Source organism: Megascapheus bottae, chromosome 2 (assembly GCF_031878675.1).
Source record: "Megascapheus bottae isolate mThoBot1 chromosome 2, mThoBot2.hap1, whole genome shotgun sequence".
In the NCBI taxonomy this organism is placed as follows: domain Eukaryota; kingdom Metazoa; phylum Chordata; class Mammalia; order Rodentia; family Geomyidae; genus Megascapheus; species Megascapheus bottae.
Genome location: NC_143510.1, coordinates 88,807,876 through 88,876,658, shown reverse-complemented (window position 1 = coordinate 88,876,658; position 68,783 = coordinate 88,807,876). Strand labels below are relative to the sequence as shown.

At 49.8% G+C, this 68,783-nt stretch overlaps 3 protein-coding genes and 1 long non-coding RNA gene across 7 annotated transcripts; 3 read left to right on the top strand and 1 right to left on the bottom strand.

Moving 5' to 3' along the window:
- The first annotated feature begins 2,048 nt into the window (after positions 1–2,048).
- Eif3d (eukaryotic translation initiation factor 3 subunit D) lies at positions 2,049–16,772 on the top strand. 2 transcript variants are annotated; one of them, XM_090328634.1, is made up of 15 exons: positions 2,049–2,169; positions 4,579–4,711; positions 4,985–5,030; positions 6,265–6,401; positions 6,999–7,084; positions 7,615–7,687; positions 10,451–10,563; positions 11,117–11,249; positions 11,735–11,882; positions 12,439–12,569; positions 13,268–13,353; positions 13,460–13,589; positions 15,707–15,849; positions 16,010–16,293; positions 16,645–16,772. In XM_090328634.1, the coding sequence occupies exons 2-15, from the start codon at positions 4,589–4,591 to the stop codon at positions 16,656–16,658; spliced, it is 1,647 nt and encodes a 548-aa protein (XP_090184760.1). In that variant the 5' UTR covers positions 2,049–2,169; positions 4,579–4,588; the 3' UTR covers positions 16,659–16,772. The 2 variants fall into 2 exon arrangements, with proteins under 2 accessions (XP_090184760.1, XP_090184761.1); XM_090328635.1 differs by lacking the exon at positions 2,049–2,169 and adding an exon at positions 3,823–3,843.
- A 1,637-nt stretch (positions 16,773–18,409) lies between these two features.
- Foxred2 (FAD dependent oxidoreductase domain containing 2) lies at positions 18,410–34,098 on the top strand. Its single transcript, XM_090354047.1, has 9 exons — positions 18,410–18,432; positions 18,552–19,838; positions 21,565–21,816; positions 23,745–24,014; positions 25,419–25,585; positions 25,875–26,040; positions 27,213–27,454; positions 28,448–28,618; positions 31,711–34,098. The coding sequence occupies exons 1-9, from the start codon at positions 18,410–18,412 to the stop codon at positions 31,968–31,970; spliced, it is 2,838 nt and encodes a 945-aa protein (XP_090210173.1). The 3' UTR covers positions 31,971–34,098.
- A 4,291-nt stretch (positions 34,099–38,389) lies between these two features.
- On the bottom strand, positions 38,390–44,066 carry LOC150067501 (uncharacterized). The gene is made up of 3 exons (XR_016534625.1): positions 43,863–44,066; positions 39,090–39,237; positions 38,390–38,571 (listed from the first exon to the last, which is right to left on the bottom strand). It is a non-coding gene; the product is annotated as an uncharacterized LOC150067501 (long non-coding RNA).
- Positions 44,067–44,125: 59 nt separating this feature from the next.
- Txn2 (thioredoxin 2) lies at positions 44,126–54,493 on the top strand. 3 transcript variants are annotated; one of them, XM_090328633.1, is made up of 5 exons: positions 44,126–44,201; positions 44,784–45,046; positions 48,673–48,796; positions 53,705–53,821; positions 54,034–54,493. In XM_090328633.1, the coding sequence occupies exons 2-4, from the start codon at positions 44,784–44,786 to the stop codon at positions 53,816–53,818; spliced, it is 501 nt and encodes a 166-aa protein (XP_090184759.1). In that variant the 5' UTR covers positions 44,126–44,201; the 3' UTR covers positions 53,819–53,821; positions 54,034–54,493. The 3 variants fall into 3 exon arrangements, with proteins under 3 accessions (XP_090184759.1, XP_090184757.1, XP_090184758.1); XM_090328631.1 differs by having other exon boundaries at positions 53,705–54,493; XM_090328632.1 differs by lacking the exon at positions 44,126–44,201 and adding an exon at positions 44,388–44,505 and having other exon boundaries at positions 53,705–54,493.
- The last annotated feature ends 14,290 nt before the right edge of the window (positions 54,494–68,783 follow it).

Below are 68,783 nucleotides of genomic sequence, written 5' to 3'. Positions count from 1 at the left end.
CGAAGAGCTCAGGGACAATGCTCAGGCACTGGGGTAGGAGTTCAGGGACAGGGCCAAGGCCCAGAATTCAAACCCCATAACTGATAAAAAAAAATATATATATATATACATATATATATATACTAACTAGTGTTTATGTGCCCAGAGTAATGGGCTAAATTCATCTTTTCATGTACTTATAACAAAACCCCTTCCTATTATTAACAACAGTCCAACAAACAACTATTTCCAGGCACAGTTCTAAATAAGAAAGGCAATGTTCTTATCCTTAGGTTTCACTAAAGAGAAAGCTGCAGCCAAAGCAAAGAATTAGAAAATAAAGACCTATAAAGAAAATGAAGCAGAATATGGGAGCACGAGGGGTGAAGGAGCAGATCTTTTAGGAAAAGACCCCACTGAAAGTCTCACACACACACACACACACACACACACATACACAGAATGCTGGGGATGAAACCCTGGACCTCATACATATCAGGCAAGTACTCTACCACTGAGCTACATGCCTTGCCAGTAGTTTCTTTTGTTTCTTAAACTGAGACAGGGCTTTGCTATGGGCTACCCTAGGCCGATCTTGACTTCTGACCATCCAGATTCAACTCCCAAATGTTGGAATTGGGAATAGAAAGCCTGCACTATAGGAGTTGCTTCCTGAAAAGAGATGGTGATGATGATGGTGATGACCAAGAATCTAGCCAGCCACAGGTAAACCTAGGGGCAGGAAAAAGGCATGCACTCGCTGAGCAATGAGGACCAAGTATCAAAGGTACAAAGGGAAGGCTACAGTGGCCAGAGTAGAGTAGAGTAGAGGCAAGATGGGAAGTTTCCAGAAGACAGACAAGGACCAGACAACTCACAGGAAGGGGCTCCCTGTTTCCCTCTGAGCACAAACTAGGAAGTTGCTACAAGGAGAAGGAGCCTACCACAAGCATGACTGCGTGGAAGCTATGGAACTGACAATGAGCACTGTGAGGCTTGGTACCCACATGACCCAATGGTGAACAAAAATTAAGCAAACTTACAAGACAGTCAAAGCCACAGGTGAATGGGTAGGTTTAAAGAAATCTAGTGACCCAAATGACAGCACCAGAAATGTGAGGGACACTAGAAATGCAATGTCCTTCCATATTTATATTTTGTGTATCTGTGTCCCCAGGTTTAAACTCGGCCACACTTGCTTTGGCTGGTTAAGCTGCTGCTCTATGTCTTGAGCCCCACCTCCAGCCTGGCTTTTATTCTGGTTTAACTGGAGGGAGAATCTCATGGATTTTTTTTTTTTTTTCCCTGCCTGGGCTGGCTTCCCTGCCCGATCCTCAGATCTCAGCATGCTTGGGTGACTAGAATTATAGGCAAGAACCACCGGCGAAATATCCACCTTAAAAAAACAACAACAACAACAAAAATGATTATTTACAAATTACAGAGAAGGAACCTGAAGCTCAGAGATGTGCACCGTGGAATCCTCAGCCCACGAGGGACACCTCCCCTCCCCCGGGCCCACACCTCCCCTCCCCCGGGCCTACACCCTCGGATGAGACACCCGAGCTCGAGAGGCGTGGGTGCATGGTGACGGTCACCCCGAAACCCCACCGGGACTGCACGCAGCTCGTTTTACCCTCTCTGAACCTCTACAGCCATCACCCCCGCGGTGGCCGCCCTGGGTTAAACACACGCACGCACTCAAAACAAACTGCTCGGCCTCCGGGCCTGAGGCGCCACGCCCGGAAACGCCGTGCAAGGGCCGCGGGGCACTGTGGGAGGAGGAGGAAGAGGCGGGCCCAGCCAGCCGTGAAGCATTGTGGGATTCAGCGGGGCGGACAGCCGCTCCCCGCCTCCGGCTTCGCTCGCACCCAACGTGGCCACGTTTCAACTCCAAAAGCCTAAGGGGCGTCCCCGACACCGCCTGACGTAACCGCTCCCCTGGCCACCGGCACCTCAGACGCCACTGAGAACGCACGGCGACGGATTTCCGGGTGCAGCTTTGCTTTACGGCTCGACGTCCTTCCGGAGATATTAGCGACGCAGTTTACGGCAGCACGGGGCGTGTTTACGGCGCCGGTCTCGGCGCGCGCGCGTCTCTTCCTTTCCCGGTTTCTCCCTGTGGGCTCGGCCTTGCCGTCTCCGGCCCCGATAATCTGTCGCCATCCAGGCCGACCGAGGCCATTGCAGGTGAGCGACGCGTTTCGTAGTGTCTCGCAGACCCCCACAGCCAGCTCGGGCTGGGATTGGTTTTCTGCGGCCTCCCGGAAGGGACCCCTCAGGTCCCCTGCCCTCGCGGGTCCTCCGCTGGGCGGGGCCCCAGTCCCGGCCCTGCGAGGCCCAGGACCTCGGGTTAGGCCTCGTGGGAGGTTAATGGCTCCAGGTTTTGCTCCGAGGGCTGGGCGAGCTTGCTTCTCTTGTCACTAGGCGCAGCTGAGCCGCAGGTGGTCTTTCTACAGTGGCCACGGGCTCCCAGGTTTCTGAGTGCAGTGTAGGAGAGGGGCAGGGAGGGCAGACTGAGCGGTGTTGGACCCCTGAAAATTTCAGTCCCGGGTCTTCCCTGTTCTCTGAATGGCCGAGGTTCGAGTAGTGCCCTCCCTAAGCCCACTCCAACCCCAGCCCAGGAATTGACGGCGTTGTGTCTCTTACCGCGGTGATCCACACAGTACTGCGGGCCACAGGACCCCTGTGACTGCCCAGTTGATGCCTCTGTGCTCAGCCCCCCTGGCCAGGACAGCTGTCACCTCGCTTTAGCAGAACTGCTACGTTCCTCTTCACTCCCATCTGCTCTCCCAGTTTTACCTGTGCAAAAGCCAGAGCACTGCCACCTCCTGTCTCTCCTTGGACCTGATGCATGTCCGGCCTAGGGCCCGTTTCCATCCTGAGCTCTGGCAACTGGACTTTTAAAAAACTGCCTTTTGAGACGTCTTTGTTGTGTTTGATGTGATCTAAAACTCCAGCTCCCTAACAATTATGTAGTGTAAAGAAAGCCAGGCTTATAGGCCAGTAATCCTGAAAAGCCAGTCTGTTTTGAAATGATGGGCAGATTTGGTTGATGTTTACATTTTTGTCTCTTAAAGTGGAAAATGTAGCCAGAGAGCCAGAGTAGTGCATAGAACAAGGTAGGACCTCAGTAAATACTAAGGTTGAGAGGCCCCATTCCTGTCCACTATTCTTTCCCTACAGTTTAGCTTAAATTTACATTTGGGGGATGGAGCTTCCAGTTTTGCTTTGTTACTGTCCAACCATTCTGTGTGTAGAAAGCTTTTGTCTCCTTGTCATGGGGCTTTGAGAGGTTAAGCCCCACTATACCTCTGGTCTTTTAAGTCTTTTTGGTTTTGCTTGGTTGAAGACTGTCTCACTGCCAGCATAGGCCTTCACCTGCCTCCAGGGCATGCATCACTATCTATGGCCAGATACTTAGGGTTTTTTGTTGTTTTACCAGTAACAGGGTTTGACCTCACTGCCTTGTTCTTGCTTTACCACTTAAGCCATACTTCCATCCTGGCTTTTTGGAGACAGGATGTTGTGGACTTTCTGCCTGGGCTTGCTTTGAACTATAATCCTCTACGTCACAGTCTCCTGAGTAGCCAGGTCTAAGGTCCTGATCCTGGTGTGAGACACCAGCCCCCCCAGGTATGAATAGGTTTTGAATAGGAAGTGTCAGGTAAATGCATGGTCTTGACTCTTAGTTGAGCCACAGCATTACATATAGAGTGGACTCTGGAACCATACTTCCCATGTTCACATTTCTCTTCACACAGCATTGCAACAATGCTTTGGCCAAGTTCTTCATTGCCCCAGATGCCTTACCTGAAAAGTATGGACAATACTGACTCCAATGTCAGCATCAGCTAGTGCATGGTAATCCCTGAGATCAGTGCTTGGTACTTGTAAATCTGTTCACATTTGACATATGACCACTTTGGACTTATAGTTTGTAGTGTACTGTTGGCCTCCTGGCACGTTTTATGCTTAGCTTGATCTGCACGCAGGATATGAACTGATGACAGAAAATTAAGAGCAAAAGAAAAGTTTTAGAATCTACATAAAGATCTTTTTTTGTAAGCCCTCTGCCAAAATATGTTTTTGTAAGTTCGAATGATTGTCATTTTATAAAGAAAGTATGTAATAAACACAGTGATCCTGTGATTAAAAATTGTTACTATGCAGACTTAGGAGACTGGGGCTTTATTTTCATATGTGATAAACACAGTGGAAACTGGGGCTTAGGGAGTCTGATATTCTATGCTTTGGTGATATTTCTGAGAGCAGAAACTTTAGATGTTTGGATGTTTTATCAAATGTGGGAGATAACCTTTCAAGTGAAGAAGCACCATTATCTTCTGTGATGTTAGGAAAAAGCAGTTGCAGATTGAGGTGACACCCCATCAAGTACAGCTATCAGTGAGAACGGTGCCCTAGAATTAATGTGGTATGGTAACATCTCAGGTCTATGAGCAGTTGTTTTTGGTTGTTCTTGTTGGGGTTTTTTTTGTTGGGGTTTTTTGTGTTTTTTGTTTTAATTACTTACTTTTTGTGGGAAGATGTTTTATACTGAGGTCTTCATGAATCTACTCAGAATATTTATTTTTAAAGGTTTTAGAAGATGGCGAAGTTCATGACACCTGTAATCCAGGATAACCCCTCGGGCTGGGGTCCCTGTGCAGTTCCTGAGCAGTTTCGGGACATGCCCTACCAGCCCTTCAGCAAAGGAGACCGGCTGGGAAAGGTACTTGCCTGTCACCAGGAATCTGGCTGTCTCTAGAATCTACAGGTCTTCAGGAGGCACTGTTTGAATTCTGTTCTCTAAAAAGTGCGACCCCTCTGAAAGCATTCCCTGATGGGATGCAGCTAACACAGGGCATGGCCTCTGGAAGTTGGCCCAGAATGGCATTACCAGCTCTCATCACTTTCTGCACAGTCCCCCCTCGCTTGCTGATGTTTCTAGATCAACAGAAACTAGCCTGGTTGATCGGTGCATTCTCCTTATTGCTCTTAACAGGTTGCAGACTGGACAGGTGCCACATACCAAGATAAGAGGTACACAAGTAAGTGGTCAATGGGGCTGCCCAAATCAGGGGCTGGAGAGTAATCATAAGGTTTAGTATGAACACTAGGAAGGGGGGGGGGATGCTAATAAGTACTGATAGTTTGACCAGGGGTAGTGGCACTTCCCTGTGAGGCTGAGCCATGTGAATTAGGAGTTCCAGATGGGGCTACATAGGCAGATCCTGTCTTGGACAGACGGATATGTTATTAGGGATGTGTCTTGATCTGTAAGCATTAACATTTTTAAAAATAGCCTCAGAACTTAGACATTTTATAAAGTAAATCTAGACTGTTATCATCAGAGTTTTCTCCTTTGACCCACAGACCCCCTTTTTAAAAAATCTGTTAAAGCTGGGCACAGTGGCTTGCATCTATAATCCTAGCTACTCAGGAAGCTGAAATCTGAGGCTCCCAGTTCAAAGCATTAAAATGACCTATCTCCAATTAACCACCAGAAAACTGGAATTGGCACTGTGGCTCAAGGGTTAGAGTGGTAGCTTTGAGCTGAAGATCTCAGGGACAATGCCCAGGCCCAGAGTTTAAAACCCACAACCGACTCCCACCACCCCCTCCACCACCAAAAAAAATCTATTAAAACATATACTGTAGCCTGTAATCCAAGCTACTCAGGAGACTGAAATTTGAGAATTGCTGTTCAAAGCCACCTTATGCAGGAAAATTCATGAAACTCATCTCCAATTATTAGCCTACAAATAGCTAGAAGTGAAGCTGATACCTCAAGTGCTAGCCAGGGCCAAAATTTGAGGGACAGTGCCCAGGATCTTGAGTTCAAGTCCCAGGACCAGCACCAAAAAAAGACCATTTTGCATTTCATTACTTGGGACATCCTGAATCTGGAGCCAGTCAATGGGTTCCAGATTTAAAAGTCCTGGTAAGGTCAAGCGGTTTTATCTTGGTGACAGTTGAAGCACTAATAAGTGCTGACTGGAGTTGTAAATCAAATATATGAGTTTGGATCAGCTAGTGAGTTAATCTTTGCCCGTAAAACACATCTGCCTTGGGAACCAGATTATAGCGGTGGTGGTCTGCTTGCTTCTGTTTCATTTAATCTCAGCTCAGATACTGAGTTGGTAAGACAGGTAGAGACTGAAGTGGGCAGACTTGAATGTTCCTGGGAGTTCTGTTAAATGTTGGTCCAGTTGAGTAGTCTGCGCTGAGATGGGGACTTGTGGACAGTTGGTGGGTGATTGTCACTGTCTCCTTGGCCTCCAGATAAGTACTCTTCTCAGTTTGGTGGTGGAAGTCAGTATGCTTATTTCCACGAGGAGGATGAAACTAGCTTCCAGCTGGTGGATACAGCACGCACACAGAAGACGGCCTACCAGCGGAACCGGATGCGGTTTGCACAGGTAGATAGAAGCCAGCAACCTGACCAGCTTGGGACTGCTAGGGTTACCTGCTGCCAAAGTATTTCTTGTGAATGCTAAATAGAAAGTATGGCACAGTCAGGTGGAACAATTGAATATGTGTTTGACCTTAAAATTTTATGAATATTCAGCTCTATAAATAGCCTTCACATGGAGTTCAGTGTCCTCTCCTCCTCCCTCCCATCCTCTCTCATTCCCCAGTCACTTGAAAGTAATACTTCTGTGTTAGGAACAGATACTTGTACTGGGTAGAAAGGTACATTTACCCACTGGCTGACTCACTTAATTGCTACATGCAGGCTTTATTAAGTAGATGGTCCCGTTTGGCTGCGTCTTCTGGGCAAAAATAGAATTTTGCAACTCAGATACAATACATAAACTCACTTAAGTGGAACTGCATTGTGGGAATGCGAGTTCCAGGAAATTCTAGCACTTCTGTGCTCGTGTGTACAGACTGCTGGTACTGTAAAGGTACAGTAGAGTGTGAAGTAGGATTTATACCCTAAACTTTTAAGATCTCCCATTAATAGCCTACTAACCAAATCTCCAAGATTTGAAGTGTATCTTTCTGATTTCTAGCGGAACCTCCGCAGAGACAAAGATCGGCGGAACATGTTGCAATTCAACCTGCAGACATTGCCTAAGAGTGCCAAGCAGAAAGAGAGGTGAGATTTCCCATACACACACCCCAGCCCTGCCAGAACCAAGTATCCTCAGACTGGCCATTTCCCAGATAGCACATGGCCAGAGCAGAAGGATGGCTTCTTTACCACTCATAAAAAAGCAGCAGCTTCCAAGAGCCAGCCACCTTGCAGCCTGTTCTCCAGTGTCAGTTCACAGCAGGTAGCATGCACAGGGAGTAATTTGTGGACTCTGGCAGGCTGAGGGGAGGGAAGCAGGTGGTATGAAGTAACTGGGCTTGCTGAGGCTTCATCCTGCATCCTGAGCATCCTGAGCTGTGGAGAACCTCAGTCACCACACCCCTGGCTGGGGCTGCCACTGGAGACTAAGTGCTATGTCTAGTCAGTGTTGGGGGTCGGCATGCCTCTGCTCCCATCCCAAATTGATACCCATTTGGAGTCTTCCTTTTTGGTTGTTCCTATTTTCCATAGTCCAAAGAAAAACAGCTTCCATCTTCTGAAGAAGCCTCTGACTTGGGGACTTGCACTGATTGCACAATATTCTGTCTTTTCAGAGAACGCATTCGACTGCAGAAAAAGTTCCAGAAGCAATTTGGAGTGAGGCAAAAATGGGACCAAAAATCACAGGTGATGTATGCGTACCAGAATTCTGAATTGTATTCTTTTAGCATTCATCTCCTATTCTCCCCAGCTCACAGCAGCTCCTGGTCTACTTTGTACCGCTGTGGATTCTCCTGCTTTTCACATTTCACATCAGTGGAATTGTGTGATTTGTGATCTTAAGTGATAGGATTACTTTTATTACTTTAATATTTTGAAGGCTGTTGTGCTAGACAATATGGTTTTTGTTTTATCAGTCCTGGGCTTTGGCTCAGGGCCTGAACACTGTCCTTTCATTTTTGTTTTTTGTTTTTTTTTTCTCTCTCAAGTCTCTACCACTTGAGTCACAGCACCACTTCTGGTTTTTTCCTATGTATGTGGTACCGAAGAATCGAACCCAGGTCTTCGTGCATGCTACGCAACCACTCTACCATTAGACCAAACTCCCAGCCCCTGTTGTTTTTTGTTTGTTTGCCAGTCCTGGGGCTTGAGCTCAGGGCCTGAGCACTGTCATTGCACTTTCTCAAGGCTAGAGCTCCACGACTTAAGCCACACCACCACTTCTGGTTTTTTCTATGTATGTGGTACCAAGGAATCAAACCTGGGTCTTCAGTGCTAGGCAAGCACTCTATCACAAGGTCACACTCCAAGTCCCTGTATGGTTTTTGTTTTTGTGCCAATCTTAGAGCTTGAACTTTGGGTACTCGTTCCTGGGATTTTTTAAGTATTCGACTCTTACCACTTGAGCCACAGCCTTACTTCCAGCTTTGGGTTTTTTTTGTTTGTTTGTTTTGGTAGTTAATTGGATATAAGAATCTCACAAGCTTTTTCTTCTAGGTCTACCATTAAATTGCAATCCTCTGATACCTACTTTCTGAGTAGCTAAGATTACAAGTATGAGCCACCAGCTCCCAGTCTTTCTTAATATTCACAAAGAATTAATTCCAAGATCCCCTAAGATACCAAAATTTTAAGTGTTCAACTTGTCCTATTGTGTTGTGTTGGTACAGAACCCACATGTCCTTTACACACATTTTAAATCATCTCTTGATTTAACCAAATATAAACTTATAGTTAAGCACTCTGATCCATAATAAACCTTCCTGTCAGCACTCATCCTCAAGTTTAGAACATTTCGTGGTGGAGATTTTTGAGTAGGGATGCTCAACCTGTAATGCCTAATACAATGTAATAAATAGTAACATTAACTTACTTGCCAGTCCTGGGGCTTGAACTGAGGGCCAGGCCATTGTCCCTAAGCTTGTTTTTGCCCAAGGCTAAACACTTGAGTAAGGCTACCACTTGAGCCTCAGCACCACTTCCAGAGTTTTGTTTATGTAGTTCTAAGGATCCCAACCCAGGGCTTTATGCATGCGAGGCAAGTACTCTTAATCACTAAGCCACATTTACTGACCCACATTTTTTTTTTTCTAAATGTCAGTTGTGGGGCTTGAACTCAGGGCCTGTCTCTGAGCTCTTTCTCACAAGTCTAGTGCTCTACCACTTTGAGCCACAGCTCTGCTTCCAGTTTTTTGTTTTGTTTTGTTTTGTTTTTTTGAGTAGTTAATTGTAGATAAGAGTCTCCCCAGGAGGTTTATGCCCAGGCTAGCTTTGAACTGCCATCCTCAGATCTCAGCTTCCTGAGTAGCTAGGATTGTAGACAGAGCCACCAGTGCCTGGTAACATTAACAGTTTACACTATATTATTAGGAAATAGTGACAAAAACCCCATTCTCTCATTCCGTACAACTACAATTTTTCCCCAACCTTTTTTTTTTTTTTTTTTTGGCACCAGTTCTAAGGCTTGACCTCAGGGCCATGGTACTCTTCCCTAGGTGTTTTGCTCAAGGCTGGCACTCTACCACTTGTACCACACCTCCTCTTCCAACTTTTGTTGGTTAATTGGAAGAGACTCTTGGGTTTGTCTGCCTGTATTGGCTTTGAACTGTGATCCTCAGATCTCAGCCTCTTTTTGCGGGGTGGGGGGATTGGTCGTAGGGCTTGAACTTGTCTTGAGCTCTTCAGCTCAAGACCACCGCCCTACCCTTGAGACAAGCCCCACTTCTCATTTTAATTGGAGATAAGAGTCTCAGGTCCTTTTGTGTCCAGGCTGGCTTTGAACCTTGATCCTCAGATCTCTGCCTCCTGAGGAAATAGGATTATAGACATGAGCCACTGTGACCCAAGTTCTTTGCCCAACCTGATCTTGAATTCTTGTGCTCAAAGATCCTCCTGCCTCAGCCTCCCTGTAGCTAGAGATACAGCCGTTGTGGTGTCCTGAAATTGAATCTGCAGGTGCATCTGTAAATATGATCCTACAGATACAGATAGCCATTTGTACTTCATTCCTCTTTTTATAGCCAACCTGGGCACTGTCCTTGAGCTATTTTGTTCAAGGCTAGTACTCTACTGCACCCTGAGTTCAAGCCCTATGACCAAGAAAAAGGAAAAGAAAAAATTGTCATGGGTAATAGCTGAGGCAAGAGGTTCGTAAGTTCAGAGCTAGCCTGGACTACATAGTGAGATTCAGTCTCAAAGTGGGGGTGGGGAGTAGTTAATACTCAGAATTATTGGAATTACTACATGTTCCCCGGGTGACATCATTACCCATGATATTGAACTCCTGTTCCCCATGGTCCTTCTAGATTATCAACTCCTAGGAGCCAAGGATTCCATTTTCTAAAACAACCAGCACCATGTTTATAGAATAAAATCTCATAGTGCTAACCTGTCTTTTGCTTGAGTTTGCATGGACTGTAATTTTTCTCCTCCAATGGTTCTCCATTGTAGAAACCTCGAGACTCCTCGGTTGAAGTCCGTAGTGACTGGGAGGTAAAAGAAGAAATGGATTTTCCTCAGCTAATGAAGATGCGCTACTTGGAAGTTTCAGAGCCACAGGATATGTGAGTAGCTTCTTTTCCCTGTTTTCCTTAAGCCCAGTGATTCCAGAAAGGCATTGAAGCCACTTACTCAGAAGACACACATAGGATCAGAAAACATTTCTAAATGTCAAAAGCAGCATGAAAAGCAGAAGTCTTCTAGTACTAAAACTTCCTGGCCTCCTGAGCAAAGGAGAAATAAAATTAAGTTATCTAGCTCTTCCCAGAGAGAGAAAGGAACAAAGCTGTTAGAACTTGCTAATATTGCATTCCAGGTGTCTTTCAGTTCCTGCCACCCGTCAGAAGCTCAGTAAGATGGCCTTACTAAACCTCTTTGGGTAGAGATTTGGCAGTCAGGAGCCTGCTTCTGACATCTCTAAGAGCCCTTTGCCTCAAAGGGCAGGAGGTAGAGCTAATTCAGAGGGTAGTCAGAGCACCACTCCAGCAATCTGCCCACCTGTGTGCCCTGAGAGCTGAACATGAGTTCTCCTGACTTAAAATGGAAGGATTGGGTGGGCTGAGTGGGGTATGTGCACTGCTTTCTCGTTAATTCATGTCTTGCCTGTTCTCCCCGCAGCGAGTGTTGTGGGGCCCTGGAATACTATGACAAAGCCTTCGACCGCGTTACCACGAGGAGCGAGAAGCCACTGCGGAGCATCAAGCGCATCTTCCACACTGTCACCACCACTGACGACCCTGTTATCCGGAAGGTATGTGTCCTTAGTATCCTGGGGTATTACTTCCAGAACATTCTCCGTGGATATCAGAATCTGGGCGCTCAGGTCTCTTACATAAGATGACACAGAATTTGTATTTCAGACATCTCTAGATGACAATAATGCCTTTTAAATGTATTGGGAATTATGGCAATATACATTTAGTACAGACACTTTTTTCTGAGGATTTGGTTAGTCCTCAGAGTTGGGTGAGGGGAAAGACCCTGCACTGGGTAACCCTGGAGTGCTGGTGTTAAGCAGGGCTGAAACTGGATCCCAGCCCTGCAGTCCTGACTAGCTTCATTGCTCCAGAGCATTAAAGACCCGTGTCTTTAATCCCTGCCTTTGGAGTGTGTAGACAAATGCACACGGTCCCTAGCTGGAAGTTAGTATGTATTCTGTGTGGGTGGCATTCCAGCCCCATGAATGGTTGCTGTACCTCAGCATCCTCAGTGCTTTCTCTGTTGTCTTGTTCACAGTTGGCAAAAACCCAGGGCAATGTATTTGCCACGGATGCCATCCTGGCCACACTAATGAGCTGCACCCGCTCTGTGTATTCCTGGGACATCGTCGTCCAGAGAGTCGGGTCCAAACTCTTCTTTGACAAGAGGGACAACTCTGATTTTGGTGAGAAGCTTGTCTGGGGAGCTGCTCTGGGGCCTTGGGATTTGTGTGGGTTTGGAACAAGTCCCCAGTCCTTGGGAATGGGTAGAAAATGATCAGCCTTCCTCTGGGGCATCAGCAACATGTCCATGGTCCCCTAGCCTCCAGCCTTCCAGGCCCTCAAGGCAGCCACTCCTGTGCCTCACATGCACTCATTTGCCTGCCCTTTACCTTTGAGTGCACTCTCATCTGGAGTGTTCCTTGTCAGTCCCTGCCCATGCACACCATGGATGTATCTGGGTCACTTGAAAAAAATGCCGGCTTGAAACAAAGCAATAGAAGTCTATCCTGAGCCTGAGGCCATTCCTGTAAAAGCCACACATTCTCATGAGGGACCCAAACAGATGGGAATGGCTTCTTCCTAATAAGTGGATTATTTCTTGTCCATGGTCTAAGGTCATTCATGAGGCCCATGGGGCCCTCTCCCGTGAGCCCCATGTGCAGAAACACTGGGAGAAGGCGTCCCTCCCTGGGCTGTGCACATTCACGGTGACTCGTGACTGTGCCCTGCTTTTTACAGACCTCCTGACCGTGAGTGAGACAGCCAACGAGCCCCCTCAAGACGAAGGTAATTCCTTCAATTCGCCCCGCAACCTGGCCATGGAGGCCACCTACATCAACCACAACTTCTCCCAGCAGTGCCTAAGAATGGTGAGCACCTGTCTGCACACGCACATGGACAGCGCTTGCCACAAGGCTTTGTGCTTGGGTTCAGTGGGACTGGCACAACCCCACCTGTAGGAGAGGTCATGAGCTGGCTCAGGGGTCAGACTGCCTGATGGTGAACCAAAAGTCCACCAAGGACCATGGGCCTCTTTCCTTCCTGAGATTGTTTTGAGTGCTAGTCTTGGGCTTGTCTAGGCACTGTTTCTGAGCTCAAGACCAGTGCTCTACCACTTTGGGATTTTCTGGTGCTTAATTAAAGATAAAGTTCTCACAGACTTTCCTTCCCTGGCTGAGTTTGAACTGAGATCCTCAGATCTCAATCTCCAGAGCAGCCAGGATTAGCAGCTTAAAGTTGTGACAGATTGTGAGGATTCCCACAGTTGCTTAGCAGGTACCCTGTTGCATACAGATACATCCCTCTCTGTCCTGGGGATGGATTCTCCCCCGACCCCCCAGAACTTTGAGTAGGATGGAGCTGACTGCACAACTGTCAGATACTAATGGGGCAGGTCCATACCTGTGCTTATGCACTGTTTGGATCTCTTGGAGGCTGGCAGGCAGGAATAGGAGAAGAATGGCGGGAGCTCCAGCTAGCTCAGAGCTGGAGGGCTGCAAGGAGCAGTGCTGGGCCTGGTGATTGGTTGGGAGCAGCACAATCTTATGACCGCCTTGTCAATTTACAGGGGAAGGAAAGATACAACTTCCCCGACCCAAACCCATTTGTGGAAGACGACATGGATAAGAACGAGATTGCCTCTGTTGCCTACCGGTATGCCTGCCCTCTGTGGGGGTGTAGCAGGTGGAGGAGCGTGGTGCTGGGAGGGGGATCCCCCGAAGCCAGGGTCTCTGACCAGTGAGTTTCTCCTTTGTTGCAGTTACCGCAGGTGGAAACTTGGAGATGACATTGACCTCATTGTCCGCTGTGAGCACGATGGTGTCATGACGGGGGCAAACGGGGAAGTGTCCTTCATCAACATCAAGACCCTGAACGAGTGGGACTCCAGGGTGAGACACTGCTCCGGACTTGTTACCTCAGGGAGTGCTGTGCCTTCGTTCCTCAGTTTAATGCTCAGTGACTGAGAGTAGAGCACCCCTAAGTTGACAGCTGTCCCCCCCGCCTTGCTTTTGTTTTGTTTTAGCCATGGGGCTTAAACTCTGGGTCTGGGCACTGTCCCTGAGCTCTTCAGCTCAAGGTTACTGCTCTACTACCTGAGCCACAGCGCCCTTTCCGGTTTTCTGGTAGTTAATTGGAGATAAGAGTCTCACAGACTTTGGTGCCTGAGCTGGGTTTGAGCTGTGATCTTCAGATCTCAGCCTCCTGAGTAGCTAGGATTACAGGCATGAGCCACGGGTCCCTGGCTTGCCCTCCTCCCCTTGTTTTGTACACAGGTGGCCAGAACCCTTTCCTTAGACTTGCTTTCCCAGCCTAATGGCCTCTGCCTTCTGCCTTTACTTCCTTCTGAACTCCAGGATTCTAAGGTCTGACTCAGTCAACTCTTAAATGCTTTGAAAGCTGCTGGCGCTGCATAGCTGTGGAGCCCTAGTTCTTCCTTCAGCTAGGCTGGTCTGTGTCCCTGGGCAGAGAGGGCAGCAGTGCTCTTTTGCTGTTGTACAGAACAAAAGATCCTAGTATCCCCTATGAAGACCCATTCCCATGCATTTCTGCCCTAAGAACTTCATGCTTCATGACAATAACAAGTAACTCTTGGTTCTGTGAGCCATAAGTCTAGCATGTGGCTTGGTTCTGTGTCAAGGAAGTCAGCAGGCTAAGATCCAGGAGATCATCTGCACATTCTGGAAGAAAGTGCACTTGAGCTCACTGTAGTGGTTGGCAGAAGTCCTGTCCTTGCACCTGTTATCATTGACAGCACTCTAGCTTACTTGTGCTTACGTGGCACCTGTCTGTTCCCTTTATCTCTGCTTGTTCTGCTGTTGCATGTTTGTTTTTGTGCTGGTTCCATGGTTTAAACTCAGGTATAAGTGTTCAGTCTGCTTTCTTGCTCACAGTGGGTACTGTACCACTTGAACTACATCTCCAGTTCCAAATTATGTATATATGGGTATGTATGTATATGCCAGTACTAGGACTTGACCTGAACTTAGGTCCTGGTCACTGCCACTTAGCTTTTTCTGTTCAGGTGTTCAAGGCTGACACTCTTACTGCTTATGCCACATTTCCACCTTTTTTTTTTTTTTTTTTTTGCCAGTCCTGGGCCTTGAATTCAGAGCCTGAGCCCTGTCCTTGGGCTTTTTCAAGGCTGCAGGTTTACCCCTTGAGCACCACTTTCGGCTTTTTTTTCTATGTATGTGGTACCAAGGATTCGAAACCTGGTCTTTGTGCATGCTAGGCAAGTATTCTACCACTAGGCCAAATTCCCGGTATCCTTAGGCTTTCTCAAGGCTAGAGCTCTACCCCTTGAGCCACAGCACCACTTCTGGCTTTATCTATGTATGTGGTCCCAGGAATCAAACCTGGTTCTTTATATGCTAGGAAAGTACTCTAGGCCAAACTTCCAGCCCATATTTCCAGCTTTTAGCTGGTTAATTGGAGATGTGAGTTATTTGGACTTCCCTTCTAGAGCTATCTTTATCTTTATAGCTCAGCCTCCTGAATAGTTAGGATTATAGGCATAAGCCACTAGTGTTCACCTCCTAAACTCTTAGTGAAAAGAATCCCAGTGTTTGTTTTGTGATGAAGGGAAGACAGTCTGCCTTGTAATCTTTGACCTGTCATTTCATTCTGCATCCATCTCTTTCCCACATCTGTAAATGAGGTTATTGGTGATGTCTGAGGAAGTGGCAGACTCTGAGGGTGGCATGGCCTCCTTTTATGTCCCTTAGACCAAGACCCCGCTCTCTCCCATCTTCCAGTGGTTTCTACTTGGCCAAATGCCAGCCATGTGTGAAGTCCTCACCTAACATAAATCTTCCCCTGCCACTCATGTGGCAGGCATTGTGCCCATGTGCCCTGTCCCAGGCACTCTTAGAGGGAAGGAGTTGTTCTTTGATGAATGCCCTGCAGGGCACAGGGAGAGGCCATGTCTGTCTCTTGATCCTGTCTACCAGAGGCACTCCTTAGGCCTTGGCACCCATAAACAGCTATAACCAGCTGTCTTCTGCAGCACTGCAATGGTGTGGACTGGCGGCAGAAGCTGGACTCTCAGCGTGGGGCTGTCATCGCCACCGAGCTGAAGAACAACAGCTACAAGCTGGCCCGGTGGACCTGCTGTGCTCTGCTGGCCGGATCCGAGTACCTCAAGCTGGGGTAAGATTCCTATCCAGGAGTTGGGGGCCGGCTAGGAAGGCAGGTGGGGACATGAAGGCTGGGGATAAGAGCAAAGGAAATGTCACCCTATAGCTGGCATGTGCCCCAAAGGGTGCCATCTCTGTGGCCCTGCCCAGCACTGACCTCTCCTCCCTCTTAGTTATGTGTCTCGGTACCATGTGAAGGACTCCTCGCGCCACGTCATCCTGGGAACCCAGCAGTTCAAGCCCAATGAATTCGCCAGCCAGATCAACCTGAGCGTGGAGAACGCCTGGGGGATCCTGCGCTGCGTCATCGACATCTGCATGAAGCTGGAGGAGGGCAAGTACCTCATCCTGAAGGACCCCAACAAGCAGGTCATCCGCGTCTACAGTCTGCCCAACGGCACCTTCAGCTCAGACGAAGACGATGAGGAGGAGGAAGAGGAGGAGGAAGAAGAGGAAGGTGTGTGACAGCCCCTCAAGTCTATCTGTGGGGAACTTTATCCCTGACAAAATTCTTTGGACTTAAGTCTGGAGTAGCTTTCACTCCAGTTCCAGAGCTGTGGGTCTTGGAAGGCCTATAGAGACCACCCCAGAAGTCCTGCAGGAACAGGGTTCTAAAGCGAGAAAGGTCATAATCTGAGCATCGTCTCATCAGCTGGTGGTTACCAGGTGGGATCAAGCTGAGTAAACACCCAGAAGGCTCAGCTGCCAGGTAGAAGCATTGAGAACCCCAGCAGTTCAGAGTGAGGACTGAAAAGGGCATTACATCACCCAGTATGGCTTATTTCTCTGCACATCTTTTGTCTTTCAGAGGAAGAAACTTAAAGGAGACAATGCTGGGAGCTGGAGTTCATAATTCTACCGAGCCTGGTGGGCCTTTACTCCTGTCATCCTGCATGTGGCAGATGGAATAAAAATTAAGTCTGTTTAGTCTCTTCATCACATGTCTCTGTTTGTTCATGACCTACAGCTCTACTTTCTCCCAGCAGCCCTTGGGAGGGGACAGTCAACAGCTTGCATCTGGAGTTCACAGGCTAGGGCCCCTCGTGATCTTGAGCATTGTCAGATTTACAGTCCTGTTCGAGTTTCATTCCAGGAGCCCTATGTAATGATTCTGTGGTGGGTAGTGCAGTTTTGCAGTTCATTTGTACAAGCACAAAGGTGTCCCAAACCCAGCTATTCCCTAAGGGTTGTTAACTATGAGAAACACAAGCACAAATCTCAGAAAATGAAGTAGGGCCAGTGCCAGTGGCACACTTGCTTTTGTGATAGCTGCTCAGAAATACTGTCTAAACACCAAAAGACAGACTTGTGGATCAAGTGGCAGAGTGCCAGCCAATTAGGAGCTTGAGGCACTAAATTCAAGGCCTGGTACTGGCATAGAAATGAAGTAGAGCTGGGAATTAATGGCTCACACCTATAATCTAGTTGCTCAGGAGGCTGAGATCTAAGGATCACAGCTTAAATTCCGCAGGGCAGGGGTTACCAAAAAAAAAAAAAGTGGAGCTCACAGTGGCAAAGCACTAGCCTAAGATGTGAAGCTGGTGCTGGTGACTCAAGCCTGCAATCCCAGCTACTCAGGAGGCCGAAATCAGGATCATAGTTCAAAGCAAGTCCAAGCAGGAAAGTCCATGCGACTTACCTCCATTCAACAACCAGAAGTGTGGTGCTGCGGCTCAAGGTGGTAGAGCATTAGCCTTGAGTGAAGAGCTCAAGAATAACACGGAAGCCCTGGGTTAAGTCCCACAACCAACCTAAAAGGCATGGATGGGAAAAGATTGCTGCTCTTGAAGCCAACTTGCTTCAGAAGGGTCATCTGGGTGTTGTTTTCAAACTTGGCTTGAGCTGGTGACAAAATCCCAAGCCAGCAACCACAGACTCAAGTGCATAGCTGTTGGGTTCTGTGACTGTTGTGGACACTGGATCAATCCCTGCCACAAGACACACTGAGCTTCCTGAGCCTTCTACAGAATTACTGCTAGTTGTATAGTCAAGGAACAGGTGCAAATATGCAATTGACAAGAGTCAGTTTTGTTTTGTTTTGTTTTTTGCCAGTTTTGGGCTTGAGCTCAGGGCCTGAGCACTGTCCTTGTACTTTCTCAAGGCTAGAGCTCTACCGCTTGAGTCTCAGCACCACTTCTGGCTTTTTTTCTATATGTGGTACTAAGGAATCGAACCTAGGTCTTCATGCATGCGAGGCAAGCACTCTACCACTGGCCAAACTCCCAGCCCCACTTAGAGTCAGTTTTAATCAGGCCACACAGCAAGCAAAAGTGTACTGTACTTCGTTGTCAGGGTATTATGGAGAATGCAAACCGATGCTTAAGGAGTTTTTAATGAGTACAAAAAGTAGCCCTTAGAAGTGTGAAGTACCAAAGGGATCAGAATTCAAAGCACCTCTTGCCATTAGCTGAAGCAAGCAAGTAGAAATTACTATTAAGCTCTTTCTCTACAGTATTTTCCTCTCTTCCTCCATTTGTCTGTCCTGTATGAAAATACTCACAAACACTTAACACTTAAGCCTTTTTCAAAACAAAGCTCCGGTCGTTGTCTGCCCTTCCCCGGCACGGGGCCGCATGCCACCCTGGGGAGTCCGCTGGTCCGTTCACCGGCCTTCCTCCGGGTTTCCATGCCAGGCTTCCTTTTGCTGAGATCTGCAGCAAATGACATCACCCCCTAAGCGGACATTGGCCGCTCACCACGGAAACCTCTCCCGAGGTTCCATCCCACGCACCCAGAGAGCCGCATCTGCCCGCTCCGCTCCCGCTCCGCCGGGGCTGCAGCCTTCTCCCAGCCGCGGGGGAGAGCGCGCCACCCCTGGGCGCCCCCGGCCCAGGCCCAGGGTGCCGCGCCCCCTGCCATCGGGCGGGGCGGGGCGCGCAGTGTCGCAGGACCCCCCGCGCCCCACCACGGGCCTGGCTCCCAGCAGCCTGTGATCTGCCCAGCCCCGAGGTCTGAGCGACGCTGGGCCGTGCAGTGTGGCTGTGCGAAGAGAACGGCGGGCGGGCGGCCTGGGCGTCGCGCACGCGCAGACCACTGCTTCCGGAAAGCGCGCGGTGGTGGCAGGTGTGCTGGGCATCCCTCTCGCGCCACCCATTGGAGGGCGGGGTTCGGTGTGCCACGCCCCCTCCCGGCTCGCGGGGTGGGGGGCCCCCGAGGGTCGGGCACGGCCGGAGTCTGGTACCTTCAGCGCAGCCCGCGCGAGGTCCGGCGCCACACTGGGGAGCAGGTCCCGTCTTTCCCCGGGGTCTCCAGGGAGGGCTGTCCCCCCGCGGGAACGGAGCTCCTGCGGATGGCATGTAGGGGTCCAGAACTCCCGCGGGCCCCAGAGGCCGCCTGGAAAACACAGAGTCGGGGCGGAGGAGCTGCCCAGGCCCGGGGTCCCAGTGCTGGCCCGCGCGCCGCGCCTCCCGGGTCCCTCGCACCTCCCGAGGCGCGCAGCTGCCCCCAGGCCCTCGGCGGCATGGGCAGCGGCGGGAGGCGCCGCGCTGCCGCGGCCACGCTCTGGGCGCCCCTGGGGCTGCTCCTGATGCTGGCCCCGCAGCCGGCTCCGGGCTCCCGTCCGCACCGGGACTACTGCGTGCTGGGCGCGGGGCCCGCGGGCCTGCAGATGGCTTCCTTCCTGCAGCGCGCGGGCAGGGACTACGCGGTGTTCGAACGGGCGCCCGCGCCCGGCAGCTTCTTCACGCGCTACCCCCGGCACCGCAAGCTCATCAGCATCAACAAGCGCTTCACCGGCAAGGCCAACGCCGAGTTCAACCTCCGCCACGACTGGAACTCGCTGCTCAGCCCAGACCCCCGGCTTCTCTTTAGACACTACTCGCGTGCCTACTTCCCGGATGCCGGCGACATGGTGCGATACCTGCGGGACTTCGCCCACCTGCTGGGGCTCCACGTGCTCTACAACACCACCATTGCCCACGTCACTCTGGACAAGGACTCCCGAGCCTGGAATGGCCACTACTTTATCCTGACTGACCAGAAGGGCCAAGCATACCAGTGCAGGTAAATGAATCCGGCCGGGCTCAACCGCTGGGCAAGATCCCAAGCTCACCCGCGGACCCTGGGCAAGATCCCAAGAAGACACCCCTCGATGGGTGGGGAAATGTGGAGGAATGGGAGAAAATGGCCACTAAGGCCACACTACACTCTTTACTTGAACCTCAGTGCTGAAAGGTTCAACACAGGCACCATTTTCTCAGTCTTCTTAGAATGTGGAGGCTGAATAGTGCCAGAAGACCCTAGCCATTTCTTTCCTCCAGGCTTTCTCCGTCTTTAATATCGTCTTCCTATTCCCTCGTCTGCTTTGGGGTTGAGTACCAGGCATCAGTACAGCTTATGGATCCACCAAACTCTTCTAGAACACCCCTTGAACTAATATTTTCCAGAATACCTGCTGGGAAATGCTAGGTCAGGTGGCCAGTGAGCCTTAGGCAGTCCAGCGGGACTAAACCAGAGTGAGAGGCGCAACAAGGCAGCATCTCCAGTGACCAGTGTTGACTTGCTTTGCCTTCAGAGACAGCTTCAGCTTCTGTGTACCCCATACATGTTCCGTCTTCCCGAGGAACCTAAAGGACAGGGTTGTGATCTCAATTTGGTGAAAAACCTGAGCTTCAGAGAACTTGAATATACAGAAGATACTTGGGAGAGATGCTATTAAAACTATTGTGTTTCCCTTCATCCTTCTTGCCTCTCCCCTCCCTGGTCCCTAACCTTAGCACTGGCTTCAGGCAAGTGCTCAGCCAGACAGGGTTTATCTCCTGTCATGGAGGCACAGCATAACTCCTTGCCCATAGCGAAGGGGTCAGGCTCATTTGTACTCCTGCATTTTAGGTGGCTGTGCTACTAGGGAGAGCATTCATGTAGGACCTGAGCAGACAAAAGTCAGAAAAGATCTAAGAGGGCTTGAGTATGCCCTTCTTCAGAGCACTGGGTTCTACTCTGAAACCACCTTGTGGTCCATCCAGGATCCTACCAGCAGATTGCAGTCCCTACCAGACTAAAGAGCAAGTCTTTAGCATCAGACTCCTCAGATCTGGCTCTATGGCCATCCATTGCTCTGGGACTATGTCTCCTTACCTGTAAAGTGGCCATGGAACACCTACTTCAAAGTTGCTTTCCAGGCACCTGTGGCTCAAACATAATCATAGCTAATTAGGAGCATCTGAGGGTCTTGACTTGAAGAAGCCAGCCCAGGCAGTAACATCCATAAGTCTTAGCTGCAAAAAGCCAGCAAATTGCTAGTAATGGAGTTGTGTTTCAAGTCGTAGGGCACCATCCTTGATGGAAAAGCTAAGCAACAGTGCCCAGACCATGAGTTCAAGCTGCAGCACTAACACCTACGCTCCCCTCTCTTCACACACCCACCCCCCACACACACAAATTTATGCACAGATCGGTGCATGTGGAAAGCAAGTCAGAAAAAGATAGGAAGGCATCAAGCTCTCTTCTCATCACTGAGGCTGGACTTGGTCTGACTGCTATGTTCAAAGTTACATAACTTTCATAGAACCCAAAATGGATGTCCACATTTGGTAGAATAGTAATGAAGTATGAAGGAAAATGTATCTGCAGGACTGAGATTCATGGGAAGCAAGGCTGGGTACACTGGGCAAGGCCAGTAAATAGATTAGTAACGGAGGGAATGAGTGAATGAATGGTGTTTTCTTTTCAAAAGGACTTTTACAGCTGAGAGACTGAGCCATTTTTTTTCCTCTGTCCCCACCTGCAGTGTCCTCCTTGTAGCCACGGGTTTGTCAGTTCCCAACCAAGTAGACTTCCCTGGCTCCGAACTTGTGGAAGGTTATGAGTCTGTGTCCACAAACCCTGAGGACTTTGTGGGTCAGAACGTGCTGATCCTGGGCCATGGGAACTCCGCCTTCGAGACAGCAGAGAACATCTTGGGTGTCACAAACTTTGTCCACATGCTGAGCCGCTCCCGGGTGAGGCTGTCCTGGGCCACGCACTACGTCGGAGACGTCAGGTATGCCATATCCCTGCTTGTGTGTGCTGTGCCGTAAGCTCTCTATAGTTCACTTTCTGTTACTCTAAGAAAACACCTGCGACCCGGTAACTTTATAAGAAAGCAGATTTATTTAACACACAGTTTCAGAAGCTGAAAAGCCCAGACAGCGTGGTACTTATACCCACTGCTCACATCATTTCATGGCACATGTCAGCACAGTCCTTCCTCATGGTGACAGCAGCGCACGTGAGAGGAGACTGATCATATAGCAAGCTAGGAAGCCAAACACCTTTCTTTCATGGCAACCCTCTAGCTAGAACTAACCAGGGGCACCAGAACTGAGATGTGCTTTAATTGCATCCAAGGATCATGTCCACTACATTTCACTTATTTTGTTGGTTCGTTGGTTGGTCATGGGACTTGAATTCAGGCCTGGACGGTGTCCTTGAGTTTTTTCACTCAAGGCTGACACTCTACCACTTTGAGCCATGGCTCTACTTCTAGTTTTCTGGTGATTAATTGGAGATAAAAGTCTCCTGATTGTCTGGGAGTTTGGCCTAGTGGTAGAATGCTTGCCTAGCATGCGTGAAGACCTGAGTTCAATTCCTCGGTACCACATACATAGAAAAAGCTAGAAGTGCTGTGGCTCAAGTGTTAGAGCTCTAGCCTTGAGAAAGCCCAAGGTCAGTGCTTAGGCCTTGAGTTCAAGCCCCAGGACTAGCAAAAAAAAAAGTCTCCTGATTTTCCTGACTGTACTGTACTGACTTTGAACTATGATCCTCAGATCTCATCTTCCTAAGTAGCTAGGATGGTAGGTATGAGCCCAGTGCCAGCATAGGCTGTACCTCTTGGGTTTTTTTTTCAATTTTCATAAGTGTCTTAATAGTCACAAACTCTAGGAAACAATATATACAACCATGACCAAAATTACATGCAAGATTCTGGGAAGACTCTCCATTTTCTATTCCTTTATCTCCATAACTTTTTTTAATTAAAGAATTTATCAACATTGATTTTTACATTGTATTTCAAATGTCATGTTTAACAAACAAATGTTCAAGAAGGGAATCTCTATACAATCACTGGCATTTAGATTTTAGAACATAATTAAAATTAAGCTGAGGGTTTGTATGTCATAGGTACATATTAATGTATGTAATAAAACATGTCTAAAGAGTATATAGCCCATCATATATTTTTATGTCATTGTAGTTGTGTTTATATCTCCAAGTCCATGTCCATAACATTGGGTACCCAGATATTGAGTCATCGCTCTTATAAGGCTGTACCTCTTAAAGATCTGTTTCCAGCTAGGCGTGGTGGCTCACGCCTGTAATCCTAGCTACTCAGGAGGCTGAGATCTGAGGACTGAGATTCAAAGCCAGCCCAAGCACTTAAAAAGTTCGTGAGAGGGCAAGGAGTTTGGCCTAGTAGTAGAGTGCTTACCTAGAATGCAGGAAGACCCGGGTTTGATTCCTTGGTACCACACACATTAAAAAAAAAAAGCCAGAAGTGGTGCTGAGGCTCAAGTGGTAGAGCTCTAGCCTTGAGAAAGTCCAAGGACAGTGCTCAGGCCCTGAGCTCAAGCCCCAGGACTGGCAAAAAAAAAAAAAAAATCATTCATGAGACTCTTATCTCCAATTAATCACCAGAAAATTAATCACTGTTGCTCAAGGGGTGGGACAGTAGCTTTGAGCTGAACAGCTCAGGGACAGTGCCCAGACCCAGAGTTCAAGTCCCATAACCAATGGAAAAGAAAAAATAAATAAATAAAATCTATTTCTACCCTGGAGGACCAGGCTTTCAGCACATTGAAGAAAATACCATGCCCAAACCCAAGCCAGCCACACCTCCTCTAATGCCTTTCTGGTGTTTCTCAGCTGGACTTACCAGCCCTGCTCTGCCTCTCCCTCCTGTCCTCTCTTTACATACTCTTGGGAACCCAGAGCCATCAACAACGGGCTGCTGGACACCTACCAGCTGAAGTCCCTGGATGGGCTTCTCGAGTCAGACCTGGCAGACCTGGCCTTCGTGAAAGACCGCAAGGGCAAGTTCCACATCACCCTGAAGTATTTCCTGGAGGAAGCCAATGCCAGCCAGAGTGCCGACTCCGTCACCCTCCCCCAGGACGACAGCGACAACTTTGCCATGCGCGTGGCCTACGACCGAGTCATCCGCTGCCTGGGCTGGAAATTTGACTTCTCCATTTTCAACCAGTGAGTCCAGGGGGGTGGAAGAGAGGCAGGGTCTCCTAGCAAACCCCTTCTGGCCCTCCCTGGGGGGACAGGGCAGGCTGTCAGGTCAGCACCCAAACAAGTGCTGCTGCCTGGCCTCCCTCCCAGGACAGGAGCACCGCATCCATGTCAGGTCCTGGTTGGTCCTACAGCTCTGTGTCCTGGGGCAGCAGAGAGCTTCATCTGGGTTGAGAACTGAATGTGCTCTAAGGAAGACTGGCTAGCACAGGCTTGGGGCACCTGAGAGTGTGGAGACACCAAATCCAGAAGGTTCCTCTCCATGCTAGGCCGACTTCATGGAAATAGCTGTTCCTTTCTCATATGGTAAGAATTGTTAGAAGAAAGCTTGGGGGGCTGGGGGATGTGACCCAAGTAGTAGAAGGCCTGCCCAGCAGACACAGAACCCCAAGTTCAGCCCCTAGAGCTTGGGTCACACCCCCCAGCCTGGAAGGAAAATCTCATGGAAAATCTCATAGCTGGAAGTGGAGCTATGACTCAAGTGCTAGAGTGGCAACTTGAGCAAAAAAGCCAAGTAAGAGCATGAGGCTCTGGGTTCGAGCTCCAGGATCAACAGCACAAAAATAGAAGAGAAGAAAGCGCTTGGCACATACTATATGCACAATATGACATTAGTTGCTAAAGTTATTTGTGATTGTATTTTGCATGTAAGCGATTTTTGTGGTACTAAGTTTTGAACTCAGAGTCTCATGCTTTCTAGGTAGATGCTCCAGCACTTGAGCTGTGCTCAAGCCGTACCTCCAGCTCCTTTTTTATTTCATTTTGAAGAACAGCTATGAGGAGCCCTGTCTTTGTTATTGTTGCCTGGCTCCACGTTAAGCTAATGATTAGTCTCTGTCTAGTCACTAGTGTGCATTCTGACCAGAGAAGAGGTGGAACAGTGCCTGCGCAGACCCTTCTTTCCCAGCAATTGACAGCAGGTCCCAGACTTAGTCCACAGAGTAGCCTTGGGTCAGGCTTGAATTCCAGCTCTGTCTCTGACTTCGTGGTCTTTAACCTAAGCCTCAGTTACTTGGCCAGTAGAGATGAGTCTCCCCTCTTCCTGGGGTTAGCACTTATTCAGTACCAGACCTGATGCACAGCACCTGCTCTTTTTTTTTTTTTTTTTGGTCATGGGACTCCAACTCTGGGCCTGGGCTTTGTCCCTGAGCTCTTAAGCTCAAGGCTACCACCCTACCCCTTGAGCCACAGTGCCTCTTCCAGTTTTATGGTGATTAATTGGAGACAAGAGTCTCAGGGACTTTCTATTACCTGGCCTGGCTTTGAACCAAGATCCTCAGATTTCAACTTCCTGAGTAGCTAGGATTACAGGCATGAGCCACCACACGCAGCTAGCACCTGCTCCTCCTAACAGCCTTTCCATTCCAGGTCCCTCAGACTCTCCTCTGGGAGTGAGTTTGGCAAGAAGTACCCCTTGATTAGAGCCAGCTATGAGTCCAAAGGAAGCAGAGGTCTCTTTATCCTGGGGACTGCTAGCCACTCAGTAGACTACCGGAAATCTGCCGGGGGCTTCATCCATGGATTCCGATACACAGGTGAGCCCAGCTGAGAGGGATACTGTACCCACATAGAAATATTGTCATTTTCCTCAGGGCTTATAAATAGACACACTCCTGCTTTTCAGAAGCATTAAAAGGATCATTCTCAGTAGATAATTGTCATAAATTCTCTGTCCAGGCTGGGCACCAGTGGCACCAATGGGTACCACTGGCCCATTAGGCACAACTTTCATTGAGCCTTGCTCTCAAGGCTTGGGCCTTCCTCCCTGGTCAGCAAAGATGGTCTCTTAAGTGCTATGGCCCTACCTCCCTCTGGCCATCGCAGTGCGTGCCGTCCATCGGCTCCTGGAGCATCGCCACCATGGTGTCGCCTGGCCATCCACCCAGTACCCCATCACACAGCTGACCAGCTCCATCGTCCGGCGCGTGAACGAGGCTTCTGGGCTATACCAGATGTTTGGTGTACTGGCTGACATCATCCTGCTGAACGAGTGAGTCGCCTGGCACCTGCTTTCTCACACCCATATACCTGCATCTGCCCTTCTCTCCCTGGTCCGTGTGCCCAGGGGCAGGGTTCTTCATTTGCACAAAGCCAGCAAATGGGGTGGGATCGTAAAGGTCAGTGAAGTCCATAGCTTCTGCAGACCAGACAGTCCAGGTGAACGCAAGGTTTACCTCTTTTTTACTGTGTGCATCAGTCAAGACCTTTGCCTCTCTGATCATTTCTCCACTCCTCTCTAGAGCAGGGATGATAGTTTGGCATTGATTGGCAGCTTTGGCTCTAAGTAAGTGAGCAGTAGCAAGACTTCAGTCCTCAGCCAGGAGGACTGGAGGCCCCCAGGCTGGTCCTGGGCCTTCCTTTTCAGCAAACAATAAGCAGCCAATCACAGAGGACACAGCGTGATTGAGAAGGACAGGGTGCAGGGAGGGCTGGCTGAGGACTGGGGCAGGGCACAGCACGGCCTCATGCCAGCACACCAAATCCACATGTTCAGCCCACATACCTCTTTTACCCATGACACCCACTCTTTCGCACGGACACCCTACCTGTGGGTCAATCTGCCAGCTCTACCTTCAGACGTGTCCAGATCTACCAGCTTTTGCTGGGCCCTCTCTAGATCCACATCCTGGAACCTCCCACTGCACCTGTGAGTTCCTCAGCACAGCTGCCTGAGTGGCCCCTTTCAAGGGCAGTCACATGCTGCTGTGTCTCCCCCTCCTCTCCAGGGACCAGAGCTCCCTCCCAGCCTGTGAAGCCAAGGTCTCCCCTAGGAGTGGAGGGGGCTCCCTCACCCAGCGTTCCTCACTGCAGCCTTCTTCCTGGTCCTTCACACAGCCTTCCCTGGGCCCTCCCCTTCCTGGAGCCCCTGAGCCTGGTGCTGCTTCCCCCGAGAGGCCCCTGTAGGCTGCACAGAGCTTTCTGGAATCTGTCGTATGTTTGAGAATAAGCACAGATGTCAAACCTGAGCTATGCACAGCCGACTGGCCATGTTCCTAGAGCTGCTTGATTGACACTGTGGGAGGACTCCCCAATCCTGCTCCTCTCCCTCAGCCCTGCTCTTCTCCCCTTGCCCTGCTCCTCTCCTCCTCTGCCCTCTGCCCTGCATCTCTCCTCCTCTGCTCCACCTTCTTTCCCACACTAAGCCCTATGCTTGTCCCAAAGGAATGCCACAGCATTCGAGTACCTGGAGGAGTTCCCCGTGCAGATGCTGCCCCAACTGGAGACCCTCACAGGAAAGAAGGCACAGCATGGACTCTTCATCATCAACATGGAGTATGGCAAAAACTTCTCTGGGCCAGATAAGGATGTCTTCTTCTATGACCGGTCTGTGGGGCACATAGAAGATGCCTGGCAGTCTAACTTCCTCCACCCAGTCCTCTATTACTATGCACGCCTCCCCACGGGTGAGCTGCCCGCCCTCCCCCAGCACATGGCACTCCTGGGACCCCACACGAAAGTGCTCACACTGTTAAACCTCACGAAACCCCTTCATCTGACACAAGAAAACCCTGGGGACTCTTCCCAGAGATCAGCTAGAGACAGAAAGATCTTGTGATGTGCCCTGATTCTTGCCTGTGCTGTGCCCTGCATAGACCGCCCTGAGGCATTATAATTCCTAAGCACCTTATATGTAATAAAAGAGACAGTATAACAAGAAGGCTGAGCCCAGGGTGGGGGGGGGCAGGGAAAGGAATGAAATATTAGGAAGAGCAGGGCAAAGAACTGGATCTGGCTAGCGCAGCACAATACAGGAAAGCAGCAAAATTCCCTGCCTAGTCTTCCAGTGCTGTGTGTGATGTTGGGCCGTTAACCTCTCTGAGCCTCACTTTCTGGAGGTAAAAACAATAGTCACTTCACGTAGTCTTGGTGAGGGTAAATCTAACAACTCAGATTGGGTTGCTACCAGTCAGTACAGAGCCCAAGAACAGGAATTGTGCTTCAGAGCTGGCAGGGCACAGGCAGAGGAGGGGGTCCTGGAAGGGGTGTTCTCCAGGACAGAGGGATGGCAAGGCAGGTCTGCATTCAGCAGTGATGGCTACCCGCCAGAGTCTGCTTCCCAGTACAGAGGTGGTCAGATGTTGGCTCATGGGTCCTCAGCCCAGGTACCAGTGCAGGGGCTTGCACCTCTCCTTGGCAGCTTACCACAGCCACAGTAACCTTGATTAGAAAATCTCCACAGCTACTGGTCTCAGCACTGGCTGTGAAACCACAAGCCACAGGACTGCTTCCACTTCCTCACATTAGCACCAGGTACACAGAGTCAGCAGGCTGACCACCGAACCCCTGGCTGGAGCGCAGCAGAACCCTGGCAACATAGGGGAGACATCAAGTGCAGGACACGCAGCACTGCCCTGCAGTGTGGCCCGGGGCCTGCTCTCATCGCTCTCTCCCCACAGAACAGGACGTGCGCTTCCGCCCAGCACACTGGCCCCTGCCCCGGCCAGCGGCCATCCACCACATTGTGGAGGACTTCCTCACTGATTGGACCGCACCAGTCGGGCACATCCTCCCTCTGAGGCGCTTCCTGGAAAACTGTCTGAACACCGATTTACGGAGCTTCTATGCAGGTAACGTGACTACCAGAAAGGTAGGGAGACCGAGCCAGAGGTCTTGCGATGGGCAGAGAACCATTCCCTGCAGAGTTCTGGAACCTGAATGTGGACATCCAAGCCCCCAGGCTCCTGGAGCCAGCAGGGGGAGACTAGATGCTCAGCACACCTAAAAAGGCACAAGATTTTTTTTTTTCCCAAACAAATGGGAAAAAAAAAAAAAGTAAGGGAATTCCCACAGAGCAGTGCCAGGCCTGGCTACCTACTGACCACCTACACCTGTCAGAGAATTTTTTTTTTCTGTTGTAGGGCTTGAACTCTGGGCCTGGGCACTGTCCCTGAGCTCTTCAGCTCAAGGCTACCACTCTAACTCTTAAGCCACAGTGCCACTTCCAGGTTTCTGGAGATAGGAGTCTCATGACCTTTACATGCCCAGGCTGGCTTTGAGCCAAGATACTCAGATCTTAGCCTCCTGAGTAGCTAAGATTACAGGTGTGAACCACTGGCGCCCGGCAAGAAATTTTTTTAATGATTATTGACAGTGTATCTGTCAATATCTACATTTTGCCTAGCATACACAAGGCCCAGGGTTCCATGCACAGTAGAGCATTTGTCATGAGCATTAAAGCTCAAGAACAGCTCCCAAGCACAGAATTGAAACCCCAGGAAAAAAAATTCTGACAGCCATACCTAAAGCGGAACTAAGGAGAGAAGTAAAAACATCCTGGCGGGGCGGGGAGTTAATGCTAAAAATAAATAAAAAGACCAGGAAAGCAATTGATAAAAAGCTAAATTTTTGTCTTTTGATCCTCTAAAGATTTACAACATCCAATTCTTTCTTGTTCTATGGAGAAAATACTTGCTAATCACCTCCTGTGTAGTGTGTCTGGCACTGATCGTGTTGAGTTAGAGCCCGCCTCTGGCTAATTAGAGACTAAGTGTCCTGGGCTTCGCCTGTCTGCTTTGAAATGATGCTGTGTCCATTATGGGAGGTGGCTTGAAGCTATAGCTTACCGTGACCATCTCTATTTATACAAGTAACTCCCAGTAAGCTAAGCTGTCAACCTTCATCAGACGCTGGTTTATGATGTTACAGATGTGCCCTCAGCTCCAAAATGCCTACTTGAAGGTTTAAGGAGACCACAGCGCCAGTGTAGGTACATTCCCACCCAAAGTGCCTCTTGTCCCCTCAGGGACAAACCACAGGGCATGGCTGGCCCCGGCTGGGAAGAGCCTTCTCAGCAGAAAGCCAGCTGGCAGGACAGAGGTCTCCCCTTTGCCCTTGTGCCATTGTGCAGCTGTTAATTCTGGCCTCAGATTCTGCTGGACTTCTCCTCTCCCCATCCCCATGTTGTCTCCTTCCACCATCCCCAGGCCCTGCAGACATTACTAGAAAGTTGTGCTGGCCAAACAGTCCCCTTGTATTGCTGCTTTCCTCCCTCACACCTGCTATCTTCTTGGTCCTGCCAGAACCCTACATAGTAAGAGATTATAGTCGTGAGCCATTGATGTCAGTTCTCTAAGACACTTATCTCCACTAAACTGCCAAAAATAAAAAAATAAAATGCCAGAAGTGGGCCAGGAGTTTGACCTAGTGGTAGAGTGCTTGCCTAGCATTCATGAAGACTGAAGTTCGGTTCCTTGGTACCATATACATAGAAAAGCCAGAAGTGGTTCTGTGGCTTAAGTGGTAGAGAACTAGCCTTGAGAAAACCCATGAATGGTGCTCAAGCCCTGAGTTCAAACCCCAAGACTGGAGAAAAAAAAAAAAAGGCTGGAAGTGGAACTGTAGCTCAAGTGGTAGAATGCTAGTCTTGAGCAAAAGCTCAGGGAAAGCGCTCAGACCTTGAGGTCAAATCCCAACATTAAAGAAAGAAAAAGAGAGAGAGGAAGGAAGGAAGGAAGGAAGGACAGAAGGACTCCCCAAAAGTTGCTAAAGGACTCTGGCCAGGTTCCCCCCTTATATCTAACTCCCTCAACAAGACTGAGCTCAGTCTGGACTTATTGATACCAGTAATACCAGCTCTCAGGAGGTAGAAGCAGGATTGTGAGTTTGAGGCCAGCCTGGGCTATATGGGAATTAGCTGGAGGCAAACCTGGCCTCTATAATGAGACCCTGACTCAAAAAATAAATTGAGCCTGTATTTATGTCAAAGCCATATCTAACCCCTTCTCTGTGGAGGCTCTATTCCAAGATCCCCAGAACATGGCTAGGACTAAACCTTATACTGCAGCCTGCGGTGGGGTCAGGAAATCGCAGACCCTGTGATTACAACATGTTGCTGTCAGAGCACATTTCCTTTCTCTTTATTTCTTCCACCACACACATCATCGCACAAGCGCTGTGTCCATAACTCATGCAGTGTGACGTGCTGCAGAAAACCTGGCCTGAGTTCTTGCCCGTCTTCAGTTTCTCAGACACAGATGCTTCTTGTTCAGGGAGGCTTCTTCTTTCCTTCCTGAGTCTAGTCCTGACCCCCTTTCACTTCAGAGTCACTTTATGACTTTGCTTCCACATCACGGCTCTGGTGCAGAGTTTCCTTAGCACAAGTATGTGGGAATGAAGAGTTCAGGTAAGTTCTACCCAGTGGCCAGGTAGCCTGCGTGTGGACTTTGGCAAAGGGAAGAGCCCATTGACATCCTGGTAGCGTGGAGCAGGAAGGGATCAGTCCCAGCTCCGCACTCAGCACAGCTCACAGTGGGAAACATGGCCCTGCTTTCTATCCGGAGCTTCTCCTTTCACATTCTCAGCCCATGTTCGATTGTGGATCACTGAAACCATGGAAACCAAACCAGATCCATGGGGACCGCTGGCTAAAAGGCTTATGTGCACCTTCCCCATACCATCCTCACCCCCGCCCCCCAAAGGAATTATTTGTAGCCCTTGGGGTCCACCCTCTTCATGCCTTCCCTCTTCCCATGATTCCTGGTATGTCTCCATATTTTGAAATAACTAGGACACACTGTGGTTTTGTTACTGATCAGATCTAACCTGACATACCAGCTTCTTGCAGTGCTAGTTAAGGATTTACAGGTTTTCATTTTCTTTTTTTTCCCTGCACCTCTCCCTCCTCTCCCAGCCTGATTCCTCCTCTTTTGCCTTTGTATAGAATCCTGTTTCCTGTTCAGCCTAACACGCCAGAAGCTGCCCCCCTTCTGCCAGCTCGGGTACCTGCATATGCAGGGGTTGGCAAGCACTGAGAGCCTCCGGCAGCACGGTATGGACAGCAGGCTCCTGCAGGACTATGTCACCACGGGCCATCACCGGGAGGGCAGCAGCCAACTGCCTGGCAACCGTGGGCCTAGCCGTCACCCCCTGACTCCGGGGCCTCTGGTCCAGTCCCTTGACAGCAACAAGGAGGAACTCTGACTCTCATCTCTGGGGTGTGGAAGCTTTGTGTCTGCCCATCACAGGTGGGACCTGGGACCACTCAGCTCCCCATTGGGACTGCAGCAGAGCTAAACCAAGGGCAGGAAGGCTGGGGTGTGATCAGTTCCCTCTTGCTCTGGTTCCTGGTGGCCAGCAGAAGGGCATCCTCTGCCTCACTCTGCTTGCTCCCAGATCCACCTGCTCCTTTCCTCCTACTCTGCCTTCAGATGGGCCAGGGCTTTGCTGTGGAGTAGCTGAAACCTACCATTGTCCTCACAGGTTTGCAACAGCAAAGGCCTAGTCTCCTCAGTTTGACAGGCGTGAGGACAGGGGTCCTCAAACCCACTGCCCAGACCTTCCTGAGGTGCCTGGGCCTCAATGCCCCTGCACATTCCACTCCCTAGTCCACCTCACCCTCCCTGGCTACCAACTCAAACTGGCCTGGCTTATCAACCCAGCCTGGACGGCTGACCTTGATGACAAGGTAGAAACCAGAATCCTGGGGTCAGGCCACCTGATCTAAACCCATCCTCCCTAAGCTGTGCAGATCAGAATCTGCAGCCTCTGGATCCTCTGCCCTGCCCTCTGCCTCTGGATCTTCCTCTGCCCTCTGGCATCTTGAAGTGCACTTTGTTTAGGGAAGCTGCTGAGGTGTGTGACCATTGGTAAATTCAGTTCCTGCCCCTCTCACCTGCAGTCTCCACTCTCCCCTCAGGGTTTCAGGGTGTGACTGTTTGTGCAGAAGCCCTGAATTATAATTCAGATACTCCCAGGGATCACTCCCCCAGGGAGCATGCCCCTCCAACTCACTGATAAACTCAGAATCCCAGGGACCCTGGCTTTCCAGACTGGAAGCCCCTTCCTGGGACATCCCCTTCCCCTGGCTAGCTCCAAACACCCAGGGCCACCAGGCTGGCTAGTCATCACCCCTCCCCTACAGTAGCTTACTCTGTCTTTTCCAAAAAGTGGGGTGGTGCACACACATACACCCACACACGGCTCCTGGAGTTTGAACTTAGGCTTCAGTGCTGTCCCTGAGCTTTTTTGCTCAAGGCTACTGTTTAACCACTGAAGACACAGCTCCACTTCTGGCTTTTTGGTGGTTAATTGTAGGTAAGAGTCTCACAGACTGTCCTGCTCAGGCTGGCTTGGAACCATGATCCTCAGATCTATCGCAGCCTCCTGAGTAGTTAGGATGACAGGCAGGGAGCACTGGTACCTGACTTCGAGGCATTTTAATGAATCTTAATTAGGTCTGTGCCACAATATTGAATCCTGTCACACATCACCCACTAGTTTCTGAGGCTGGCTCAGCCACTTGTTCCAATTAAAATTCAAAGCTGGTAACAAGTAGCTGACTGACACCTAAGCATGTGACACCTGCTTTGCCTTCCTCCACCAAACGGTTCCTCCCATTAAAACATCAGTAGCCTGGCTTGATTTCAATACAGAGAATCCATTCGTGCAGTTGATAGAGGTGTCACCTTTGTTCCATTTTTCTAAATTTTAAATTAATAGTTGGTTCCAAATGGCTCCGTTTGCCAAGTCTCCATCTGGACAGCCTCTCCTAGCTGTTCCCCTCCTTCCACTGATCCCAACCTCTGGCCCCATTGCTTTAGCTCACCACTTCTGAGGCTGCCACACTCCTCTGCTGTGCTGGGTTCACATTTGCACTTGATTGCTTTGGTTCCTTTTTTGGGGAGTCTACACACACAGTAACAGAGCCGGTCCCTTCCAGCTGGACTCAGTTCCTCATTCCTCTCAGCTGAGCCCTGACTTCAGTCATTCCTTCTTTTTTTCTCCCTTATTTTTCATATTATAAAGTTATACACAAGTCAGTGTGGCCAGTGGCCAGAAGAAAAGGCAATGGTTATAGAGGGAAACAGGGCTGGGATACAGAAATGTGGTGGAGAACTTACTGAGCATGTGCAAGGTGCTGGATTTCATCCCCAGGAGCCCCCACCCCCACAAAAGAAATCATAAACCAATGGGAGAGACTACAGAACTAAGCCATACACAGTGGGAGACCATCTAAGATGTAATTTGGGGAAATTTTTTTTTCATTTTTAGATCCCTACTTGAAAAGTACATGTGAACTTTTCAAGCCATATATTTACATATGGATATGGATATGTGCACACACACACACACATATATATATGATGCTATATATATATATATAGCCAAAGAAAAGACTTTCCATTTAATAGAATGGTTCTTTATAGGAAAAGTGGGTTTTTTTGTGAGAGGGGTGTATGTGTGTGTGTGTTGGTCCTGAGGCTTCGGCTTTAACTCAGGGCCTTAATGCCATCCCTATGCTTTTTTGTTCAAGGCTAGTACTCTACCACTTGAACCACAACTCCATTCTGGCATTCTGCTGGTTGATTAGAGATAAGAGTCTCATGGACTTTCCTACCTTGGCTGCCTTTTTTTTTCTTTCTTAATTGTATTTTATTATTGGGGTGATATATAGAGGAGTTACAACTACATTTGTCAGGTAGTAGGTAACATTACTTGTTTTTTTGTTTGTTTGTTTTTTGTTGGTCATGGGGCTTGGACTCTGGGTCTTGGTGCTGTCCCTGAGCTCTTCAGCTCAAAGCTAATACCCTACCTCTGGAGCCACAGCACCATTTCCACATTACTTCTTGAACATTGATACCCTTTCCCATGTTTTTCTCCCACTTTCCCTCCACTACCTCTGGGCTTGCTTTAAACTGCCATCCTCAGATCTCAGCCTCCTGAGTAGCTAGGATTACAGGCGTGAGCCACTGGTGTCCTGCTTTCCACAGGAAGAGTATCTGCAGTGACAGCCATCCAGCCTCTACTAATTATCTGAAGGAAAAGGTAAAAAGGCAAAATAGCCTGGGCAAAAAGGACCATAGTGGAATACAATGCACTTGTTCTATAAAGAACTGAATGAGAACTCTAAAGAATGGTTAAGTAAATCATCACCATAGCTCTTACAAAAACAAATGCTGTGGGGCACCTGGTGGCTGATGCCTGTAATCCTAACTACTCAGAAGGCTGAGATTTGAGGATCACGGTTCAAAGCCAGCCTGGGCATGAAAGTCCATGAGACTGTTACCTTCAGTTAACCACCAGAAAACCTAAGCCCACCCCTGGAACCCTGGAACTGTAAAACTGGGAACCAGAATGGCAGCTGTAGGTCCCTTGGAATTCTGGGAATACAGTTCTTTTTTTTTTTTTTCCTCCTTTGCCCATATGTGGGGTTATATTTTCTAATGAAATAAATAACTTTTGCTTTTAAAATTGAGGGTGGCTGGCAGCCCCTGTAGGACTCAACTCTGTTTCCTTGGCCAAGTAATGCTCAGGGTCCCCTCAGATGGAAGCACTCCCTACTCCCTATCAAGTGTGTGTGTGTACAGTGTGTCAACAGAGTTGTTGATAGCTTTTGTAGGGACTTTCTGGAGTCTCCAAGACATTGCAAACCTCCAAACTCCTTAAAAAAAGTGAGTGGCTTGGAGACCAACTCGCCCAGAAGTGAATGTGGGTTGGCATAGTGGTGCATCCCTGCTACCCTAGTACTGAGGAGCGGGGACAAGAGGATCATGTGTTCAAGTCAGATTGGGTTAATAGCAAGTCCTTGTTTCCAAAAAAATAAAAAGTTAAACTTGCCTTCATAATCACACCGAGACTCCTGCTGTATACGTTTAAAAGCTACTCCTACCAATTCTTCTCTATGCTGTTTTGGTCCATGTCCTATGGGTATTACAAAATACCTGAGGCTGGGTACTGCCCCCCCAAGTTGTGGGGCTTGAACTCTGGGCCTGGGTGTTGTCCCCAAGTTCTTCAGCCAGGGCTAGCACTCTACCACTTGAGCCACAGGGCCACTTCCGGTTTTCTGATGGTTAACTGGAGAAAAGAGTCTAATGGACTCTTTGTATCCGGCCTAGTTTTGAACCGCGATCCTCAGATCTCAGCCTCCTGAGTAGTTAGGATTACAGGGGTGAACCACTGGTGCCCGGCTGAGGCTGGGTACTTTATAAACAAGAATTAACTTTGGAGCATCAAGGGCACAGTGCTGAATGCTCAGCTCTGGTGAGGCTCCCTCAGCTGCGGGACTTGGTCAATGGTATCATGGGAGCCCATGTGATAGGGATCCATTGTATGATAAGGCAGGACACCAGGGAGACATGAGGGGCTCTTTTATCACAGGGCTCTCTCTGAGAACCACCAGGCTCCTACAAGAGCTACTTTGGTGCTTTCCAAGGGCACCCCTCAATGACCCAGCCCCTTCCCACTTGCCTTACCTCTTAAAGATCCCATATCTTCTTCGAGTAGCTCCACCCTGGGCACCAAGATGCCAACACATGAGCCCTGGGAGACAAACCTCAGCACCCAAAGAGAAGCCTAACCTCTGCCTACTGAGTGCAGCCAGACTTAGTGATACATTTCTAGCAAATAAAAACAAAAGTTTTAGGAGCTGGGAATTTGGCCTAGTGGTAGATTGCTTGCCTAGCATGCACGAAGACCAGGGTTCAATTCCTCAATTACCACATACATAGAAAAAATGCCTGAAGTGATGCTGTGGCTCAACTGGCAGAGCTCTAGTCTTGAGAAAGCCCAAAGATTATTTCTCAGGCTCTGAGCTCAAGCCCAGGACTGGCAAAAAAAAAGTTTTAGGATGGCTTTTCCAAAATTAGGTGATAAAAAGACTATGGAATTTGCCCAGAGATCACCTCCCTACTTTCCTTCCCCTCCCTCTCTTCCTCCTTCCCTCTTCTTCCTTTCCTTCTAAGTCTACACTTGCTTACTCCCTTTCTCCCTCCTCTCTCTCTCTCTAGTCACTCACTCTGAGGGAGGCCATGTAACCTGTCATAGGAATTCTGGGAAGCCCATGGAAAGGCCCATATGGCACAAAGTAAGTCTGCCATCAACCACAAAGGATCTTGGCTGTGAGCCAGGAGCATAGCCTAGTGGTAGAGTGCTTGCCTAGCATGCAGGAAGACCTGGGTTCAATTTCTTGGTACCACATATATAGACAAAGCCAGAAGTAATGCTGTGGCTCAAGTAGCAAAGTGCTAGCCTTGAGCAAAAAGTGTCCAAGGACAGGCCCTGAGTCTGGCCTAGTGGTAGAGTGCTTGCCTAGCATCCACGAAGACCTGGGTTTGATTCCTCAGTACCACATACATAGCAAAAAGCCAGAAATGGTGCTGTGGCTCAAGTGGTAGAGCTCTAGTCTTCAGAAAGCCCAAGGACAGTGCCCAGGCCCTGAGTTTTTTGCCAGGCCCAGGACTGGCAAAAAAAGAAAAAAAAAAGATCTTGGCTATAACCATATTCCTGTAACCCCAGCCACCACCTTCAACTCAACCCAGAGCCAATGCAGATTCCTATCTCCTTCAAAACTCCAGTCTGCTCCAGTCTACTCACAGTGTCTTGGCTACTCATGACCCTCCCCGTGCCTTCTTCCCTGGGGATACTGACAGATAAGAAGCAAAGAAGTAAAGGGAAGCACATTGCAGTGGCTTATGCAGCCCAATTTCAAGTTCCATGACCCCCCCCTACACACATACTCACAAAAGTAAAGGGAGCTGGAAGTGGTGACTCATGCCTGTAATCCTAGCTACTCAGGAGACTGAGATCTGAAGATCTGCAGTTCAAAGCCAGCTGGGGCACTAAAAAGTCCAATTAATCACCAGAAAACCAGAATTGGGACTGCGGCTCAAGGGTGCAGCCTTGAGCTGAAGAGTTAAGGGACAGCGCCCAGGCCTGAGAGTTCAAGTTCCATGACAAGAATAAGAAGGAGGAGGAGGAAGAGGGGGGGGGGAGGAGGAGGAGGAGGAGGAGGAGGAGGAGGAGGAGGAGGAGGAGGAGGAGAAGAAGAAGAAGAAGAAGAAGAAGAAGAAGAAGAAGAAGAAGAACAAGAACAAGAACAAGAACAAGAACAAGAAGAAGAACAAGAAGAAGAACAAGAAGAAGAACAAGAAGAAGAACAAGAAGAACAAGAAGAACCCTGCACCCATGGTGGAAGCTCTGATGGGCAGGATGGACATGTGAATATGAGAAGGATCAGCCCTCAGCCACTGTGATACTTTAGCCTCCCGATCTTCAGTGCTGTGCTCAATTAGAACATCAGCCCCCAAAGCCAAATTGGATTCTTCCCCCAAAAAAGCAACCATAGGCTGCATCATTTCACCACAGATGCTTATTTTTAAAATGTGATGAAAATGCTAACTGCATAAAGGTTTTTGTCAGACGGCAGGCTTTAAAAAAGCATTTAATTCAATCTGGCATCCCAGAGAGATTATAAATCTGTTACAAAGGGAGGTTGATGCGTAAATGAGAGATGATTCTGGCTGAGCACTCAGTCAAGTGCATCTCAAGACCAGCCACCAGTCCTGAATTCAAAAAATAAAACAGCACACAACAGATGTACTTAGGCAAGAAACAAAAGGCTCCTTGCTCCTTCTGGTCTTCCCAAACAGGACAGACTTGCCTGAATTTCTGGAAAAGCCCTGAGCTTCGTGCTCCCCACAATGTCTGTCACCTGCTTCCTCACTCACTGAGATGCTACCATGTCAGACCCAGTCTCTCAAGTTGTTCCAAGTCATTGCAAAAAACGATCAGATGCAGACAAGTCCTGCCGACAGCAAAAAATGATGGGAAATAACTCAAAGCATTCAATCTGTTTGCATCCGGCATTGTAGTTTAGAAATAAAACAACTGTTAAGATGTATTAAAAAAAAAAAAGAAGCTGGGCATGGTGGCTCACGCCTGTAATCCTAGCTAATGAGGAGGCTGAGATCTGAGGATCTTGAACCATGCCTCCACTTCCAGAGTTTGGTCAATTTAATGGGGATAAGAGACTCTGGATTTATTAGCCCAGAACCTCAGATCCTCAGATATCTGCTTCCAGAGAAGCTAGGATTCCAGGTGTAAGCTACTTTTATTCCCTGTTACTTCTGCCAAGAACACTTGAGCCAATTAAACAAGGCATGATCACCCTTGGACACCCCTCCCCCACCCCTGCCACCCTGGTAGGTTAGAAGTAAATGCAGAACTTAATGTTCCCAGGCCCTGAATGAGAGGCTGCCTGGGCCTCCAGGGAGCTGTGTGCCCTTAGTAAATGGTGCATGAGGTACATACTGCCAACCCTACCTCCTGGACCAGAGAAGGATTGCCTCAAGTGGAGTCATGTGACACAGATGAGACAGAGTTGCCATTTCCACCCACTCCAGGTCCATTTGACTTCAAAACCACATTTATGTCTGAGTCCTGGTTTTTCATACCGGGTCTACATGTGTACCTAAGAAGACATATGGTAAGGTCCAACACTTAAAAGCAAAGGGAAGCTTTTCAGAGCTTTTTCACAACTTTTATTTACATATAATTGAAGACATACCCTTTATGGTCAAAGTCTTCATTCTACCTTGATTTATAATCTAGAACTCTCTCAGCAATCAGATTCTCTCAGGTTTAAAATGGGCCTGAAAGGCCAGGTTTGGTGGCTCACACCTGTAATCCTAGCTACTAAGGAGACTGAGATCTGAGGATCATGGTTCAAAGCCAGCCCAGGTACTAGAAAGTCCCTGAGACTCTTATCTCCAATATACCACCAGAAAACTGGAACTGGTGGCTGTGGTTCAAGGGGTGGGGCAATAGCCTTGAGCTGAAGAGCTCAGGGACAATGCCCAGGTCCAGAGTTCAAATCCCATGACCAAAAAAAAAAAAATGAAATTAAATGGGTCTGAAGCAGGATGCATGTGGCTCATACCTGTAATACTAGTCTAGAGGCTGAGATCTAAGGACTGTGATTCAAAGCTAGCCTGGGCAGAAAAGTCCATTCTGTGACTCTTACCTCCAAATAACCAGCAAAAAGCTGAAAGTGTGAAAGAGGAACTGAGGCTCGAGTGGTAAAGTGTCAACAAAGCTAAGCAAAGAGCCCAGGCCTCTGAATTCAAGCCCAGCACACACACACACACACACACAGATGAGAGAGGGAAAGGGAGGGAGAGAGAGGGAGGGAGGAAGGGAGGGAAACTGAAACTAGTACTTACTATAAGGATAAAGTAAATTAAAATAGCCAGATGCTGGTGGCTTACACCTACAACCCTAGCTACTCAGGAAGCTGAGATCTGAGGACTGAGGTTCAGAGCCAATGTGGGCAGAAAAATCTCCAAATAGAACTCTTATTTCCAGTCAACTAGCAAAAGAGCCAAAAGGGAAGGCATGGTACCACAAAGTAGAATTCCAGCTGCAAGCAAAAAAGTATGCCAGAGCTCAAAGCCCTGAGTTCAAGTTCCAGTACTGACCTAAAAATAATTAAAATAGGTAAAGTAGAAGTTCTGTAGTAAGGGCCGTACACATGCAGGCCAGGCCATTATTTGGTTACTCTAAAGGGCCTTGCCTGTCTGAACAGTCAGCATTGCTGGAGGGTGCCGGACTTACCCAGGGTGACCCAGTGGGACAGTGCAAAGTGTGGGGGAGGAAGTGGTTCCAAGTCAGGCCCGGGGCTCTTCTCTCTGCCCTGGGTTGCTCCTGGAGGACAAAAGAGCAGTCTCAAAGGGCTAGAGGCAACATCAAGGGCTGCTGCCTCCTTCCACAACCTCTGTCCAGCAGAATCTGAGACAGCCCTGGCCCAGGAGACCACAAGAAGGCACACCCCACAGCCAGTGGCATTCCAGATTGCAGGCCCACGGGGTGGGGGTGGGGGGGGAGGGGGGGGGGTGAGTGTGTGCCGACCTATACCATGGCCATGTCACTCAAGGGAACACTGTGCAATAGCTGGAAACAGGACAAAACAGGAAACACAACCAAAATGTGGCCAGTTTCTGGGACTTGAAACATGATTCACCATGTGAATTGTTTCACAACAGCATAAAAGTCGCAAAATTGCCACCAAAATGGACTCAGAAAACAAAGATCCTTCAGGGACACTCCTTAAGTGTGGCCAGCCACTCCCTCTCTGTGAGTCTTTCTCATGGTGCCCAGCTCTGGCCATGATGTCCTGGGGCACACAGTTCCTGGAGATCCAGGCCTGCTGGACTAAGGGAGCTTGCTCCCAGCTTCCCTTGGAGGAGCAGTGAGATCCACAGGCCACAGCACCATCGTGTGGCTGCTTATGTTCACAGCTGTGGCTGTCGGTCCTGCCCAACAGCAGCACCCTGGAGACTCGAGCATGGAACACGTCCTCCTGTGGCCTGACCAATCCCCAGAAGGCTGTAAGAAAGGCAGCAGGCTACAGATAAGACAGATCCTTCCAGGAGAGCATAGCACCCGCCAGATTCTCCTTCCTCTTCTTTGGGTGACCTACACAAACGACTCAAGCTCTGTGTGCCTTGACATCCTCCATGAGATGGATGGAGTCTGCTCCCCACAGTGCTGGAGGACGCAGTGAGTTGACACACTGACGATGGCACTGCATATTTGGTAACGATGAAAGAGACTGTGCTTCCCTAGATAAATGGCTCTTGGTTTCCCCTGATTGTTTCCCTAGATGGTTTGCTTTTCTATTAGGTTAAGTGTCCTCATCTCCTTTGCTTTGCTTATATATAATACTTTATGTCTCACATACCTTATATAGTTTTGCCCTAAGCTTTGTGCTAGCTGCATTTAGGGCTGTTGGTCTTCGAGACAAGAGTCTCTCAGGCCAGGTCAACTCTGGCTGGACACAGGAGTTGCCATCTCTCTGAGGGGCCCCTTGGCTAAGAGTCCAACCTGCCCTGTGTGTCCCAGGCTCTCTCTATGCAAGAACATCAGAACAGGCTGTGAGTTGGCCTCTATGTTCAGTATACTTCATATCCTCTCAGCCTCTCTATGGGGGTATTCTAACCATGTGACAGGTGAGAAACCAGAGGCCAATTGAGGTGATCCAGAATGTGAATTAAGCAAGAAAATGGGCTCTAGAAACTGCTGTGAGAAATGCTGACTAGGACAGACAGGTGGCTGGGGAAGAGAAAGTGCTGGAGATTCAAAAAAAGCAGATATGAAAATGGGCAGGGTGGGAGCTTCCTTGCCAGCTGGTGGCTGGCATGATCAGGCACAGCTGCAGGGAGTCTGACCTTAGGAGGAACCAGGGAACCTGATTTCATCCCGGAGTCTTGTCTTGGCTAAGGCCAGAGGCTGCAAGAAGTCACAGAACACAGGAAAGCCATGCCTACCAAGGTCTGACCTAACCTCCCACCAGCAGTAAACAAGAGGGACTACTAAATAGGGCTGCCATCGCAGCTGCAGGCCAGGGCAAGTGGACCTGTTCCAAGGAATCCCTTTCCCTAGCCAGGAGTAAGATGCCTACACAGCACCATGAACTTGCCAGATGGACTGAGAACACATAACAATAGCACAATGTGGCCAAGATGAGTTGGAAGAAAGTATGGCAGTCCTTTTAGATAGGGCTGTGTAATGGGATAAGGGAAATGGGGTTTGGAACTGTAAAGTTTTAGGCAAGGAAAGAGCACGCAGGGAGAAATAGGGCAAATAGGGAAAAATTTACTGGGGTATGCTTCCAGGAAAGCCCCCTGGTTGGGACAAGAGAGGTTGCAGCAGGGATTTTATGGCTGGGATAAAAGAGGAACTGTTAATCAGTAGAAATTCTTACATAGGGCAGTTTCTGATCAGAGCACTAGTGAGTGGCTAAGGAGGTGGTGTTTCTGTAGGAGGGAGTGGTCTTGGCTGCCTCCCCTTCCTCCAGCAACCAAACAGGAACTAGAAAATTCTGTTTTGGTTAGGTACTAGGGCATTTTAGCCAATCCTCTAGCTTCTTTGTTATTTTTCAGATAAGATCTGGTGCTTCTGCTCTGGCCAGCTGCAGACCACAGTCCTATCCATTCCTCCCACACAGATAGGATCACACACCCATACCATCCATTTCTTTGCTGAAGTAGAGTCTCAACTTTCTATTTGGCAGGCCACAAATCTCAATCTTATCTCTACCTTCCAGATGGCTGAGATTACAGACTTGAGGTGCCATACTTAGTCTATAAGATTCTTGACCTGGACAAATGGCTTAACCCTTCTGTTAATCAATCAATCCCTGAGGTACTGCTCTACCAAAGCCACAAATTAGTTTATCTGAATCTCGGTTCACAGAAATTATCTATTGCTCACTTGGGTGTAATGCTCTGTACCAGGTTGGCCCTGACCATTCAAACTATGCACTACAGATCCCTACTTTCAGGAAGCACATGGTCTGTTGGAAAAGACTGACCCTGAAGTGTGTGTTTTCTCAATCCTAGGGCTTGAACTCAGGACCGTCCTTGGGTTTTCTCAAGACTAGAGCTCTATCACTTGAGCCACAGCATCATTTCTGGCTTTTTCTATGTATGTGGTACCCGAGGAATCGAACCGGAGTCTTCGTACATGCTAAGCAAACACTCTACCAAGAGGCCAAGCTCCCATCCCCTGCGATGTGTTCTTAAGAGTAATGAATATACCCCTGAAAAGAGAAGGAAGCAATGAATGCTGCTCAGAGATGTGAGGAGAAAGTGCTCTCTGCCCAGTAGAGGAGGAAGATATAAAAGTATCGTGTTTCCTGGAACTGTGAGACCTTAGAAAGCTGGCACACAGGTACAGACAAGTAGCCTGGACACCCGCCTGGAGCACACAACGCCTAGGCCTCGGTTGCTCTCACCATGGCGGTGGGGAGGGGGGGGGGCAGGCCCTGGCAGGTTTCATGGTGACTGCGGTTTACTCGTGGGCTCAAGCTCGAAGGGCCTGAAAATACGCCTTGGCTCGGCCCTTCAAGTCAGCTCGTAGGAACTCGGGGCTCCACCACCCCCAGAGGAGCCCCTAGCATCCCGCGGGGGCCTTTTCCCCTGAGACACTCAACTTCCTTCTTTGTAAGATTGAGAAGACAAGCATCCAGCGCCTCTGGGGGTGGCTGGGAAAACAGGTCCAGGGACAGAGGAGGTGTAAAAGCTGCAACGAAGTTACCAAGCCTGGAACCACGCCTTGCAGAAGCGGCTTTCTTCTTCCGAGTCCCTCCGGCGCCGGTCCCGCCCCCTTCCTTCTCGTCTCTTCCGGTCCCGCCTCCAGACCTGCAATCTCTTCCGGTCCCCACTGAGGCTCCACCCCCTCAGCGGTGCCTTCTTTCCCCATCCCTATTGGTGGACAAACATCCAAGCCGCCTTTCAAGGGGCGGAGAAACGTCCACCCAGTGAGCTTTCCGGAAGTGACGCTAGAAAGGCCCTCCCCCCGAGGAAGTGACGGCAAGAGGTGCCCTTGACAGGCGGGGAGGGCGGGCCGTGCATCCTTCGCTCGCGCTGCAGGGAGGTAGGAGGTGGCGGGGGCTCGGGGACGGCTCGGGGCGGGCGGGAGCACGTCGGGGGCGCGCTCCTCGCGGGCTGGAGGCGGAGGGGCCCAGGCGAGGCGGCTCTGCCTGTCCGGAGACGCGGCGTCCCCGGTGGCCTCGGGCACCCGGGTTCCCTGGGTCTGGGCTCCTCCCGCACACGGTGCTCCTCTTCTTTGGTTCCCCCCCACTCCGGTGCCTGTAGCTTCGTTTTGGGAGTAGCTGTGATTCTCCTTTGCTAGTCCACCAACAGATCCTTTTTCCCTCTCCCTACTTAAAGAAAAATCAGTAAGAACTTGGCCTGTCAGTTTTTTTTTTTAAAGAAATTCCATTTCCACCATGATTTCTTTTTGGCTGTCAGCTTTTTCAAAGTCCGGGTTTCCCTTCTTCTGTTTCATCCTCATTCCTGCCTGAACTCCGAAAGTCTTGTACATTTCTTTACATGTGGCTTTTACAGTTCTCCAAGTGCTTGAGTCCGCCCCCCACACTCCCTCTGTGTTCATTTGTTTGCCTCGAGTGACTCTACTGCTGGATGTCCCAGCTCCTCCTGCCTCTCTCCCTCACAGATGGCTCAACGATTTCTCCTGAGGAGGTGCCTGACCTCTGTCATCTCCAGAAAGTTCCCTCAGGGTCGGTGGGCACTCCTCACCTCCGGAGCCCTGCACACTCCACAGTGCAGTCCTGGGGCCCTGACAGTAACACCCAGCCCAGTCCGGACAATATCCACCACCAGAGTCTGTTTAACCACCTTCAATATCCAGGATGGACCTGACTTTCAAGATCGAGTCGTGAACAGTGAGACACCAGTGGTTGTGGATTTCCATGCACAGTGAGTACTGGGATTTTTTTTGGGGGGGGGCGGGAGGAGGGTCATCAGTGGTGCCTGAAGTCTGGGCCGGGGCACTGTCCCTGAGCTCTTCAGCTCAAGGCTAGTGCTCTACCACTTGAGCCACAGCACCACTTCACCTGTTTTCCTGGTGGTTAATTGGAGATAAGAGTCCCACTAGTGCCTGGGCTGGCTTTGAACCAACAGCAGACCTCCACTTTCAGCCACCATTGCCCCAAGTACTGGGATCTTGAAGTTCTTGCCTGCCCTGTCCCAGGTTCCCCTCCCATCAAACCATATCATACCCCCTTTTTAGGTTGTTATAAGATTAGGAGAAATAGGGGCTAATTTTCCCACCCTTTTTTGGTGGACTGACAAGGGCTTAAACTTAGCCTCAGCCTTACTCTGTTTACTCAATAGATGGCACACTATCAGTTAAGCCATACCTCCTGCCCAGCATTTTGCTGGTTAATTGCAGATGGCATTTCACAGACTTTACTGTCTGGGCTGGCTTTGATTCTTTTTTTTTTTTTCCTCTCTCTCTTTTGCCAGTCCTAAGGCTTGAACTCAGGGCACTGTCCTTGAGCTTCTTTTGCTCAAGGCTAGCACTCTACCACTTGAGCCTCAGTGCTGTTTCTGGCTTTTCCTGTGTATGTGGTACTGAGGAATCAAACCCAGGGTTTCATGCATGCTAGGCAAACAGTGTACTATGAAACACATTCCCAGACACTATTACTCAATTACTCTGAAATTCAGCCTCCGAGTAGCTAGTATTACAGATGTGAGACAATGGTACCCACCTTGCCTTTTTCCTTTGATGTGAGACAATGGTACCCACCTTGCCTTTTTCCTGTAAAGGAAAAACTTCATAAATACGTAGAGGCAGAAAGAACAATATGATTGTCTAGCAAATGAAAGACTTGAAGGTGACCTAGATTTGAGCGAGCATTTTATGTACCCAAAACCATAGTCTAAGGATTTGGAGTTGCTACCTATTTCATCTATTTCCACCATCTCAAAACAAATAAAAGCCATAGATTAGAGAGCTAGGTCTTTAGGAGTCTTTTTTTGGGGGGTAAGGGGAAGGTCATGGGGCTTGAACTCACCCTGGGCGCTGTCCCTGAGCTCTTCAGTTCAAGGCCTTACCCTTAAGCCAAGCCCCACTTCCCATTTTCTAGAGTTAATTGGAGGTAAGTCTCTGGTCCTTGTGCCTGGGCTGGCTTTGAACCTTGGTAATCAGATCTTAACCTCTTAAGTAGCTAGGATTACAGGCATGAGCCACCTTGCCCAGCTGTCTGTAGGAGTCTTTAAGTTCTTATTTCTTCCTTGGGAAACAGGAAATATTTACTTTATTTGTTTCTCCCTTCTTTAACTCTGCTATGCTAGAATCCTTGGTAAAACTTAGTTTAGCAGGGCACTGTGGCTCACCTCTGTAATCCTAGCAACTCAAGAGGCTGAGATCTAAGGATCTTGGCACTAATGTCTGAGGGTCGGGAGTCTGACTTAGTGGTAGAGTGCTTGTCTGGTATGCACAAAGACCCGAGTTCGATTCCTCAGTACCACATACATAGAAAAAAGCAGGAATAGTGCTGTGGTTCAAGTGGTAGAGCTCTAACCTTGAGACAGTGCTCAAGGCCCTGAGTTCAATCACCAGATCTGGCAAAAAGAAAATAAATTTAAAGTCTGAGAGACTCTTATCTCCAATTAACCACAGAAAACCTGAAAGTGGTCCTAGGGGCTCAAGGGATAGGGGCAGTAGCCTTGAGCTGAAGAGCTCAGGGACAATGCCCAGGCCCAGAGTTCAAGTCCCACGAGCCCCCCCCCCCAAAAAAAAAGTGCAGTCTGGTAAGAGACAGACCAGTGAAATTTTCAAAACTGACTAGGAGTCAGTGTTAGAAAACATGCGTTATGTACTTGGCTAGTAGCATATACCAACCAGTTCCAGGTCTTATACTGATAAGTTAATTTTAGTCACTAAAGCTGTGGGTAAAATGGACTAGAAAGTGTGTCAGTGCTACCTTAATGTGCACTGGATGGGCTGGAACTGTACGAGTTTGTCCTCACCTCCTACAAATAACTGTGGTTTGATTTTTAGTCTGGCCTTCATTTCTAGACCTTTGGAATCTGGCTAGATCTACAAAAATGCACAACGAAAAACAGGCACACATTAGAATGGGATCTCCTGGATAGAACCAAGGTCACTGGCTGGACATTGAGAGGTTTTCTGGGCAGTCACTGGCATATTGTTTTGCTTCCTCTGGTTCTTTATCTCATTGTGTTGCTCTGGGCAAGCCATTGATGTTCTTACACTGGGAGATAAAAGTCTTCTATACTGGGTTTTTAGCTGGATTCATTGATTGGAATCTCTGAATGGAAATTTGGTTGTGGGCCAGGGGGTAGGGAGCAGGATCTCACTGGATAGCCCAGGCTGGATCAGGCTGACAGCATCACACCTGGCTCATGGGAAGAGTTTTTGGTTTTGGATATGTGTGGGGTGTGTGTGTGTGTGTTGGGTGGGGGGAGTCATAGGGCTTGAACTCTGGCCTAGGCACTGTCCCTGAGCTCTTCAGCTCAAGGCTACCACCCTACCCCTGGGCCTGGACACTGTCCCTGAGCTCTTCAGCTCAAGGCTACCACCCTACCCTTGAACCAAGCTCCACTTCCCATTTTCTAGAGGTTAATTAGAAATAAGGGTTTTAGGTCCTTTTGTGCCCTGGCTGGCTTTGAACCTTGATCCTCAGATCTTAGCCTCCTGAGTAGCTAGGATTCCAGGCATGAGCCATCAAGCCTAGCTTCTTCTAGCTTTTTTCTATGTATGTGGTATGGAGGAATTGAACCTGGCTGTGGAAAGGAGTTTTTTAAAAGCTGAGAATAGCTGTGGCTCAAGTGGTAGAAAGCTAAAGTGCTAGCCTTGAATACAAAAGCTCAAGGATGGCCCTGCGACCCTGAGTTCAAGCCTCAGGATCAGCCAAAAAAAAAAGTAATAAAGGCTGAGATAAAAAGTAACACTCTCAGTCAGAAGGCCCAGTTGTTTCTCCCTGCTTCAGAGAGAACTTCTGAAACATAAGATGGGGCCTCATTTTCCTCAACCAGGAAGTCAGATGAAGAGTATGAATTCATTACCAGGCCTGTCCTTGGTGCTAAGTACATAGAGATCACTGCAGAGTGTATCCTGGAAGAGCTCTGACCCCCACCCACCCCCACTGCCAAGGGTCACCTGTGTGCAGGGCAGTGAGAGTAATTGACATAGGCTGAGGAACTGGAGTCTCCAGGGGCTAGCAAGAGACTCTGAATAACCTTTGCCTACAGTACTGGTGGTTGGTTGGTTTTTAAACAGTGTCTCCCTATGTAGCCTAGCAAGCCTCAAATTTGCAGTCATTCTGCTTCCTAAGAGTTAGGCTTTACAGGCGTTTGCAACCTTCTTACCAGCTGTCATGTGGACTGCATCTTTGGAAGATGCTGTTTCCCAAGGATTCTGTCCAGCCTTAGCTGAGGCGGTGTCAGCAGGGTGACATATATGTGGCCTTTCCTCCCTTAGTGCTGAGACCAGAGGGAGGCTCTGTAGAGACAGTACGTGACGTGGAGAGTGCTCTCTGGACTGACTGTGTATGTCCTTTCTCACTGCCAAGGTGGTGTGGCCCCTGCAAGATTCTAGGGCCCAGGTTAGAGAAGATGGTGGCCAAGCAGCACGGGAAGGTGGTGATGGCTAAGGTGGACATCGACGACCATACAGACCTGGCCATTGAATATGAGGTATGGGTCCACAGGGGCTGCCATGAGAGCAGCCACCATTCGGGGAATGGGGGCCACCAGCTAAAGGGCATATCGAGGGCTTTTCTGGAGTTCTTAGGAGCCTGGAGACCTTGTCTCCCATTCCTTTAGGAGGTAGCTATATGACCTCCAGCACCAGGTTGTTTCTCTCTTAGCTTTGGTACCTTGCTGCCTGCCTGCCCTCCTTCCTTTCCTTCCTTCTCTCCTTCCTTTTTTCCCCTCACCTTCACTTAGCAGCTTGTGAGCCCTACCATGTGTCAGGCATGCAGGATTCTGGCACAAAATGACATCCTGTCTCCACAGTTTCTAGGTCTGTTCTCACAGGAAATTAGGAAGACAAGTCAAGTTAACACTGTGGACTCAGAAGGATAAAGAGTCCTTTAGATATCAGGCACTGTTACTTGATGCCCAGGATCTAGCAATGCAAAACACTGACAAAAAAAATTTAATTTTAATCAGGAGTCAGCCACACTTTAAGGGAGCAGGTGGGAGGCATCTGGGCTCTGCTGTGCCCTAGCTATCCTCTAGAGCAGCCATAGACAAGTCTACAAGCCAGGAGGGGCCACAAGCGGGGGTGGGGGGTGGGGGGGTGTGACTGGGCAAAGGGTGTGGCTTAAGTCATAGAGCACTTGCTTAGCAAACTCAAGGCCTTGGATTTAAGTTCGAATACTGCAAAAGAGAGGCGGGGGTGTGAAATATTATTTATAAAAAAAGGCAGCTGGCAGGCTTTGGCCTGTGGGTCACAGGGTATCCCTATTTTAGGTTCAGGTACTCAAAGAATTTTAGATTTTAGTCCATTTCAGATTTGGAATGTTTTTAGATCAGCGATACTTAGCCAGTAAAGTCTATATAGAGTCTATATAAATATTCCAAAAAACAAGTACAAAGTCTGAAACATTTCAGAGGGGTGGGTAAGGGCCAAGGAGGGTGTCCGTGAGAAGTGGACATGAGAGCAAAGCACTGAGGGGAGGGAGGGCTTTGGAAGGGCCAGGAGCCACCAGGCAGAGCAGATATCAAATTCCTAACCCCCGAGCTGAGCTGGCTGAGCAGTTCCTGCTGCAGGTATCCTCTAAGCCCTAGAGACCACCTCCAGTGGAGGAAGGGAGAGGCCCTGTGTGGCTAGAGTCTGAGCTAAGGGATTGGTTTGGAGCGAGGGCAGACAGTGGGGGAAGCAGACGATCCCCACAATGGGATGGGGATGGCAAGGTTGGTCAGACACCTTTCCTGAGGTGTGTTACAGAGCTGAGGTCCCACTTGGCAGTAAACGGGCCAGCTCTGGCTCTCAGACAGAGCCTTCGCCTTGGTGTTCTGCCTGCAGGTAGCAGAAGGCACCAGCTTCTCATGTCATAGTGTTAGGGGAAAAAACACGGCAGGGACCTTGAGCTCAGTGACCTTGCAGGGCTGCTAGTACGTGCATACGCAGACACACACTTGTTCCAAGCTCTTCGTAGACACAGCACATCTCAGCATATCTTGCCAGCCCCTCGTTCCCTTGGCCCTGCCAGAACTGAAATGGAGTCTTTTGTTGTTTGAGATGGAGTCTCGATATGTGGCCCAGGCTGGCCTCATACTCTGGATCCTCCTCTCTCTGCCTCCCTAGTACGAGGATTATAAGCATGGCTGCCATGCATATTATCAACTTCCTCTGTTGGCTGCTTCTATCCTCCCACTGTTGTAGGAGACTATGCCAAGGATTTTACCACTTACTGGCACCAGTGTTCTCAGGCTCCAGCCAGGAGCAACAAAGCCATAGCCTCCAGTCACAGTCCAGATGCTGCCCTGGGAGTGTTCTGGAGCTCTGGAGGAAAGCTCAGTCCTCTCTGAGCCATCTAGAGAGTGCAGAATCCTAAAACAAAACAAAGGGCCTTCTCCCCAGCTGGATGCTGGTGCCTCACCCATAATCCTAGGTACTCAGGAAGCCGAGATCTGAGGATTGCTGTTAGAAGCCAGATAGGGAAAAAGTCCAAAAGCCTCCATTTCCAATCAGCTAGTGAAAACGTAGGGCTAGAGAGGTATGGCTTCTGGTGGCATGCTAGTTCTAAGTATTAGAAAGACCCTCTACATTTTTCTCCAGTGCTATGGATAGAACATTAGGCAAGTTCTATGCCACTAAGATATGCTCCCAGCGCACTATCTTATTTTTTTTGAGGTGGGGAGGTTCATGGGGCTTGAACTCCGGCCTGGGCGCTGCCCCTGAGCTCTTTACCTCAAGGCTACCACCCTGCCCTAGAGCCACAGCCCCACTTCCCATCTTCTAGAGGTAAGTCTCAGGATTTGTATTGCCAGGCTGGCTTTGAGCCTAGATCCTCAGATCTTAGCTTCCTGAGTAGCTAGGATTACAGGTGTGAGCCACCCCACCTGGCTGAATTTTGGTAACTTTTTAAGTGTTTAAGGCTTGTTTACTGAACCTACTCTACTCCCTAAAGGAAGTTGCAGACTTTGTTTTTTTCCTCCAGCTGTCTTCAAACTATGAACCTCATGACCCTCCTGGTTTCAGCCTCCTGAGTAACTAGAATTACAGGCATGAGCCACCAGCCCACCTGTGTACTTTTTTTTTTTTTTCCCAGTCCTGGCGCTTGAACTCAGGGCCTGTCTGGGCACTGGCCCTGGGCTTCTTTTGCTCAAGGCTACCATTTGAGCCACAGCACCCCTTCCAGCTTTTTCTGTGTATGATACTAAGGAATCAAACCCAGGGCTTTGTGCATGCTGGGCAAGCAGTCTATGACTAAGCTACCTTCCCAGCCCTGTGTACTTCTTGTTAATGACCGTTGCTATATCTAGATTTTTATTTATTTATTTATTTATTTTTGCCAGTCCTGGGCTTGGGCTCAGGGCCTGAGCACTATTGTCCTTGGACTTTCTCAAGGCTAGAGCTCTACCACTTGAGCCTCAGCACCACTTCCAGCTTTTTTTTTTTCTATGTATGTGGTACCTAGTCTACGTGCATGCTAGGAAAGCACTCTACCACTAGGCCAAACTCCAAGCCCAGAATAGATTTTTTTTTTAAAGCATATATTAGTTGTTCAAGGGAGGATGCATTATAATGTTTCCACATAGTATACAATGTATCCTGTTCAGCCTTTCTGGCCCTTCAGCAGGTTTCATTGCTCTAGTCTCATTCATGAAAGCAGACTATGAAAAGTGTATATTTATTTACTTATATATTTTTTGCCAGTCAGGCAGCTTGAACTCAGGGCCTGAGCACTGTCTTGGACACATTTTTCCCCAAGATAAGCGCTTTGGTACTTGAGCCACAGCACCCTTTCTGGCTTTATCTGTGTATGTGGTTCCAAAGAATTGAACGTGGGCTTCATTGCATGTAAGCAAGCACGCTACCACTAGGCCATGGTCCCAGCCCATGAAATGTCTATTTTTAGAGACAGGACAGGATAGGTCTACCAGGTCTGAAGTTGGAAGCCAGTGGTAGTTTCTGCTTCACTGTGTTGCCATGTTTGAGATTCTGTGGCTCCTTTGCTGGCCACTAGAGGGCACAGGAGACCATCCAGTAGTGTGGCCTGGAGCCTGGTAAGCCTTGTGCCAAACCTTTAGTCTTAATGCCATCATGTACAATCAGGCAGGAGCCAGCCATGAGGCTATAAGCAGGGATACTGTGGTCGGCCTCTGCTGGCACAAGCGCTCTGAGATGTTTCAGCTGCCGCTGCTCTGAGATGTTTCAGCTGCTGCTCCATACATACCCATGCAAGGACAGTCCTTAAAGGGGTCTAGAGGGTCTAACAAGGGCCAGGATCATTCTGCCTGGTGTTGGTTCTCTGCGTGCCCGTTAGGAGAGATGCCACGGAGGAGCGAGGGCTGGGAGGCTGGGCATCCAGGCCAACTTTTGCTTTCTCTCCTTGATAACCAATACATGCAGGTTTTGAACACTGGTAAAAAGTCTCACCTCTCAGTCCAGTTCAGCACTCAGGCTGGGCAAGGACCTGGTGAGCTTGAGGAAGCTCCCTTGGTTGCTTTGTGACTAACTCGTGTGGAAAGAAGTCTGTGTGTGTCTCCTGTCGACGTGCTTTACTCCGATGCACAGCAGCAGGGCTTGGCCTGGTCTGCATTCTGTGGAATCTCTAGGGACCCAATCACAAACCAGGAAGGCCACCTTTGCCCCTCTGTCTCCATCCTGACAAGCCTCAGGCCTTGTGTGTCTGTGCCTTCTTCCCAGTCCATCCACTGCAGTAGGAGGCTGCAGTTACAGGCCCTGCTGGGCAGTAACAGCCTTTTATTGAAGTATTCTTCCTTGACCTTCTGTGCCACCATTTGGTGAGTGCCCACTGTGTGCCAAGCATGGTACCAGGCTCTGACACTTATTGCCAGTCCCTGTGCAGAGGCTTGACCTGCGGTGTGTTGTGGGGCCTGCACTCTACCAGAAGTCTTGTGTCTGGACTTGCTGACGTGAAATAGAGAGAGTCTACCAGCCCCAGAGCTTGAGGCCCCATCTCACGGCTTCCCAAACTAACTTTTAGTCCCAGTTCCAAACGTTCAAGGTAGACACCATCATTCTGGGTTTATGGTGGAGCGCTGCAAAGCTGGGAAGATGACGTGGCCGAGGGCCACAGAGTGGGATTCAGGCTCCCCAACACCACCCTGGGCCACAGCTGCATATGGGATATTTTCATCCATGGTATTCTGGCCAAACCACTGGGTCAGTGAGTCAGTCATATGTGGTTGGGAAGGAGAGTTCTGCTGGGAGCTTGCTGTGGACGATGTTTCCCCAGCGCATGGCCTCCAGGCCCTGCACCAAGGGCAGAGCCCCTCTCCCTCAACTCTACCTACAGCCTCGGCTGTCCCTGATCAGGACCACCCCAGCCTTCCCTCCAAACACTTGGAATGACACTAGAGGCATTCCCCTGCCAGTGGCTTGAACTCCATCTTCTCCCTCTCCAGGTATCAGCTGTGCCTACCGTGCTGGCCATCAAGAACGGGGATGTGGTGGACAAGTTTGTGGGCATCAAGGATGAGGACCAACTGGAGGCCTTCCTGAAGAAGCTGATTGGCTGACAGGCAGGGCAGAGTCCTGACCGCCCTAGCCGACCTGGGACCCTGTCCCAGGGAGGAGCCCAGTAGAACTCAGCCCTGCTGCCAGCCCCTCCCCTCTGGGCCATGGACCAGTGGTCCCAAGCTGGCCAGCTGCCAGGACAGCTGTAGAGGAGGGGTGCTGCTGCAGATCCAGGGTGTCGTCTTCCCTCCCATCTCCTTTTGTCTGCTCCCTCTAGGGCCTGCTGCCGTTCCCCAGGAAGCCCCAGAGACCAGGCAGTGTGCCGCGCCGCCGCCCGAGGCAGCTCAGTCTTCCTTCCCCTTTGTTCTACTGATCCAAATGCCCAGCTGGGCTCATCTGCCTCTGCCTTTTCCTCTCCTGCTGCTGTTGTGTGAAAAGAAGGAAACAAGAAGCCACAGGAATGAGAGTACCACCTAGTTCTCTCGTTTCTTGTAGGTCTGTAATAATAAAGAACTTTATATGACCCCCTTCTCCCTTCTGCTGTGAAGGGCAGACCCTGAGCCCCACACTGGTCCCCTGCAGCCACTCCTGCTCCCCTCTCTCCCTTCTAGGCACAGGGCACAGAGGGTAGCATGGACAGCCGGCTCCCTCATTAGCCAGCTCTTTCTTTGGTTCTCAGGGCAGGAGGCCTGACTGTGAACACATTAGACCAATAAAACCAGGGTTCATACTGCCAACTGCTTGTGTTGTCAGGGTGCTGTGTGCTGGGCCCTTCTCCCATTCCACCCATGTCTGCCCACTTCCCTGAGTGGCCTCTCCTGCTTACGCTTTGTCCCCAGTGCCTGCAGTGCTGGAGGTATCCACATGTCTTCCTGTCTGCCTGAGGCAGTGTTCCCACTACCCAGACATGGGTTCATGGGGCTCAGCTGGTTTTCCACCTAGGCATGTTCTACATACTGCACCAATAGGATCCACCACCCTTGCCGGTGCCAAGAAAGTCCTAAGTATTGGGACCAGATTTTACTCATTCTGTCCCAACTCCCTGGATGTGGAGTGAGTCCAGCCAGGCCTGGCTGCCAAGAAAGCCAACTTCCCTTCTATCCCATGAGTGACAAGTTTGTATGTGTGTAAAAGAGCATGAGCATGTGTTTGAACTTGGGAGGACTGGTATTCTGCCACTTGAGCCACACACAGCACCCCTTCTGGCTTTTTGCTGGTTAATTGGAGATGAGAGGCTCCTGGGGTTATCTACGTGGGCTGACTGACCTGACATCTTCAGATCTCAGCATGAGGCCCATGAGCGGTCTGCCAGAGATCTCAAACCAAAGCATCTTCCCTGGATCATGTGCCGGACCTGACCTCCCAAACCAGCAGGGCTCAGTTTACACAGCCAGGATTGAGGAATCTCATCCAGTGAGCAGGGGCGGGGCCTCCTGCCCTACCTCTCTGCCACTCCTTAAAAGGTGCCCTTCGCCCAGCATTTTCTACACACATTACCTCACCTAATTCCACTCTAATGAGACAAGTGTTATTTCCATGTTGTAGGTGAAGTAACCATTCAGAGAAATTGACTTGCCCAAGGTCTTGTCTCAAAAGGAATGTTGACAAATGGGAGCCCAGGTGGGTGTCTGGCCTGTCTCTAGGAGGGAGAGGTAAGCTGGCAGGCCTGGGGCCAGAGGCAACATCCCCCTCCTTACAAGGCAGCTTCACGATGGAAGGTGAGCCCCTGGCTGCTGGCTAACTGGGATTGGCTGTGAGTCACTGGTTATGAGCAGAAACCTTTCTCAGGGTGAGCTCGTCTAATTCCAGGTGCTGACCTCAGGCACAGGCTGCAGACACTTGGATCCCCCAGTGCCCCACTAGGGCCTCTGGGTGTCCTGTTGGCTCCAGGGTGAGGGAACAGAAGGGAGGAGTCTAGCTGCTGACATCCTTCAGCCACCAGGTAGGGAGGCACCAGAAAGGCAGCATATGTTGACAAAGTCACCAACTGTGAGTGCCTGTTTTTATTGTCCTGTGCAGAGCTTTTCCAGCTGGCCTCCCCAGTCATAAAAGAGATAGCAAAGCTAGGGCACTGGTGGCTCACACCTGTAATCCTAGCTACCCGCAAGGCTGAGATCTGCAGATCACGGTTCAAAGCTCTTCCAAGCAGATCTGGACTGGCTAGGAGCCAGGGGTCAGCTTGGCCCCCCTTCCCCATCTTCTGGGGAAAGCTTTTACAGAAAGTGAAGGCAGTTCTGGCCAGGCTGCGGAAATCCTTAATGTGCAGCCCTGGGCTGGGTAGGGCCCAGAAAACAATGCCATGGCTGCATCCTCAGCAGACAGGATGCTGGCAGCCAGCGAGGCTTCCTCTCCACTGCCTGGAACACTGCAGCAGGCATGACCTTGAACCCTTACCTCAGGGTCTCTGGGAAATCAGGGCCTTTGGTTGGGAGGAGCCTCACCTCTCTGGCCCTTTGGAGGCTAGAGGCCATCGCGACCACAGTGGTATGAGTAGGGTGGGAAGAATCTAACCTGACTTCACATCCTCTTGGGTCAATGCTACTGGCTCATGCCTGCAATCCTAGAGACTGAGATCTAAGTAAGAATCATGGTTCAAAGCTAGCCAGGAAACCAGGCACTTAAGTGGCTCACACCTATAATCCTAGCTGCTCAGGAGGCCAAGATCTGTGGATGGCGATTTGAAGCCAGCCTGGGCAGGAAGGTCTGTGAGACTTGTATCTCCAATAAATTACCAAAAAAGGCCAGAAGAGTGACTTATGTGGTAGAGTGATATCCTTGAGCAAAACAAAATTCTATGACAGTGCCCAGGACCTGAGTTTAAGCCCCAGGACCAGCGCAGACACACATACACACACACACACACACACACACACACACACACACACACACACACACACACACACACACACAGAGTCACAACCAGGGCAGAAAAGTCTATGAAACTTTTATTTCCAATTAATGACCAAAAGCCAGAAGTGTGTGTACACACACACACCATGCCCTTGCACCTGCTAGCTACAGGACTTCTGCATGGGGGCTGTTACACATGGGTACAACAGGGGTGGATGCATGTCACCCTGGGTAACCTGAGTCCTCACAACAAGCTCCAAAGGCAGTGACAATTACTGCTGCCGTTTTACAGATGAGGAAAACGGAAGCTCAGAGTTCACAAGTCACTTCGCATAGATTGGTGCCAGAGCTGAGATTCTAACTCACCTGTGTGACTGCAGAGTCGGTGCTTTCACCCTCTTGCTAGTCTGCTTTCCCTCTAGGCAAGGTGTTCACTATTCTGGGCCCCAACTGCACCCCTGCATTTGGACTCATGATGTCCTGGGGGAATCAAGTGTCAAAGCAAGTAGAAGCTGCAAGGGGGAGCACAGTGGCTCCCCCTCTTTCTCAGCTCCTCCTCCTCTCTGCTGCAGCCCTGAAAGGGAGCTTCCATGATCAAATTCCCAGCACCCCATGGGAGGGCCTTACATGGGGCCCTGCATTTCCCCTGACCCCTGCTACCAGCCAGTCCTGCTCTAGTCAGACAGCCCTGGGGAGCTACAGTTGCTGACCTCATCCCTGAAGAATGCCCAGTGGAATTTGCCCTGATCTCCCCACCTCAGACTTTATGACCACCCTCCCCCTTCCCATGGCAGCCATAGGAGCATGTCTGGGGAGCTAGGACACCCCTGCTGATCTTGCTAACTAGGGTTGAGCTGGCAGCCAACTATAGGGTGAAAGCTGCAGGTAGCTGTCATTTTTCCATCCTTGCCTTCCCCTGCCTCCTTGTGGAGAGGAAACACAGTCCCTTGCCAGCACCCCCATCCTCTAGCAGACTTTCCTCCCTCCAGCTGGCTTCAAACTTCAGATGTTCAGATCTCATCTTCCAGAGTAGCTAGGATTACAGGCAGGAGCCACCAGTTCTGGGAAATGTCCTCATTGTAGCACAGTCACTCTCCCAAAGTGCTGTCACCAAATGACATTCCTCTTCTGAGGTGGGGGGCGGGCGTAAGATCCTGAAGTTAAACAATGAAGACCAGGCAGGCACTTCTAACCATTCCCCAGCACGGTGACTCCACTGAGGCTCTGGTTAGCAGAGCAGGCTGCTGGCTCCCAGAGGGCAGGGCAGCAAGGCACACAGGGCTGTGGGTTGTGGCCCCAGGGCACAGAGCAAGGAGGGGGCAGAGCACAATAGAAAGCCAACAGTCTAGCCAGGTGCTGGTGGCTCATGCCTATAATCCTAGCTATTCAGGAGGCTGAGATCTGAGGATCACAGTTCAAAGCCATTCCAGGTAGGAAAGTCTGCGGAGCTTCTTGTCTCTAGTTAACCACCAGAAATGGAGTTGTAGCTCAAAGTAGTAGAGCACTAGCCTTGAGCAAAAGAGCTCAATGATAGTGCCCAGGCCCTGAGTTCCTTGAACCAAAAAAAAAAAAAAAAAAAAGTCTGCTACCCTGCCTGACACAGGAGCCCCTACTCTCTCATGCCTTTCTACCCCACCCAGTCTAGCCTCTGCACCCATAGCTGCCCTTCAGTGGGGCTGCACTTCTCTGTGAGGGTCTCATTTTTAGTCTTGAACCTATTGTGGCAGGTGTAGGTATTCCCCAGTTAATTATTTTTCCACCATAAATGTAGTAGAACAAACATGTTTGGACATTAGAACTGTTTTTTTTTCCTTCTGGATTTTTATAAAAAAAAAAGTTTCCAGGGCAAAGGGAGCTTGTTATTGTCTTTAGCCCTGAAAGGAGAGTCCCAAGCTGGCAACCGGAGCTGGGTTCCACCTGTACCTGGTTTGCTTTGGGGGAGGGGAGGCCGCCAGCTAGAATGTCCTGTGACATTCACCTCTGTCCGGCCCCACCCACGGCCGCCTTTTCCTTCTGCTTTTGTATCCTCTGGTTCTGAGTCCAATTTCAAATAAGGGTCTGGTACCAGGTTTGGGGTCTGGAACAATTTTCATGCAAGGATAACCCTAGATGGCACCCTGAGGCCTCAGCTTCTGCAAGCCTGGTCTTGTGCACCTGTCCCTTTGAGCGCCTTCCCTGTCCCTATCTGCAGTCTGTGAGATGGCAGAGTGAATGGAGTTGTTCTGTGTAAGTGTGGTGCCTGCCTGGGCCCTGACGCCTCTGCCACTTTCTGTGGGACTGCAGACATTGCATCTTATTTGATGTCAGGCATATCAGTGGTTTCCCGTGTGAGTGAATGGTGTATGGAACAAGAACCTCAAAATTTTGCTGAGCTTCTCCACTCAAAGTTGGTGCTGTACCACTTGAGCCATGGCTCTACTTTTGACTGTGTGTGTGTGTGTGTGTGTGTGTGTGTGTGTGTGTGTGTGCTGGTCCTGGGGCTCAGACTCCAGGCCTGGGCGCTGTCCCTGAGCTTCTTTTTCTTAAGGCTAACACTCTGCCACTTGAGCTACAGCACCATTTCTTTTTCATTTCTTTTCTTCTGCCAGTCCTGGGGCTTGAATTCAGGGCCTGGGAACTGTCCTTAAGCTTCTTTTGGTCAAGGCTAGCACACTATCACTTGAGCCACAGTGCTACTTCTACTTTCTTCTGTTTATGTGGTACTGAAGAATCGAACCCATACATCATACATATTAAGCACTCTACCACGAAGCCATATTGCCAGCTGACTTTTTCTGAGTAGTTTATAAGAGTCTCATAGACTTTCCTGCCTGAGCTGGCTTCAACCTGTGATCCTCGGCTCTCAGCCTCCTGAGGAGCTAGGATTATAAGCATGAGCCACCAGCACCCAGCCACTTCTGGCTTTTTCCTGGTTAACTGGAGATGAGTCTCAGGATTATAGACATGGGCCATCCATACCAGCTTATGTCCCACAGTGGCAGTTCCCACTTTCTGGGATCCCTGTGCTGCTGAGAAAGGAAGGCTAGGGAACAAAGCCACCAAGCATGGACCCGGAAAAGGAAAGGAAGCTCAGAGGGAGTAGGGGCCTTGCCTGAGTCATCCGGCAGGCACGAGGGAGCACCCGGAGCAGTTCTGAGCTTCCATCCCCACCCTTGGGGCTGTTCTTGACTAAGAGTGTCAGGGAAGTTGAGGGCCCCATGCCTGCCAGGGCCCCACACTTAGGCCCTCAGTTCCTGGGAATGACTTGACAGTGGCTGTGGACCCCAGCTGCCAGGGGTCATGGTGTCGGCTTTGCACTCAGCCCTGACCACCAAGCTGAAGTCAAGCATGGTTATAGGCCTCAGGCCTTAGAAACAGGAATCTCTTTCCTCAGTAAAGGCAGGAAAAGGGAGGTTTTGCAGCCCAGGCCCTGTGGGCTGTGAGGAGGCAGAAGCCAGCTCTCCCTGGACAGTGGTCCAGGAGGAGGCAGCAGGCAGGCAGCAGCGGGGCAGCCTGGGAAGATGAGGCTGTTTGTGTGAAAGCCCCGGCTGCTTCCACCCCCTCAGGCCTGCATGGCCTCCGAGGCCTCCCTAGGGCCTGAGTTTCCCAGAACTCAGGTCCCTGGGTCATGAACCTCAGGGCAAGAGGCCCTCAGAGACCAGCGCCTACTTCACAGTGGACAGAGGAAGCCCAAGCCCAGCCAGGGGAGGGGACGGGCCTGAGGTCAGCTGGTGAGAGGCCCAGTCAGGAGGGGCCTCCTTAGCCAGGCCTTCCTTTCTCCAGTGGTCCATGAGACAGCCCAGCACTGCGTGCTCACGTGGTTCCCACCAGACTGCAGATTCCAGGGAGATGGATGAGGCTGGCAAAGGAGAGGCCCATAGGCCTCTGTGATAGCAGAGCTCTTCCCAACCTGGGCGGGGGCTATGCTTCCCTTCTTGCTCTTTTACTCTATATTTTGGGGGATCTGACATCATGCCGTTGTCCGGAAACTCAGTCAGTGAGAAACAGAGAGACGACGTTTTGAGAAGTGGAATTGGGAGTCTTTATTGGAGATCTGGCATCTGCAGGTAGACTCCTGTCTCCGAGACCTGCAAACCCCCTAGAATACACTTAATGCTGTTAGAAAGCTGAGCCATGAGAACAGGAGAGGAAAGGAAGAGCAGATAATCAATGCCACCAAAGCAGATCAACGTCAATGGAAAGCTGAAGTGGGCCGCCATGGTGACCAGAGGAAAGCCAGGAGACTGAAGACAGAACAGGAGTCATGACATAGCTGGTGCAGGGCCTAAACAGGGCCAGGTCACAGGAAACTTGAGAGCACGAAGCATAGGGTGGACAGGTCCAGTAACTCATCATCCTAGTGCCTGCCTCCCACTCCCCCCACCTCTAGGAATTCAGGTACACCCATTACCTGGGGGTAGAACTTCCCTGCCTCTTCCATGAGGACAACTTGGCACCATTTAAACTCAATACCCCATCATCCACCGGTTACAATGAGTATCGTTATTTCATTGTGATTTCTCAGTTGACTAGGCCTTTTCAGTGGGCAGGCTTGAGCCCCTTTAGGGGACTCAGGCAGAGCAGTGATGGGATGGGGAGAGGAAGGAGGCAGTCCTCAGCACTATCTAGGCTGGCCAGACATCCTAGTTCATAAGTTAGAGGGATTTCTGGGGCATGGGACTTAAGGAATTGGAAAGGGACACACGTCACCTGGTGTTGACCCTGCCATTCATGAGTGACTGTGAAGTCATTTCACCTCCTGACTCCTTCTGCTTCTCCAGAATTGAGGTTCAAGAAACCCTGGGAGAGGGAGACTACGCCCCATCCCCTTAGCCTGATATTCTCATCCGAAGACACCGGGTCATTACCTGCTATGCCTCAGACCCCCTGAAGGCCTGGCCAGACAAGGATTACACTCCTGCTGGATCTCATAACAAGCACCTACTACGTGTTAAGTGCTGTCTTAGCATTTTACACACATTAAGTCATTGGATCTTCATCAAAACACAAGTGGTAGGTATTATTTTATTCCTAGTTTGCAGATGAAATAATCAGGCAAGTGCAGTAGTACAACCTATAGTCCCAGCTACTTGGAAGAGCATCGATTGAGCCCAAATTGGGGCTTCAGTGTGCAATGTCCACCAGGCGTCCACATTAAGCTTGACATCAATATGGTGAGGTCCCAGGCATAGAAGACTCCAAGTTACTTAAGGAGGAGTGAATCAGCCCAGGACAAACAGAGCAGGTCAAAAACCCCTGTGCTTATCAGAAAGGTTAATCAGTCGGACAGTAAGAGGACACTAACAAGGATTCTTTTGGAGGATGTGCATGTGTCAGAATGTGTGCAGGAGAAGGGCTTTCTGGTAGGAGCAGCAGGTGCAAAGCGGTAAGCAGAGAACAGCAGGGCACACCCAGGGAGTTACCACAGGCCTGTCAATGCACTGGAGGTGGCAGGGAGGCTGCAGGGGTTTTGAAGAAGTAGAGTGGAGGTAGCAGGGAAGCAACTGGACCAATCTGAATTCTTTTTTTTTTAAACAAGGCTACTGGGAATTTAATGGTGGTGGTGACGGGGTGAGGTGATTGGGACAGGACCTGAACATGAAAACAAACTAGAGAGAATGATTTCACTTTGGGTTAAAACAAACAAAAACTTATACAAGTACACACAAATACCTGAAATGTCACATACTAAACTATCAACACTAGTAGCACTACTGCCCAGTCATCATGTCTGTCCTTTTTTGGGTGCCCGTTCTGGAGCTTGAACTCAGGGCCAGGGTGCTGTCCCTGAGCTTTTTTGCTCAGTTGAACTACAGATTCACTTCCGGCTTTGTGGTGCTTCATTGGACATGGAATCTCGTGGACTTTCCTGCCCAGGGCTGTCTTCAAACCAAGCTCCCCAGACTTCAGCTTCCTGAGCATCTAGGATTACAGGTGTAAGCCACCGAGGACAGGTCTGGACTTTTCAGGGCCTGTGCAGCAAGGAAAGTGTGAAGACAGGAGGCAGGGGACAGAGGGTTTTCTCCTCAGGGGCCATCTAATGCCTCTCCACCAAGAGGCGAGAGGCTTGGCGTTGGGTTTGGCAAACGCTTGTAATGAACCAAAGCTAAGGCTGGCAAGGTCCTAAGTTTGGCCTGGGGTTACACTTCTTTGTGCCAGTCAGAAAAAGACACCCCCCCCCCCGTGGGGGACAACGCGTTTAGGGAAGGCTCACCCTTTCACCAGGCGCTCTCCAGGGCGGGGTCCCCCTAAAGTCTTCCCCAGCGGAGTGGGCTGAAGGATAAATGCGCCCCAATCTCAAGGGGGCCCTAGCCAGGACTGGGGAAGAGAGCACACCCTCCCACCCCACCCCCGGTTTCTACAAGTTGGGCCCAGGTCCAGGGAAGCCATTGGAGAAATAGAAGTAGAGAGGCCTTTGGCCAGGGTGGGCGGGGACAAGGGCGGGGCCTGGGCGGGCGCCACGCCCCCCACTCAGGCCCCGCCTCTCCGCGCCGAGCCTGTCCATATATGGTAAACACCGCGGCACCTCCCGCTCCTCCCGCCGCTGAAGTCTGCTCCGGGCACCCCGCCTCCCAGACCGGAAGTGCTGCCCCACCCGACGAACGCCGCCCGTTGGCGCCTTGGGGTGGCGCTCGGGTCTGGGCGCGCCCCGCCCACCGCCCTGCCCCGCCCCCAGCCCCGCGCGCCTGCGCCCCGCCCTGCCCCGCCCCCAGATCGCCCCGCCCCCAGCCCCGCCCCCTCCCGGCGCGGGCCGCACACCTGCGCTGCGCCCAGTCCAGGTGTGCAGGAATCTGGGACCCGCGCCATCAGCGGGTGGGCTTCAGGGACCCAAGAGCAAAGTCAGCTTTCTCTACCAGCTTCTCCACCGACGTTCCTCCACCCCAGCCCTGTGCATTGCCCAGTGTCTACTCAGTAAATGTTTATTTATTCAGTTATTTATTGTTGCTTGTCTGGGGCTTGAATTTAGGGCCTGGATGCTGCCCCTGGGCTTTTGTGTTCAAGGCTAGCAATCTACCACGCTGAGCCACAGCTTCACCTCCAGCCTTTTAGTAGTTACTTGGAGATCAATCGCCTCACAGGCTTAACTGACTCCGAACTGTGATCCTCAGACCTCAGCCTCCGGAGTAGTTAGGGTTATATAGGAGTGACCCACTAAAGCCCAGCAAATCTATTTTTATTGTCTTTAAATAGTTGTATAAAGAAGAGTTTTTTTTTTAAATTTATTGTTATTATAGAGGTGATATAAAGAGAGGGATTGCAAGTACATGAGTCAGGTAATGAACACAGGTCCTTTTGTACGGTTGTACTGAGAAGTTTTTTCATTTTTGTTGTATTTTGTGGGTCATGGGGCTTGAACTCTGGGCCTGGGCGCTGTCCCTGAGCTCTTCAGCTCAAGGCTACCGCCCTACCCCTTGAGTCACAGCTCCACTTCCAATTTTCTAGTAGTCAATTGGAGATAACAGTCTTACTGACTTCAGTGTCCGGACTGGCTTTGAACTGCTGTGATCCTTAGATCTCAGCCTCCTGAATAGCTAGGATTACAGGTGTGAGCCACCAGTGCTGGCTACAAAGAAGTTTTAATTCAGTATGGTGATTTATGAGCACAATGTATCTTATTACCCCTCCCATCATCCCTCCCCCTTGGTAAATACTTAATTCTGTAAGAGACCATCACAGAGTATCAGGGTCTGCAGGGTGGCCCATGTTCTCTCCTGGAATTCACAGCTTGCTGGAGTTTATTCCAGAAGGGATTTAAAAAACAAATACAGGCCGGGAGTTTGGCCTAGTGGTAGAGTGCTTGCCTAGCATGCACGGAGGCCTGGGTTCAATTCCTCCGTACCACATACATAGAAAAAAGCCGGAAGTGGTGCTGAGGCTCAAGTGGTAGACCTCTAGCCTTGAGAAAGTCCAAGGGCAGTGCTCAGGCTCTGAGCTCAAGCCCAGCACTGGCGAACAACAAAAAAAAAAATACAAAGCCAGGTGACTTTTAATCCTAGCCACTCAGAAAGCTGAAATCTGAAGATCACAGTTCAAAGCCAAAGTATTGCTGTGATTCAAAGTGGTAGAGCACTAGGCTTGAATGGAAGTAGGTTGGGGACAGTGCCCAGGCCCTGAGTTCAAGCTCTACAGTCGACAAAAAATAAAATGCAGAGCTGGGAGTTTGGCCTAGTGTTAGAATGCTTGCCTAGCATGCACAAAGGCCAGGGTTTGAGTCTTTGATACCACATTCATAGAAAAAGCTGGAAGTGGTGCTGTGGCTCAAGGGCTTTAGCCTTGAGAAAACTCAAGGACATTGCTCAGGCTCTGAGTTCAAGCCCCAGGGGGGGAAAAAAAAAAGCCTGCATATTCTCTCTCTCTCTCTCTCTCTCTCTCTCTCTCTCTCTCTCTCTCTCTCTCTCTCTCTCTCTCTCTCTCTCTCTCTCCCTCTCCCTCTCCCTCTCCCTCTCCCTCTCCCTCTCCCTCTCCCCCTCCCCCTCTCCCTCTCCCTCTCCCCCTCTCCCTCTCCCTCTCCCTCTCTCTCTCTCTCTCTCTCTCTTTCTCTCTGTCTCTTTCCCTCTCTCTCCCTCTCTCTCTCTCTCTGTGCCAGTCCTCCTGGGGCTAGAATTCAGTGCTTGGGGGTACTGCCCCCTGGGCCTTTTTGCTCAAGCTAATGTGGTACCACTTGAGTCAGAACTTCACCTCCTGCTTTTTTTTGGTAGTTAGCTGAATATTAGAGTGTTATGGATTTTCTACCAAGGCTCCCTTCAAACTATGCTCTTTCAGCCTCATGCCACTTGCCTCTTGCCTATGTCTCTTGTCCACCTCTTAGTTGCCTCTGTGGTGCCATCAGCTCCACTGTCACCCTAGGACATGCTCTATTGGGGCCTTTAACACAGTGGGTAGTGATTTATACATTTGTCTCCCACACCTGACCATAAGCTCAAAGAAAAAGGCCTTCCTCTGGTGGCCTGCTGCCCACAGGAGCTGCCTGCCAATGGCTGACTGGTGGTTAAAGCAGCAAGCTTGGACATCAGTCCCTCAGATCCATTCAGCCTCCAAGCCGTAGTTCATTCATGTTCTCCATTCATTCATAAATCAGTGTGGCCAATCCTGACTCCATCCACCAGTTTCAATATGGACCAGTCTATTCACCGAGCCCTGTGAGCCCTGTGCTAGAGATCTGCTCCACAACGAAGGGGTCGTCCTGTCTGGCTCCCCTGGGGAAGAAGATGAGTGCCACCACTGGACACATGACTTCACTCCTTGGATGACAGCAGAGTTGGCCTCAGCCTGAGAGAAAGAGGAGTTAGAAGGAAACTGGCAGGTGTACAGAGCTGAGGGGGCGAGCAGATGACCAAGTGTGTGGGCACGTTGCCTAGGAAGGAGTACTGCACCCAGTCCTGCTGGTGAACAAAGGGCCCAAATGTATGATGTAAGCCAGAGGCTTTTCAGGGGTTTGTGCCGGGCACTGGTGGCTCATGCCTGTAATCTTAGATACTCAGAAGGCTGAGATCTGAGGATCATGGTTCAGAGTCAGCCTAGACAAGAAAGAACATGAGACAGCTCAGAACAATCCAGGAGTGGTGCTTTGGCTCAAGTGGTAGAGTCCTAGCCTTGAACACAAAGAAGCTCAGGGATAGTACCTAGGCCCTGAGTTCAAGTCCCTAGGACTAGCAAAAAATATGTGGCTCAAGTGGTAGGGCTCTAACCTTGGAAAAAGCCCAAGGACAGTGCTCAGGGCCTGAGTTCAAGCCCCAATATTTGCCAAAGAAAAAAGATAAATTAATTTCAAGGTCCTCCTGGAGCTATTATCTGCAATTTGAAAAACATTCATCTAAACATCTATCTAGCAAACCCAGAGATTTCTTTTAGGATTTTGGGAGTGGCCCTTCAATCCATATATATATGTATATATATAAATTTATTTTTATTTTTATTTTGCAAGTCCTGGGGCTTGAACTCAGGGCCTGGTCACTGTCCTTGAGCTTTCTCAAAACTAGTGCTTTACCACTTGAGCCACAGCATCACTTCCAACTTTTTCTGTGTATGTAGCAACCAAGGAATCAAACTCAGAGCTTCATGCATGCTAGGCAAGCACTTTACTGCTATGCCAATCTCCTGGCCACACACTTGTGCACAGCTTTCAGGACATGTCTTCTACTCTGTTTCTTCCCTGCTGCCCACCCCCAGTGCCAAGAAACCTCCAGTCTGCACACATTCGCTGTCAGGCTGGCTGGCTGACACAGGTCAGTGGGGTGGGGTAGAAGAGGCTGAAGCCCAGCTGGGTTCTCGTGTCTGGCCCGTTCCCAGGGGCATTCCTCCCCGGAGAGGGGCTGGCTCTGGCCACCTTATCTGTAGTCCTGGTGTCTTGACTTAGTGGAGGTTGAATCCAACCCAGGCCCAGAGTTTTCTTCCATCAGTGTCTGAGGCCCCTGGAAAGATTGAGGTGGGAGGATGGGCTCAATCCATGGCTTTTGCTTCTCCAGACTTAGGAGCTAGAGGAACTTAAGAAATGGATCCAGGCTGGAGTTTTGCCCAATGGTAGGAGTGCTTGCCTGGCATGCACAAAGACCTGGGTTTGATTCCTTGGTACCACATACATAGAAGTGGTGCTGTGGCTCAAGCGGTAGAGCATTAGCTTTGAGGAAGTCCAAGGGTATGAAGGATAGTGCTCAGGCCCTGAGCCCGGGACTGGCAAAAGAAAAAAGAAAAAAAGAAAAAAAGGATCTAGCTTTCCCATGTTGTTGCCATGGAAACTGAGACCTTGAGTAGGGAAGGAAATCCCCCTAGAATTACCCAGAACAAGCCAGGCGCAGTGGCTCGTGCCTGTAATCCTAGCTACTCAGGAGGCTGAGATCCGAGGATTGTGTTTCAAAGCCAAGCCTGGGCACTACAAAGCCCTGAGATTCTTATCTCCAATTAACCACTAGAAAATGGGTAGTGGGGCTGTGGCTCAGGGTAGGGTGGTAGCTCAGGGACAGCACCCAGGCACAGAGTTCAAGCCCCATGACCCACAAAAAAAAAATACCAGAACATGGGGCTGGGAGTTTGGCCTAGTGGTAGAGTGGTTGCCTAGCATGGGCGAAGACCCAGGTTCGATTCCTCGGTACCACATACATAGCAAAAAGCCAGAAGTGGTGCTGAGGCTCAAGTGGTAGAGCTCTAGACTTGAGAAAGCCATGAGCTCAAGCCTGGGACTGGCAAAAAAGGGTAAATAAATATTTTTTAAAAATGGGAACCAAGGGGCCGGGAGTTTGGCCTAGTGGTTAAAGTGCTTGCCTAGCATGCATGAAGACCCGGGTTCGATTCCTCGGTACCACATACATAGAAAAAAGCCGGAAGTGGTGCTGAGGCTCAAGTGGTAGAGCTCTAGCCTTGAGAAAGTCCAAGGACAGTGCTCAGGCCCTGAGCTCAAGCCCAGGACTGGCAAAAAAAAAAAAAAAAATGGGGACCAAGACATATGAAAGGGTATCAATGTATGGGAATTAATGCACCATTTATCTGGCAAATATCATGTAACCCTTCTATTAATTACAATAAAAAATATTAAAAAAAATGACCAGAACACATTGGAACCTTGGGTCGCTTGGTTATAAGCCCAGTATTTCCTTCTTCCTTTTCTTTCTTTCCCAGGTACCGCAGTTTGAACTCAGAGCCCCATGCTTGCCTGGCTGATCCTATTCTACTTGAGTCACACTTCCTCCTGTCTTTCTGCAGTCATTTTGGAAATGGATTCTAGCAAAAATTTCTGCCTGAGCTGACCTCAGCTCAGGAACCTCAGTCCTTCAGATCTCAGCCTCCAGAGTTGCCAGGACTACAGGTACAATCCACCTGTGCCTGGGTCAGCACTCCTCTCGCCCTCTCCCTCCCTCCCCCATTTCCCTCCATCCTCCCCTCCTCCCCCCTCTGACTTCCTGAGGGAGGGAGACTGGGAGGCAGCTAAGGAAGTAGCTTAGAGAGAAATGTCCTGCGTGAGAGAAACGTGGTGTGTGCTTATCCCATTTTGTTCAGGCATGTAGCCCCCTGCACTCTCCTTCCTTTCCTGGTCCGTGTCCTCTTGGACTGTAGATGCAGGTGATGTCTACATACAGCCCTTGTGCTCTGCGCCTGCGCTGCCCTGGCCTCTGCGGTATGGTTGCTGGTCCCTCCCCTCATGGAAGATGGACAGGAGGAAGATGAGAACTGTGGGAGCCTCTTTTTCCGTGTGCCTCCCTAGGG

What these genes read in the sequence shown, in the direction of transcription:
- Eif3d (XM_090328634.1), top strand. Translation starts at nt 4,589, where the DNA reads ATGGCGAAGTTCATGACACCTGTAATCCAGGATAACCCCTCGGGCTGG. An exon ending in AAGGAGACCGGCTGGGAAAG is followed by an intron (nt 4,712 to 4,984) that starts GTACTTGCCTGT and finishes TGCTCTTAACAG; the next exon opens with GTTGCAGACTGGACAGGTGC. An exon ending in CCCAGCAGTGCCTAAGAATG is followed by an intron (nt 12,570 to 13,267) that starts GTGAGCACCTGT and finishes GTCAATTTACAG; the next exon opens with GGGAAGGAAAGATACAACTT.
- Foxred2 (XM_090354047.1), top strand. Translation starts at nt 18,410, where the DNA reads ATGCCACCCTGGGGAGTCCGCTG. An exon ending in CACTACGTCGGAGACGTCAG is followed by an intron (nt 21,817 to 23,744) that starts GTATGCCATATC and finishes TTGGGAACCCAG; the next exon opens with AGCCATCAACAACGGGCTGC. An exon ending in GACTTCTCCATTTTCAACCA is followed by an intron (nt 24,015 to 25,418) that starts GTGAGTCCAGGG and finishes TTTCCATTCCAG; the next exon opens with GTCCCTCAGACTCTCCTCTG.
- Txn2 (XM_090328633.1), top strand. Translation starts at nt 44,784, where the DNA reads ATGGCTCAACGATTTCTCCTGAGGAGGTGCCTGACCTCTGTCATCTCC. An exon ending in GTTGTGGATTTCCATGCACA is followed by an intron (nt 45,047 to 48,672) that starts GTGAGTACTGGG and finishes CTCACTGCCAAG; the next exon opens with GTGGTGTGGCCCCTGCAAGA. An exon ending in ACCTGGCCATTGAATATGAG is followed by an intron (nt 48,797 to 53,704) that starts GTATGGGTCCAC and finishes CTCCCTCTCCAG; the next exon opens with GTATCAGCTGTGCCTACCGT.